General features: G+C 40.6%; 2 protein-coding genes across 4 annotated transcripts in view; one reads left to right on the top strand and one right to left on the bottom strand.

The window, feature by feature from the left end:
* Positions 1–24,762: 24,762 nt before the first annotated feature.
* On the bottom strand, positions 24,763–52,920 carry LOC119647222 (serine/threonine-protein phosphatase 1 regulatory subunit 10). 3 transcript variants are annotated; one of them, XM_038048054.1, is made up of 6 exons: positions 52,659–52,919; positions 51,524–52,531; positions 45,357–45,454; positions 44,983–45,257; positions 40,758–42,140; positions 24,763–27,205 (listed from the first exon to the last, which is right to left on the bottom strand). In XM_038048054.1, exons 2-6 carry the CDS (start codon positions 51,524–51,526, stop codon positions 25,599–25,601), a joined length of 3,366 nt encoding a protein of 1,121 aa, XP_037903982.1. In that variant the 5' UTR covers positions 51,527–52,531; positions 52,659–52,919; the 3' UTR covers positions 24,763–25,598. The 3 variants fall into 3 exon arrangements, with proteins under 3 accessions (XP_037903982.1, XP_037903983.1, XP_037903981.1); XM_038048055.1 differs by lacking the exon at positions 51,524–52,531 and having other exon boundaries at positions 52,659–52,920; XM_038048053.1 differs by lacking the exons at positions 51,524–52,531; positions 52,659–52,919 and adding an exon at positions 45,672–45,842.
* A 10,603-nt stretch (positions 52,921–63,523) lies between these two features.
* The window catches only part of LOC119660923 (peptidyl-prolyl cis-trans isomerase, rhodopsin-specific isozyme), a 9,944-nt gene continuing 1,378 nt past the window's right edge, over positions 63,524–72,089 (top strand). Inside the window, exon 1 of the mRNA XM_038069907.1 lies at positions 63,524–64,079. Coding sequence (XP_037925835.1) covers positions 63,585–64,079 — 495 coding nt within the window. The 5' untranslated portion in view covers positions 63,524–63,584. The remainder of the gene's footprint in view (positions 64,080–72,089) is intronic.

A 72,089-nucleotide genomic window follows, 5' to 3' on the forward strand; every position in this document is an offset into this window, starting at 1 on the left:
TGGGGACACATTTTAAATCCTCCTCCCCTATGATTCACCCCATCTTCTTTTTTCTTCAGCCTTTGTTCACAAGCGGGGTCGGCTCATCGTGATTGGTTTCGCCATTTTATTTTATCAAATGCCTAATCAGGAGGCAATCTCAAGGCTTTTTAATACCCATCCAGCATATCAAGCCATCGACTTTGGCCAGACTAATCTTGGTGAGTGAATTCTCGTTAGCGCGATCTACGTGACCGTCGACGACGCCTCCCTCGCAATTTTTCCACGATCTGTGCAACCTCATATCGATCACGGATATCCTCATTTCGGATGTGATCAAAAGGTGTCACGCCACTAGTCCAACGTAACATCTTCGTGTCCATTACCGCAAGACGCCGTTCATTATCTTCTATAGTCGGCCAAAACTCAAAACCGTAGAGGGTGACAGGACGGACGACATAGCGGTAAATTTTATATTTGAGACGTTCGTTGATACGTCGATCACAAAGAACACTAGTTGTGGAACGCCACTTCATCCAGGTTGCGTTAATGCGTGAAGCAATTTCATAACGCAGTTCTCCATTGGCTGATAGCGTTGACCCAAGGTACTTAGATCGCTCAATTCTGGGCAGATCACTACCGCTGATAGTGATTCTGCCTGTTTCATAGTGGTCGGTCGTCAAAAATTCAGTTTTATTGAGATTCAATCTGCAACCGTGTTGCATGAGGCGATCATTCCGTGTTTGGACAAGTTGCTCGAGATCATTTTTGTTATTAAATGTTAGGAAAACAACATCTGCATAAAGCAGTGTATAGAGCGCTGGACGTTGGATGTCCCGTGTGACGCTGTCCATAAAAAGAACAAGTCGGGAAACCGGAAGCTGGACGCTTCAGGTACGAAAGGTTTTGTGTATTTCTTAGTACGTAGCACGTAATATATCCATATATTATGTGAGAGTATCCACTTTCGGGTGATATTGACCATGAAGTCTTCAATTTTCAAAGAAGCAACAAATTTGAGGTATTATAACTTTGTTAGTAATAGTGCGATTTCCACCAAACTTGGTAAGCTCATGCTCTATATTATAACCTATATCACTGCATTTCATGGTACTAGGATGAACTTAAGGGGGGTTTCTAACCAATTACAAAAAAATGTAGTAATATACTATTGCTAACTTTATTTAAACAGATATCGGCGTGGAAGGTATTTCGGAGCCCAGGCACCATATAGTGGCAGCCTCCTGATTTTTTTTCAGATTTTTGGGTTGGGTAGTTTCTGTGAATGGCCCCCTTAAAGAAGTGATCACTTTCAACCCCCCGCGCTTCCCACCCTTCCAATGAATGTCAAAACTAAGATCGGCTTTGAAAAGTACTAATTGAGGCCTTTAATTTGATACCCTACATGACTATATTTGGTGAAAAAAAATTTTACATCCCCCTTTTGCATGTATGGGGACCCCCCCTTAAATTCGACGTAAAAGGATGTAATTCACTGTATGCGTGAGCGTTCACAGTTCCCACCTTTCTACCAAATTTGGTGTCAATCGCTATAACCGTCTCCGAGAAAAATGCGTGTGACGGACAGATAGACAGACAGACGGACAGACAGACGGACAGACAGGCAGACAGACAGTAAACCGATTTTAATAAGGTTTTGTGTTTGTTTGTGTTTCCCGATTTCATTCGTTTTATTGCCTCGTCGACTTCAGTTGCGCTGGCAGGTGGAATTGCTCCATTATTGGAACAAATTCTTCAGTTGAAATCTGCTCGAAGTATTCTCACCATCTATCCGTCGCGGCTCGATGGTTGGTAAGCAAAGTACCGTTCTTGTCACTAATGAAACAGAAGTGTTCGATATCCTGTGTGCGTGCATTTCGACTTTTGGCAAGTCGATACAGATCTCTCTCGCCATCCCGAGTGTCCAGTTTATCGTAGAGATTTTTGTAATGGTCCGCTCGGATGACAACGATAGCTTTCTTTGTTTTCCGGTTGGCATTCTTATAAATTTGCCAATTAGCAAACGTTTTATGGTAGAGAAACTTGTGATAGAGGCGTTTCTTTTCACCAACCTTCATCTCACCATCGTCATTCCAAAGCCCAGTATCTCGGTTGATGTGCCGCCTAGCTGGCTTGGTGAACCCGAGGGTTGCAGAGGTCGCTTTATGTATCGTGTCTTTCATTTGGTTCCACGATTCTTCCATATTCATAATGGTTGGTAATTACGTAAGTGAAATCATTTCTTCTCATGAAATCGCCACCATTTAATGCGCAGCGGACCAGTTCGTTCCTCACGCTATTTTATCGGTCGCTTAATTCGCAGGACGGCAATCAACGGCCGATGTTGAGTTGCGATGGTCTCATAGGGAATCAGTGACAGTGTTAAAATTTTGGCGTCTTATGGGAATATAGTCGATTTATGTTTTACTGTTCCCACTATAAAATGTAGGAAAATGAGACAATCGTTTAATGAACCATGTATTCATAAGTAGAAAGTCATAGGAGTCCGTAAAATATGATGCACCCAATATCAGAAATAAAATCAGCTCCCCAAAGTGCTAATTGAACCCTTTCATTTGATACCCCGCATGACCATATTCTGTAAAAAAAAATTTACATCCCCCTTTCGCATGTATAGAGTGCCCCTCCCCCTCAAGCCCACGCTTGCTATATGTAAAGGAATTGATAGACCACATTTTTTTACCAAATTTTGTGACAATTGGTATCGCCGTTTTCGAATAAATCGGGTGTGACAGACAGATTTTAAGAAGGTTTTGTTTTACAAAAAGGTGAAAAGAAAAACACAAGGTGGTATTACCCCTTAAATCAAATAATTCATTAGTTTTGGTTCCATTTCTATAAATTAAGAATGTTGAACTGTAAATTATTTTGGAAGTGGTTAGTTACCCATTATCATTTCGTTCACCTGCAAAAGCTTCACGGAATTGTAGTCTTTTTTGCATATAATTACTGAACGACGCGTATGATTAAACCAACCATTAATTACTACAAATCCAAATAACCACGTTGTCAGAGATGAGAGGTACAAAGTGGCGTGAGAGGAAGTGAGGATTAAAACAATCGGTCAATGTGAAATTCCATCACCAAAACCGGACTAATTTAAAATGTAAAAACACCTAAATCAATCCCAACGCTATGGTGGCGTGATAATCTATTCAAAGTCATTATTTACGGAATTTAATTCTGAAGACATTTGCAAACTAAACTTTCTAACAGAGCTGCGAGATAACAAAAAAAAAAGTCTTTAGGAAGGGCTAGATCATAATAACAAATTTCATTGAACATGAAACGTCCGACAAAATGGCGAATACTGTGTTGATCAAAGATTAGAAGATGACGTCCACTTGATTTTGTTTTCATCCAACATATTTTTTTGAACACCAAAACAACAGGCAGATTCGGTCTTACCTACTACTTATAAACATACTCGTAAAGGAACAATAGCCGGGAGGTACTCAATCAGTCTCAAACGTGCCTACTTCAGTCTGTTTTCAGTAGAAGCAAAGATGCCTTGATGAACTTGGCACTTTTCAGTATGGTAATTTAATTCGTACGCGTCCGCATACATGTGGGCATATCGTCTGATACTAATACAACCTGTTGGTACTTTGAACGTGCCCTTTATCAAGGATGTTCATCCCACTTGCTACGACGAGAAGTAAGTTTTATCCAAACGTTTTGAATTCAGTAAGATCGATTATTCAATTCGAGAAATATATCTCTATCTGCTTTTACTTAACACCCACATACCGCAGTAACTACATACTATAGTACCTAGACTTATGTATATTCAAATTGAGCCTTATCGCTAGGGTTCGAAGAGTTGGAGTAGTACGAACTTTCTATCCTCCACGCAGGTTGGTTGAAATTCCGTTAAGGCCAGCAGGTATTATGGTTCCTATCCACTTATGGAATATTACCTACAAATTTATCCGAGCTCATTAGAATGGTTATCTACGTCCAAACAATACGAATGACTGACTATAATTGAGGTAGACTTGTGGGTGTTTCATGGGCGAAATCATAAATCATCCTCGGCACATTGTCAATAATGGGCATTAGTACTCAACAGAATGCTTATTCAATGCTGCAATGCCCCGAAAGAGTAAATTAACATTTGAATTTTTTAATTGCTCCCAATTGGCTTCAACGAGCCGCTAACATAATAAAACAAACTGGCCAAGTTCCAAATGTTCGCCAGCCTATCGAAAACAAACTTAAAGTAGGCCCACCTTTGCGTCCAGAAAAGGCAAATACTGAATACAACTCCGGAGGTCTAGACAGGTATCGTCTGTAGTCCGTCCAGGTAATTATGCACGGTGACCCAACCACTGATGAACCCTAGGTAAATACAAATTCCATTGTTGGCTTCAATGCCTATTGACACTATATTTTCTCCATCCACTACCGCAATAAAGATACTTTTTCCTTGCTCAGCACTGAACCCACAATAATAGCACACGTCGGGTCGTTTTATAGAATACACCAACGACTTTCAGCCTTTTGGCTCACTGATGATTTTTTAACAACAAACAAACTCGCACCTTGGGAAAATTATTAATATAGATTGGGATGGAACACGCGAAAACTCGCGAAAATCTATTGCGAACGCGGAACAGACGATATTAATACGCCACCGAATTTCCTGACTACGTCGTCGTACGTAAATAATATTTACGCGAAACAGTCCGTTACGTGTACGCAATCAACGAATCGCTCGACACCTCCAACTTAGTGGACGCTCCAAACGAAACTGAGTCAGGGCTTTGTTATCACGACGGTTCCCAAAACAAAAATCCCCCCATTAGCCCCCCATTGGCCCCCCAAAACCGAAACTACTCTAAGCATGATTTCAAATTGCGCGCCGAAAAAAAGCTCCTCCACTGCCTCTCACGTTGGATAGGAGGAGGCATCACTGGGCATGACTTTCGAAGGCGTCACGCTAATCTGTTTTTCGCATAGACCGAGTCTCCAACAGGTGGTGGGATCTAGCCGATGCCACCGAAGATGCCGCGGAGATGCCAGAATGTTACCGCGGAGGCATCTTAACATACTCATTCCACGCTTGCTACTTCCTAGCTCCCCAGTGAAATGGTAAACTAGAAAGAAATGACCTTGTGAGGAATGCTTGCACCATAGGCAATGATGCGGTATACCAGAAGCATTGGAAGCTTCTCCCGCAGTGGTGCTGAAGCTTAGAGTTGTAGGTTCCAAACAGAATGGCTATGTTGAGTATGTTGCTTAGAAATTCTTCCATTTGCTCCACAGATGTGAAATAAAATGGAAACCGGAATCTGGGTGCCCCGCGTAGAAGAGAATTTAGGATTTTCATACGTACGGCGTTCTCATTTTTGAGGTTTTGTGCAAAACAAGAGAATAAGCCGATTTTAATAATCGATTTACTGCCAGTCCGTCTGCCTATCTGTCTTTTTTATATAATAGAAGGTAGAAAGTTTCAAAAGTTACCGCACGCCACACGGTTATATGGGACTCTTACCCACCTTCTCCTTCCACTCTCCCCGCGAGACTTCCATTTGGTATTATGTCGCGGGGCTGGATCAGAATTTATTCTGCGCTCGTGTTAACATTCGTGTTTCTTTCGCGTTCATTCTTTCGGCTGACTTCTTCCTGCCTAAGCTTCTTAACAATGGCTGCAATCACATTTTCAACTTCGGTCCATATCCCCTTTGCTTTCACCATAAGTTCCATTATATTTTCGGGTGTAAAGTCCTCCCCGGTTGTAGCTTCCAATGCAGCACTTTGGGCTGCGAATCTCGGGCAATGAAAAAGAACATGTTCTGCGTCCTCTGCAATATTTTTTGCACTTTGGGCATTATAGCGAATCATCACGCCCAAATCGATAGTGATATGCTCGATAGCCTCCGTATCCGCTCAAGAATTGAGTTTGGTTGAAATCTACCTCACCGTGGGGTCGCTCAATCCATTTCCGGATATTCCATATGATTCTGTGACTCCAGCGGCCTTTTTCTGACTCGTCCTACTTTTCAATTCGTGCGAACTGTCACCGACGGGCAGGAGATTCTCCGGTGAGATACGCTCGATCGTAAGGTCGTTGTCTTTCATTCGCCAGAATCTCAATCGGTACCATTTCTTCTATCACGCAAGCTGCTTCATTGGATATTGTTCCGTACGCAGCACCAATCTTTCTCTTGTTTGCTGTATTTTTCAGTGCATCTGCCCATACTGGAGCTGCATACAGTAGGATCGAACTGACCACCTTCGAAATAAGGAGTTGACGGTTCCGCCTTGGGCCACTTATATTTGGTAGCATTCTCTCAACCAGCGCTCCGATGTTATATGCCTTGGTTGCTGCACCCTCCACATGCAATCCGAAGTTTAGCTTCTGGCCAATCATTACGCCTACGTACTTAAGCGCAGGCTTGAAATGAATTGTTTGCGTCCCAACTTTGATCTTCATGAAAGTGCACTTTCCCCACTTGGTAATAAGTACTACTTCGGTCTTATGTTCTGCCAGCTGTAGACCAGCATTCTCTAACCAGGATTTAATCTCATAGATTGCTTCATTTGCGTAAAGCTCGACTCCTTCGAGAAGGCGTGCAACAACCGTCACACCAATATAGTCTGCGAAACCAATGGAGGTCACACAGTCAGGTCTAGAGTCAGTCCTCCGTTATACATAATAATCCACAAGAGTGGCTGTGGGACAGACCCTTGTGGAACTCTGCATGTCATTTACTATAATTTCATTGCTTCATCTGATTCGCAGCATAGAACCGTATCGATTAGAAAGTCAGCAACGATACGCACCAGGTACTTCGCCAAGCCTAAGTTAATTAGGGATTCAAGTATCTTGCACCATCGAGCGGAATTGAAGGCGTCCTTCACATTGAATATGATCACTAAACAACATTTGTTCTTGTGTGTTCTTGTGGTCTTAGCTGTGTTAGCTAATAGGCCAACTGCATCCGTTGGAGGCCTCCTCTTTCGAGAACCGAATTGATTCTCGGAGAGACCGCCATCCTTTTCGGCAATTGGAAGTAATCTGTTGTAAATTATTTGTTTGAATTGTTTGCCAGTATTTTTTGCAAGGCATATCGGCCTGTAGGACGAAGCTTGGGGACTATTATTAATTTCTGCTTCTTCCATTTTGTAGAAAACCATCATCATCAACGATGATGATCATCATCAACGGCACAACAACCGGTATCCGGTCTAGGCCCGCCTTAATAAGGAACTCCATACATCCCGGTTTTGCGCCGAGGTCCACCAATTCGATATCCCTTAAAGCTGTCTGACGTCCTGACCTACGCCATCGTTCCACCTCATTCCATCATCCTCGTTCATACGGATTAAGTGATCCGCCCACCGCAACCTGTTGAGCCGGATTTTATCCACAACCGGACGGTCATGGTATCGCTCATAGATTTCGTCATTGTGTAGGCTACGGAATCGTCCATCCTCATGTAGGGGGCCAAAAATTCTTCGGAGGATTCTTCTCTCGAACGGGGCCAAGAGTTCGCAATTTTTCTTGCTAAGAACCCAAGTTTCCGAGGAATACATGAGGACTGGCAAGATCATAGTCTTGTACAGTAAGAGCTTTGACCCTATGGTGAGACGTTTCGAGCGGAACAGTTTTTGTAAGCTGAAATAGGCTCTGTTGGCTGCCAACAACTGTGCGCGGATTTCATCATCGTAGCTGTTATCGGTTGTGATTTTCGACCCTAAATCTTTATTCTTCCTGTTTGACGAGTGCGGTTTGATGTTGTTGGTTGGTTGGTTTTTGGTGCTGACGTTGCTACCATATATTTTGTCTTGCCTTCATTGATGTGCAGCCCAAGATCTTGCGCAAATAGAAGCCTGCTCGATCCGCCTAGATCTTTTAGTTCGGGGTCAGCTTTGATCTTTTTCAGTATCTCCGCGTAGGACAAACTTCCATTGCTGGAGATTACAATCACTTTTGGGCGAATTCGCACTTTTGCCTTTTTCTTCGCCTTTTTCTTAACTATCTTGGTCCATCCATCGTTTTCATTCCCCTTGGATTTTGTCGAGTCGATTGTCGGAGCACTTTCTCTCATCGGTGCTTTTAGTTCCGTTTTTCGCAACTATTTGTATTCCCTTCTTCATCTTAGGAGCCTGTTGGTTTCCCAGAGGATCCACATCTCTTTCCCGCACTCTCTTGTTTGATGGCAGGTTGATTGCAATACAATTAGATGTCACTTGGGTCGCCTGTGACTCCGTTGGGGCAACAGATTTCGACTTGCCCTTGCAATTTTGTTCCTCCTGCTGCAATTTGTTGTAGAACACTCTAATAGCTCTCACCATATTTTTTTATGGCTTGGTGTACGTTGTGCTTGTCCCTAATGAACTCAGATAGCTCCACTATTTTTGCACCAAGCTGTGTGAAGGGTAATTCCTCTGCTTCAAGGCTCTGCTCTCCATGAGTCCTTCACATTTTACGTTTATCTTTTTTGATGTTTGGCACAGGAGGAGATCTCAAAGGTGACGAACTTCTTCTGAATGAGTCCTTTTCCTAGTCCTAGAATCCCTCCTGTTGCTACTCCTCTTGAATATGTGCATTCGGTGGTGTTGCTGTTTTTGTCGTCCAGCGATCTGCTTTCAATTCAACCTTTCCGTCTATCGTCACCCCCAGGTATTTGATGGCTGGCTTGGAAGTGATGATACAATTCCCGATTCTAATGCAGGCCTAATTTCTTTTGCCGCGCTTAGTGATGAGGACCGCTTCCGTCTTTTCCTCCACCAGTGCCAGTCCAGCACTCTCTAACCAAGCCTTAACAACACTGATTGCTTCGCTTGAGTACAACTCAACATCCTCGAGATCCTTTACGACCACAACCAGTGATATATCATCGGCGTAACCCACCACCGTGGCCTCCTCCGGAACCGTGAGGTTAAGTACATCATAATACATGATGTTCCACAGTAATGGGCGCAGTACAGAGCCCTATGGGACACCCGCGGAGACAACGTACTCCTTGGGTCCATCATCGGTATTATACCAGAATGTTCGCTCATGTAAGTAGCTATTGATAATAGCAGCGAGGTGGGTGGGTACACCAATCGTCGCCAGAGACTTTCGTATAAGGTTCAAATTGGCCGAATTGAATGCATTCTTCACATCCAAGGTCACCACCACACAATATTTGGTGGTACATCCCCTTCCGTGAATTGCATTTTCGGCCAAGCCAGTAATCATTTTGATGGCATCAACGGTTGATCTGGCTTTACGGAACCCATACTGGCTATCTGAAAGACCCCTTGGCTCTCGACGACTGGGAGTAATCTATTATAAATAATCCGCTCCAACATTCTCCCCATAGTGTCTAGAAGACATATGGGTCTATTGGAAGACCACCAGCTTCTGCCGCTTCCATGGTGCAGGAAAGATACCCTCGGACATGCATATTTCGAACAGCTCCGTGAACATATCCGGTCTACATTTGATGGCAAGTTTGAGGGCCTTATTCGGTATGCCGTCCAGACGCGGGCCTTTGCTGTTGCCTATTCGACTGTAGATCTCCAGCAGCTCGTCCCTGTTGGCTGGTGGAATCAGTGTCACATTCAGGGAACGCTAGAAGTTGTCAGTACCCCCTCTTGTTGAGGGAATAACGCCTGGATTATTTTCAACAAGAGCCTGAAGACTGGCAGTCGCATTGTGGCCGTTTGAGTATCTATCTTAGGCTCACGATAGATCCTTTGCTGAATTCCTCCAACTTGAATTGTCGCTTCAAGGCAGTGCAGATCTCTTCTCTGGATGTTATCTCATCGAGATCCTTGCACTGGATATAGATCTCATGTTTTTGGAAACGACCGGCGACATTCTCCCCAAGTGAGTTTATAACTAGGTTACGGAAGCCATCAGTTTTCCCAACGCTGGATTTTTCAGCTCAAACATAAGATCCCCTTTCTGGGTTTTTCGGATTTTGCTGACATTTCCGCCTAGGTCGGGGTCAGATTTCACCTTCTTCCGTATCTCCGCATACGTTAGATGTCCTCTGCTGGAAATTACAATTGCCTCTGGGCGACTTGGCACCTTTGGTTTCTTATTTCTTTTTTTTTGGTCACGACCTTAGTCCAACCATCGCTCATATTTTCCTTCGGTTTCGCTTCGCTAGCCGACACTACTACTTTCGGCCCTTCTGAACTTTTAGTTTCGTTTGTTGGACTGGTGCCTGTTGATTCCCCAAAGCTTCCCCCTCTTTGTCTCGCACTCGCTAACTTGATCGAAGATCGATGACCTTGGGCTCTGGAGTCACTTGGGTCACCTGTGACACTGTTGGGACTGGGATCTCCGGCTTTTCCTTAGGCTTTCTTACTTCTTCCTGGGACCTATTGTAAAGCATCCTGATGGCTCTCACCATGCTCTTAATGGTTTGGTGCACGTTGTGCTTGTCCTTGATGAATTCAGACAGCTCAACTATTATAGTCTCAAACTGCATAAAAGGTAGTTCTTCTGGATCAGAGTTCTGTTCCCGGTGAGTCTTAGCCAGATTACTCCTTTTACTGACTCCTTCACTTTTTTCAATTGCTGAGCTCCCATGAGCTTCCTCTTTTGCCGGCTTTGGTATTGGAGGAGATCGTAAAATTGATGAGCTTCTACTGAATGGATCTATTTGCTGCTGCTGGAGTACCTCTTGATCAAATCCGATGGGTGTCGAAATCGCTTTTTTTGGCCAGCTGTCTCCTTTTAGCCCATCATTCTTTGCCTTTGCAATTGGTGTTCTTGGCAGAGTTGTGCTTCGTTTGAACGCCTCCTTCTCCGAATCTAAAACACTTGTAGTATTAGATGCCACGGCGGCCAAGTTGCCCACCACCGGGCACTGCGGTCGAGGAATATCGACGACCGGGAGCCCGCTTGCTCACTCCTAAAAGCCTCCGGTACTGGGGTTCCGAGCCCCTGCTCCGTAACTTTACTCCTTCTGAATTCGTCCATCTTGGTTTTATTTTCTGGGTGTCCTTCCCATAGCCATTTTAATCCACGAAAAGAAAAGTGCATGAACACATATTTACACATCAATAGTTATGGTAACTGACATCAGCAACTACTCCCTCCAAACTGTCGCATAGAGCATGATTGAGGTCATTACCCTGGCTATAAGCAACCGATAGGTATGCCGTGGCCTTCCCACGTGCAGCATCATCCTCGCCAGAGCCATACTAGCAGTGGATGATTTATCGCAAATATACTGCAAGTGTTGCTTATAGCTAAGCTTCCTGTCTATCACCAACCCCAAGTATTTGAAGTAATAACAACTTGTTGTTTCTTTTTCGTTGGTGTGGGTATTTCGGGAACCACTTGTTCCCTTCAACAGTGCAAACAAGTTTGCAAACAAGTTTGCACTGATGAAGGGAACAAGTGGTTCCCGAAATATCGGAATTTGCAAGAATAAATACCCACACCAACGAAAAAGAAACAACAAGTTTTTATTACTTCAATTAATTAATCGTTGGAAACACCGCATAATTTCACTCTGACCCAAGTATTTGATTGTCGGCTTGGAAGTGATGATATGATTCCCGATTCTAACACAGTCATCAGTCGTACAAGATCCACCTTTCAGTTAAATAACTATGGACGATAGCAGCGAGATAATAATACAACAATAATAATAAAACAATCCATATTAGATCAGGGACTTGGAGTGTGGTAGAGCACTTCATTCAAGACGGTAACGGTACACTACAGGATAGCCTGTAGGAGGCAATATGGTCAGCATTGCGCTCGACCGAGATTATTACCCTGATTTGACTCAGGTACTCATTCACAGCTGAGTCGACTGGTATTCGACGTCAAATCACAATACAAATCCCATTGCCACCAGTGAGATTTCAACCGCGACCTCCCGTACGAGAGCCTTGTGTTCTAACCAATCAGCTATCCGAACACAGCGAGATAGGCGAAATTCCAATTGGCCGAATTGAATGCATTTTTCACATCCAGGGTTAGTACCACACAATATTTGCTGGTCGCCAACGAAACACCGACTGTACCCGGCCAAGGACTGCCAAGAGCAGAGTGCCGCCTGGCCAATCCATTAGCCCGTTCATTCCCCTCTATGTTCCCATGACCGGCGACCCAGAGGAGGGTAATCTTGAGCGTGCCGCCCAGAGTGTTCAGCGCATTTCTCCACTGCCCCACCAGCCTGGAGGATGTCATTGCTGAGTACAAGGCTTTAATGGCTGCTTGGCTGCGTTACACTTGAATCTCCGATCATGCTTCAGCCATCGACAGTTTTCCAGTATGACCAGTACATTGGCGAAACCTGGGAGACCTACGGCTCGGATACACTGTGTATATTCGAGAAAACCCCCGCACCGACTCCACAGACCATCTTTGATCCATCTGTGAAGAATTCTGTGTCACAGCCCTGCAACACGCCGCCGGTCTTCCACTCTACCCTCCGGTTGGAAAATCCATAGCAAAGCTTCTCATGAAGTTCAGTTTGCATGTGGTATAGTCCGCTGGGAATGCCCAGATTTCCCGAAGTAGGATGGTACTGTGGCCGCTGTCCAGCATCTGGACTCACGTAGTCCGACAACACTGCACGCTACAACGTATTTAATGTGGAGATCTAAAGGGAGGAGATGCAGGAGTACATTGAGAGGATCTGCCGGGCAGGACTGCAGAGGCCCAGTAACGCCTGCACACGCGTTTCTTTGAATCCTATTAAGCTTCGTTCTATTGTCCTTTTTCCAAAGCCTAAAACCATACAATAGAGCCGTACATTAGGATTGGAAGCACCACAGCGGTGAACATTCAGAGAACCATTCTCGGCCAGAGATCCCATTTCTTTGCAAAGGTTCTCTTGCTGCATAGAAGGCTATATAGGCCTTCTTAACCCTCAGTTCTATATTCGATCTCCAATTTAGTTTTGGATCCAGGATTACACCCAGATGCTTTACATTAGAGGAAAGAACCAATCTTTGCTCATTCAGCCGTGATAGGTGGAATTCAGGTACTCTTGGCTTGGTGGTGAATAACACCAGTTCTGTTTTCGTTGGGTTTATGCTGAGTCCGCATCTTGCGAGGCACACCTTTCTCAACGCTCCTTCCTTGATGTCGCTCATAATGGACGAAACATCCCTGACACTAATATCAACGAGTCGTCGGCATACGCTACTACCTTCACCCCGCTGCAGTCTAATATTCATAAAATTTCGTCCATCACTATTAACCAGAGCACCGGAGAGATGGCCCCACCCTGGGGCGTGCCTCTGTTCACAGCTCTCTAGTGGTTGCTTCCCAGATCCGACTGGATCATTCTGGTACTAAGCATGGATATAATCCAATGCGTAGGATACCCCTCCAAATCAATACTGGTCAAGGCTTCCTTGATGGCTTTGGTACTAATGTTGTTGAATGCTCCCTCTATATACAAGAAGATGTTCTCTTCATAATAGCCCTTAAGTGACTCATAGCCGCGCCTACCAACTTTCGGTATGAAAACCACTTGTGCGAGTCTCCAGGACTGTGGTATCCTAAAGACATACAGCTCCGGTAAATCTCAACAAGCCACGGCACAACCCTTTCCTGCTGCTTCTGTTGCATGACTGGCATTATGCCATCTGGGCCCAGAGATTTATATGCGAAGAAGCTGTTTATAGCTCAGCCGATCTTATCCTCGATAATTACCGATTTGATAGTCTCGGACGCGCAAACCCTCCAAGCAAGGTTCTGACTCACAGTCCTCCTTCCTGGCAGGAAAATGCGTCTAAAACAACAGCTTCAAGGTTTCACCAGAACATTCCGTCCAGAAGCTTTCCGACTTTTCGAAAAAAGGATGCGCTCTTATATTCCTTGGACAGAATCTTACTGAGCCTCGCAGATTCCCAAACGAAAGAGTTTCATACAAATACAATCATCATAGTTGCAAAAGTTAGAATAAATTAACCCAATAGCCTGGCGTAATTTCAGAGTGGACGTGTGAAGGACGCGATGAAGTGAGTAATCGTAGTCCTTCATACCTTTTGCATCTACCTCCTTGTACCTAGCTAGTTTTTCGATACCAAAACAGTCACTCCAAACTGTTCATCAGTTAATTTTATAAGTAAGTTAGTAAAGGGATATAGTACGTTTCGAGACACTGATAACTCCCCAACTCCCCTGTGCATAATGCGCATTCGTCCAAACTTTCCCCGCCTCCAGGATGATAATGTTCTTTCAACTGCAATAACGCAATGCCACGGGCAGTTCGGCAACCAAACGCACCTGGCGTTCTTGGAAACTTTTTCATGATAGCCCATTTTGCACGTTTCCCTGCTAAAGTTTCTGTAATATAAGAATGAATGAAGCAATGCGTATACACGTTGTGTCACTTAAATTGGACTCTAGTGGCTTTATTTCTACTGGAAATAGGATAAATTGTCAGCAAACACTTGTAATCATATAATGACTCCCCGGATTATGGGAATGAAAAGTGGTTGGAACTCCGAGGAAATGGGAGCAGAGAGAGAAAGGAAGACCCATATATCCACGGAATACATGTTCTTTGGTTTAAGTTGGTTGGTATGAAAGTCATTACACTACATGTGCCCTTGAAGAAATCCCTACAATAATGTTCAACTGTGACTCAGTATATCCTTTCAAATTGCCAGTTGCAAGAGCTGTGAATTTTCTCATTCAATTCTGGATGTGAACAAGCCTATCATACTCCTTTGGTTATAACAACACTTTAATCTATTTTTTTGTTATTTTATTTTATTCAATGTAGAATTCACAACTTTATTTTTCCTTTTTCCCTGACTTTTGACTAATTCAATTCAATTATTTTTTTTTTCTTTTCCATGGCCTGCTCCGCCACGGAGAACACCAATGGCGGCCACTGTCAAATCGAATTAACAACATTCGAAATAAATTTGGAATGTTATTAACCCCGCTGCGCCACACTCCTACCTTTATTTTAATACTGCATACTAAGCTGTTCAACAAACGATGATTGTTTATGGTGTCAAATCTCCTTAGGTTTCCTTAATATATAATATGATATCAGGGATATTGAGAAGTATTCTAGCTTCCGAATATGCAAGAATAAACAAGAGCAGCAATTAATGGGTGTTGTTCTAAGCAGAAATCAATATAAGCTGCTTTTATTTTAAATATTTTAATTTAATTTTTAATTTAAATATTTTATCTAATGAAACCACGAAAAGCAACTATTCCCTATTCTACTTGCCAGTAGTAATTATTTTCATTTCCTTCCAAGGCCTTTCGAGAAGATCGCACGCGCGCTCATTAATCCATGGTATGGTGTCAATCTGCAGGTTGGTCTGGCCCACGTCCTTGGCTGAAACTAATAAAATGGTTTAAATCCCGAATACAGACATCTCAGGTGATGTCGGACCAGAAAACCCACTCACTAAACTGAAAAACAAAAATGTGGGCCTCAAAAGCGGTGATAGGAACGTAAGATTTTAAGCACAATGGGGGCAGTGTGAACCTTGTGCTACGATTCGGTGACGAAAGCTTGAAGGCATTCGCAGACAGGGATTGGGGAGGTGGTTTATCTCAACTAATCTTCAAAAACATAAGCAAGCGGCAGATAAATACTGAAGGTAACCAGATAAGCCTTCAGTAAAGCTTAGGCCGACTAATTGAAGCCGTGCATCCGGACATAGTGCTTTTCCATGAACCTGGCTAGGGGATGGAAAGACAACAGAATTCGAACTTTCGAGTTAAATTGACATAACATGTCCTTTGACAAGTCTAGGGCATGCATATTCGCCAAATCTAAAATTCAAAAACTTCCACTAAATGAGTTTTTTTCAGCGACTTAGTGGCATCATATGTTAAGGTAGTGGAGGCAAAGGAGAATGGGGCAAATTTCTTAATACCAACTGCATCAACTACATTTCGGTGTGACCACAGCTCACGTCATCCAAGACTTCGTCAACTATTGCGAGGGACACAACCGTTAGGCAATTGTTAGGCCGACGCACCATGAAGCTTGGGGAATCATTAGGAACGGCAGAAGAGCTCAGACACGATTTGATAATACACAACAAGGACACTGAATTGTCCACCTCATCATAAGGCCGCTAAAAAAAAAGTAGTTGATCTTATTTTCTTTATGACTATTGTCTTCAACGTACTACGATGGGATTTATCTGATCAACCATCGCCCTCAGACCGCAGATATGCATGGAAGTCCGTAAAACCAATAATATATCGCAACCCACGTAATGTAAACTAAGGGTGTTACCAGCGAAACCTATAAATTGAGATGGGTACCACAAGGAAGGTGGTCAGAAACACATGCAACTTTCACATTGGGGATAAGCTCAACAGGGCAAGAACTACTTTGTGTGCGAATAGTTGTAGGTTTGCAAGGAAAGAAGACACGATGTAGGATGAATTGAACATATGTTCAAAACAAAGAGATCCTGAACACCAAGAGGGATTCGTGAAGGAGATTATATTCTATTCCAGAAGGAATGTCCTTTCGTGGGCTCCAGTTGTAGATCCAGCTAATCCAACAGAGCACCCACAAAAATCGAAAAGGATAAGCATGGAAGCCGATTGAGGGATACATGAAGAAGAAGCTGCTATCCTATCTCCTATATCGAAACCGGCTTTCGTATCCATCGGAAAACCTTGTGAGGCGGCACTGCTGCTACTGGTATCGAGGAATGAGGCCGCAACAAACAGCAAAGAAGCGTGCCTCGTAGTCACGGTAAATACGAGGGCGAACTGAAAAGTTTCTGACCTAATACAGGAATTCTATATGTTAAATATATCCTCGACTAGCTTATATATCTTGACTTTCAAGCTTGCGCTATTAGTACTCATTTGAGAGATTATTGAAGAAGACGCACCATATTCAAGACACCCCGTTGAGTTTACAATTGTCGAAATGATTGAAAAAATCATAGAATCGTAAAGGTAAAGGAGAGTTGATTAGTGAGACAACCAGGACAACTGGAATACCATCTGAACATGTACGTAATATTTTATATTAACATGTGTGCATGGCGCTAGCTGGGTTAAACGTTTGCTCACGCTCGAAATCTCGGTGAATTTTTGGCGTAGATGCACAAGGGGCTCTTCAACTATCATTTATTTCCTAAACTCAAAAAATGGCTCGAAGATAAAAGCATTGGGAACAACGAGGAAGTTGTCGCCGCTGTAAATGCGTATTTTGAAGAACTTGATGATTCACACTATAAAAACGGTATCACTGCATTGGGGATCCTGGCATTTACCAAAAGGGGAAACCTGAACAAACTGAAACTCCCATCAAATGAGGGAAAATATCTGGCAGTGACCCTGGATCATCATCATCATCAACAGCGCAACAACCGGTATCCGGTCTGGGTCTGCCTTATTATGGAACTCCAGGCGTCCTGACGTATCCATCGCTCCATCTCAAGTAGGGTTTGCCTCTTTATCTTTTTCTAGCATAAATATTGCTCTTTTAGACTTCCCAGGTTGGATCATCCTCATCAATAGGGACTCGGTGACCCGCCTTCCGCAACCTATCGGGCCGGATTTTATCAGTAATAATGTTAATACCGTCAGCGTAGGCTAATAGATGGGTGGACATGAAGAGGATGGTGCCTCTTGCATTGACATCTGCATCGAGAATCACTTTCTCCAGCGCCAGATTAAAGAGGACGCTTGATAGGGCATCCGTTGTTGGTGTTAAACGAGAGTGATCCTGCTGCTTTTATTTGGCCACCACATTTGTCAGGGTCAGTCTTACCAATTTCGTCGGGATACCGAATTCTCTCATGGTCATGTACAGTTTTACCCTGGCTGTGCTGCCATAAGTGAATGAAAAGATTCGGTGCTACTGATGTCCATATTCCAACAGTTTTTCCATGGCTTGCCGTATAGAGAAAATCTAATCTGTTACTGATTTGCCTGGAGTGAAGCCTCTTTGGTATGGACCAATGATGTTCTGGGCATGTGGGGCTATCCAGCCTAGCAAGATAACAAAGGACATCTTATAGGCGGTACTTAGCAACGTGATACATCTATAATAGCTGCACTGCGTGATATCCCCCTTTTTATGAATGGGACAGATAAAGCCTGGTTGCCAATCTTCAGGCATTGATTCGCTGTCCCACACCTTGAGCATCAATTGATGAACCACTTGGTGTAATTGGTCGCCTCCATATTTAACCAATTCGGCTGTAATTCTATCGACTCCTGGTGACTTGTGGTTTTTAAGTCGATGAATTGCACGGACTGTTTCTTCCATGCTTGGCGGTGTCAGCATTTGTCCGTCGTCTTCAGCTGGCGGGACCTCCAACTCGCCGATATTTTGGTTGTTGAGCAGTTCATCAAAATACTCAACCCATCGGTCCAATATGTCCATCCTCCTGGAAATCAGATGTTCCTCTTTGTCTTGGCAGGATAAGCATCGAGGTGTATAAGGCTTCATCCTGCTGGCTTGCTGATATAAATTCTACGCCTGGTGCGGTGATCCTGGATACGAAGCTAAATTAAAGCAAATGCCTTAACAAAGACAAGCAGGTACTTTTCACCCAAAAAAGCGGTAGATAAAATAAGATAATTGAAACCACACATGGTGCACTGAATATATCAAGTCGTAGTGAAGCCTGTGCTTACTAATAGGGGTTCGGTGTAATAACCAATGATAGAAAAAAGACAAGCTGTCAAAATACTGCCCCCGATCCGAAGAGTCCTTTGCCCTGGAGAAGCTGCTGTAATTGCCATCCTTGAACATCGTGATAAAAAAAGAAGCGAAACTTACAGGCTTCAGTTGAATAATATGTTGGTACCTGTGGCATATGGTCAGAATCACTAACGTAATCACGAACCCAACCTCGGAGATTGGTAGTAATTTTATGTTAAAGTCGAAGCCACGCAAATTATAAAGGACTGGAGTCATTGGAATGATAGCAACAAGAGTTGGATAGATGGAACCCAAAGCTCGGCATTTTACAACCTCTAAGTGAACAAACTACTGTTTTTAGGCGGAAGTATATGCAATAAAACTGTGCATCAGAAAGAACATAAAGTGGAAATACTCATGTGCTAAAGTCCATATTTGCTCCAACTTCTCTCCATCGTATCACCCCGAACTGGCATGGGAATGTCAGCAAAACCTCAAAGCGCTGGCTACCAAAAACGAAATATTGCTCAGAACGATGGGAGATATCAGTGGGCTGTAGGCATAGGATGGACGGCCGATTAAAATTTCTGAAACCCGGAAAATAAACGAACGGAAGATAAGGACACTAGTAAATCTAGCAAGCGGCCAACATCTTCTACGAAAACATTTGCATACCATAGGGACCTATAATAGGAACCCAATATGAATACTTTGTAATAAAGTAAACAGCTTCTCACTTCACATAGGGCTATCCAGCGCGCTCGGGGTGGAAAATATAACAAAAAATCCTGAAGAAGGGATCGACCACGAATTATTTACCCAGCTTTCCAAATCGATCACCCCACTTTAAAAATGATAACGCCTCAAAGTGGGCCTTTTTGATATCATCATGTTAAAATCTGATTTTTCGACTCTACCGCCGGAGAGATGAGGAACGCATATAGAAGGGGATCTCTTTGAAGAATTGTAGAGGTCACTAATCTTCCTTTAAAAAATTATCGCTTCTCAAAGTTGAGCAATTTTCATGTCAAAATGGCGGGTTATGAACTCCACTTCCGGAGTGGGTAAGTAAAATATGCTGAGAAAAGTTCTCCTCTCACTCACTTAACGATATAAAACTAGCCTCTTTTTGGGGCCGTTACCTTTAAAGGGGGTGACCGTTGTACATCCTTAATGGAGTTAGAGAAGGGTGAAATTCCTCTTCCTCCCAATAGACCGTTGTTGCCCTCTAAGGTGAGCAAACCAAACTTTATTATGATAATATAAAAATAACCGCCCCCTCGCTTAGAAACGTCATAACTAAAATAAACGGGGCAAACCGCCGATTTTTCAACAGGATAATAATCCTCTTTTAATCTCTTTTAATAAAAAGGAGGTTCAAAATTGAACCCTACTGTTTTGACATGAAAATAGTCCCACTTTGTCATGCAAGGGTGTGATGGAGGGAAAAGTTCGCAGTTTTTCATAGAGATTAGAGAAAGGGAATTTTGTTCATACTGCTGCATGCCTCCCTTACCAGCTTTCCTTCCGAGGGTGAAGTTAAAAATTCAAACTGATTGCATGCAAACCCCGTTTGAGGCACCACAACTTTCTAAGGGGGGGGATTGCCACTAGTTTTTATAGGGGGTGGAGTGAGGTACATTCTACTTCTCCTTCTCTTCCAGGGATGAAACATCAAATTTTACCAAGAGCATTAACGACGAACGCAGAGAGTATCAATCATGACTGTCGAACTTAGTTTTTACTGAGGAATCGTTTTTTAGGGCAGGGAATACCTACAAGGAATGGTGTTGATTCGTAAAAAATCGCACATCTACCACACTATTAAACAGATGTTTGCATAACCGAGCGCATAGATTCTTGAAGAGGATAATCATCGAAATGATTGGAGTCGACTATGCACGAAAATGTCCGGATGGCTTAACTGGTCAGAGCACTAGGTTGTCATAGTGGTTTAAATCAAATCTAGCTGGTAGGGCTATTTGTTATCTTGATTGGATATTGGATACCGTTCGAATACCTGTGAGTACCTGAGTCAAACCAGGGTAATAATCTCTGGGGAACACAATGCTGACCACACTGCCTCCTCCAGTGTACTGTAGTGTACCATAACGGTCTGAAATGAAGTGCTCTAACACACTTCAAGACCCTGATTCAATTTGATTGTTGTGCCAAGGATTATTATTATTATACACGGAACGGTATCACCACATATCAATTCAACTAAAAATGTGGGGGCTACCAAGAAGCTTAAGTTTCGTCGAAGTTCAAAACGAAGTCCGCCATCTTGCTACCAATAACCTTTTCTTCTCGTTATCGATAACGGTTTTCATGTTGCGTTAGCTGAAGAACATCGATAGGTACAATAGACGAGGTCCTTCTTAAGGTTTTGTGTGAAGCAGAACCTTATTAGAATCGTTTCAATATCTGTCTGTCACACCCGTTTCATTCAAAAACGGCTGAAGCTATTGTCGCGAAATTTGGTGGCAACATGGCGCCATTCTTTGTTGAGTTTAAGCTGTAAATTTTTTTTACAGAATATGGTCATGTGGAGTAGTAACTAATATTATTTCTGATATTCGGAGAAACATACGGGAGTGAGCCCTGAAAATATATGCCTCGAAACGTGTTCCAGACCTCGTGATTAGAACCTATCCAACCCGAAAATCTGAAATGGCGCTCTTACAAAATCTTGGCCTCAAAATATATCCCATTACGATACTAAAAATAATAATCGGAGGCACAACAATCCATATTGGTTCAGGGCGTTGAAGTGTGTTAGAGCACTTCTTCAGCCTAACCTGCCCACAATCGGGAAATCAGGCTCACCCGACTGCATTTACTGCAAGAATGTGGTAAATGATGCCTGCCGAACCCTCCACAAGGATGCGAAGTTTCCGGATACCATAATTAAGGACATGCTGCGGAACGAGGACACATGAAGAAGAGTGGCACTTTACAGTCAAAGCATTCTTAAGGCGAAAAAAAACCAGATGGAGAGGAGAGACGACAGGGTAGCTGAAGCTGTCTGAACCATAAAGTGTGTGCTCCTATGCAGAATAGGCCTGGCCCGAAGGGATATGTCAAACGGTTCCGGGTTAGTATCCTAGACGTAACAAAGGGAGTATTTTAATCAGTAAAAAGTAAAAAGAGAGTCCGGTGAATCGTAGATAAATGCATTTCTTCTTCCCACATGGAAAAAAAATATAAATAAAATAAAATAAAAATCCACATAGTATCATAAAATGTACGTGCCGCCGTTGTTAGTTTCAGGAATTTCCGAGAAGCTGGCACTCTTCCTTCAATATTCTGTGCAGCGTATCTGGGTTAGTGGGTCCCATTCGATGCCATAACTCGCACTGTAACTTAAGCCTTATCAACAGGACGTCCAGCTGTCCGGAAACCAAGTACGAGTCGAAGGACCTACGGCCAAGAAGGATCATCTTGTCTTGTTATAGTGATCTTCAACGTCTTGTGTTACCTTTCGAGCATCCCATTGGACTGCGGGTGGTACGCCGTTGTCCCGTGGAGGGGAGGAGAGGGCATTTTCTGGTCGGTGATTATAATCGCCGGCACACCAAAGCGTGCAACCCATTCTCGACAGAAGGTCTCTGTACAAGAAGATTTCAAAAGCATCGCCTCAGGCCACCGCCTGAAGCTATCGATGATTGTGAGGCAATATCTGAAACCGTGGGAGTCCCGCAAAGGGTCAATAATGTCGAAGTAGATTGTGTGAAAACGCTTGATGGACCGAAGGAACACTCCTACCGCTTTTCTTACATGCTTTGTAGTCTTGCACTTCTGGCATGTGATGCATTGTCTGGTTCATCCATTATTGTCCTTCTTCATGGACGCTCCGAAATACTTTGCGGTGGCTAACCGATTCGTTGTCCAAATGCCTGAGTGCGCCAAATCGTGAACGGCGTGAAATACTTCCTTCCGGAAAACGACCGGAATATATGGCCTTGGTCCCTTGCCTGAGGTTTCGCACTATGTACTAGATGTTGAGCCGAAGATGGGAACCTCTCTAAATGTGTATTTGGAGTTGGTCCTCAAGCTCCGAAGAACTGCGTCATTTCTCTGCAACTCGGCGTTGGCCAAAAAATCGACCCTGGCGAGATTTTTCTTTTCCTAGCCGTGTTGAATGTCGGAAGTGAACTGGCAGATAAAGCTCAAGTGCCGAAGTTGGCGAGGGGCGCTTTGTCGGGCTTTTGTTTTAAAGCACAAGTGAGTGGCTTATGGTCCGTGAACAATGTGAACAGCATACTTTCGAGGGAATACCAGAAGTATTTAATTGCAAAATACGCGGCTAATAACTCACAATCATAAGTGCTCTAGTTCCGTTGAGAGTCAGCTGTTTGAAGAAGAAGTTCAATGGCTGCCAGATTTGATTCACATTTTGGTGCAGAGCAGCGCTTACAAGCAATGTCTGAGGCATCGACGAATACGGCTAGGGTACATCTTGCTGAGGTAATTCCAGAAGTGTAACATCCACCAGCTGTTACTTCATGGTCTAAAACGCCTGGCCAGCCTCTGGGGACCACAGACGGGATTCTTTAATTTTCGGCCCAGACAAGAAGACGTTAAGGACCGATTGATGGGTCTTGACTAATCCCAAGGTCAAGAAAATACGGCTGTTAGCGAGATTATGAGCAAAGTCGTCGATGAGTGGGATGGTTTAGAATCGTCTGAGCATTTAGACATCTGTAGTTGCCACAAGGTCGCCATTGGCCATTGGATTTAAAGATCATGTTGAGTGGCGAAGACCAACAACTGTCTGAAGGTCTGCAATTACCCGGTTTAAGGAGTTCTTCGAACTTATTCCGCGCAACTACGAACTTCTGCGGTGGTAACGGTCGCACATTAGAGATAAATGGGGAGCCAGTAGTGTTGAAGATCATGCTTAACAGGCGCAAAGAGACTACGATCGGTATTGATGTTGCGGTATTTTTTAAGAAGTGCGCGAATACGTGCATGGTAGCGTCTTCAATAACGATGGAAAGAGTGCTGATTGAACAGGATGAGATTTTTCCTGATGACTTAGGGGAAGTTGTGAGGTTAATGATGGACCTGTTATGTATATCCACTAACAATCCATAATGGGACAGGAAATCCGCTCCTAAGATGAGTATAGTGATGAACGCGATAATGAAGCGAAAAGAAAACGCTCGCCAAAGTACTAAACGCAAGTCTACCTGCCTGGAGCCATAGGTGCGGGTCGACGAAGAATTTGCTGCCGCAAGTTTTAACGATTACGATATTGACTTATGAAGCAGGGATACGGCAAGAACCGAAACTTCAGTGCCTGTATCAACCAGGTAGATGCACAGGTTCAGAAGGTCCAGGTCCAGAAATCTGCCACTTATTCTGGTATTTTTCTTCACTTGTTATTGTGTCAGGGCAGAGTACTTCAGCGACTTGACGGAGAAATGAGTTTAAACAACCTCAAGTAGATGTTGATATTGGGTAAAATTAGGATTAGGATAACTACATCTTGATCAAATTGAAAGCAGATTTAGCGCTGTTAATGATCAGCGCAATGCTGACGACATTGCCTCCTAGTGTACCGTTACGGTCTTGAATGAAGTGCTCTAACACACTTCAAGGCCCTGATCCAATATGGATTGTTGCGCCAATGATTATTATTATTATAATGATAAACTTTAACGGTTCCCTTGATGTTCGGAGCCTTTTCGTTAGAATTGAATAAACTTATTTTTTAAGAATTGCGGGATCCTAAGTCTGATCTGTCTGGTAAGAAACCGTAAAACCGTCTTCGCCTAATATTGGGTGCTAAGTCCTAAACGAGAGGTCCGTAGACCAAAAAAAGGGGGAGTAAGTTGATTCCTATTTGGTCCGGTCAGACATCAAGTGGATGCGGACTTAGGGACCATGAGATTCTTGAAAAAATATGTTTAGGACTGGCCAAGCTTTTGCCCGAAATATGAGCGGATTTACCCTCAATGTAGTTCGCAGTCATGTTGTGTTCTGCAAATTATATAAAACATTTAACATTGCTTCGGTCACGCTGCTCCCAGGGCAGAGGTGAGGCAGCGCCTGATGATTTGCCTCTGCCCTGATAAGAAAACCGTAAAGCAGTCTTGGCCTAATATATTCGAATAAACTTTTTCCCGAAACCTGAAAAGAACTTTTTTCCAATTTTAATAAAAAAAAAATTCAAAGATATTATTTTCAATACGATTTTATTTAAGTAAAAACTCATGATTTAACATTAGGTTCTTTTCTTACATCGTAAATTATAACAAGACCTTTAAAACTAAGAATTCATTACAATAATTATAAAAATCTTATTTCATATTGTTTAAATAAAATTAATTTAAACTAGGTGGAGAGATAAGAGTCGTATTTACAATATATTACATGAATTAGATCGAGCAGTTGAGCATATTAAACTGAATTCAAATATGCTTTTCAAGTTGGAACTCACTTTCGTTCCAAAAGTCTTTATAGTAATTTTATCTGATTTTTAAAATTCATATTTCAATCATAATCGAGATTAAATGCGTGAATTAATTTATAATAATGAAATTGTGCTCAGACAGATTCGGAGCATTGTTAATTCTATGAATATTGGTTACAAAAAAACCGTTTTAGTTTGTACTTTTTAACATATAATCTAGCTGGTGATATTATCCTTATATCATTCATTTGGACATGATTTTTGAGTTCTTGCAAGAACTTTGCATTGCTCCTTGGCGAGCAATGCTTGATTTGATTTTTCTTTAAAAAGATGCTGAAGCAGTTTTCGACTTCGAAAACTTTCTCTTCAACGTGGTTTTCTGGTCATTCTATGACCGAAGTGCCTTAGCTGTAAGTGGATTTCTGCGAATCCGGGTCGCGTATAGAACGCTCGGTGACCGAAGTGGATGAATGACGAAATGTTTATATTCAATCACTTAAATGTATTCAGTCAGCACCAACATATTTTCCACTTTGATTAGTTATGTTTCAGTGTCAGTCGATATCACAGTCGATAATTAGGTGCGGAATCAGAGTTCCTTAAAACCTTGAGTTTCCAGGTGGGTGATAGAAATTACACTTGTTTCCATTCCTACAAAAGCCGCGCTGGAATTGTTTACAAACACCACGACCATTATCACCGCGATTTCCACCGCCACCACCACCACCTCCACGTCTTTGCATGTTACCGCCTCCTCCGCCACGTCCACCTCCACGCCAGTTGCCCCCGCCGCCTGGACCGTCGTTACCTCCTGGTGGTCCAGCCGAACCAGATCTCCAGTTGCCACCTCGTGGACCTCCACCTCTTGGTGGTCCGTTGTTCATGTTCATATTCATATTGGGATTCATGCCCATTGGTGGCCCGAAGTTATTGAAGCCGCCTCCCATTCCACCGTTTGGCGGTCCACCAAAGTTTGGACCACCTGGAACCCCAGGACCAAATCCTGACTGCATCATATTCATGTTGCAATTCATACCCATATCGTCTGGCGGTCCGCCCATCATCATATTTGGGGGTGGGCCACCGTTCATCATCATATTCGATGGAGGTCCGCCCATCATAGGATTGAAATTACCCATTGGACCTCCCATCGGTGGCATCATTCCATTCGGTGGACCGTTGTTCATTCCTGGTCCCATCCATCCACCGTTTCCGCCAAAAGGCATGAATGGATTGAATTGACCGCCTGGGAATCCCATGTCTGCTCCGCCCATGAAATCATCTTGTGGTGGTGAGCCTTTCGGATCAGGCCAAGGCATGCTGGTGAAATCATTCACTGCATCTGGATTCCCTGTAATATCGTCGAGAGGTATCACAGCTGGTTCAGTCATTTGATATTGTTCCATATCCGGTTCAGACGGTGATTCCGGAATCATGTGGCGGTTGAAGTATAATGCTTTTAGCGTAGTCTGCTCACGCTCCATTTGAATCTTCTTCTCCTTACTTTGGTTGCCTTCGGGATGTGGCGGGACATCATCTATTTCAATTAACGGTACCCAAGGTGTTTGTTCAACCATGACATCATCGACATTTAATTTCCGGGCTAGCATAAAGGCTTCCCGCTCATTGAATCGTTCCATTTGTTTCATATCAGTGAATGTCTTAGTAACGTTAACTCGCTCATTTTCATCGAGCTCGAAGTATCGAACTTCTTCCAACTGTTCCTGTGCTCGCCATGTCAACTTCTTCTTTGGACCCTTGCGACGATGAAGCATCAAAACTCCCGGTGGACCATCTGGGCCACAACCAGGACCTGGTGGTTTTTTCACTGGATTTTCCTCGGGTTCTTCGTTCTCTCGTGCTTTTCGCTCTTCCAATTCCTTCTCTTCACGAACCTTCTCCTCGATTTGTTCTTTGACTTTCTTCAGTGGTATGTCATCTTCATCGTCGTTTTTCTTATCATCGAAGACATCATCTTTGATGTCATCTGAGTTTTCAGTCTTATCGTTGTCTTCGAGAGTGTCCTGGTAGAATTTCAAGGGGGTAACTTTGTTGGCAACAGGACTTTCAGGTTCTTCTGGTGTTGTTGGCTCTTTGCCAGGTTCCTTTGATGCACTTGGCCGCCGTTTGCGTTTTCGAACATCTTTCTTGGGTGCAGCTGCTGAGAGAGCGTCCATGAACATATCACTTTCAACTAGAGTTGATGCTGTAATGGAGGAAAAATATTTATTAGCGAAATATTGTAAATTAGATTTTTGTCAATGTCAAAAAAATCAAATAGTTTGAAGTTATCGAATCAAGTCTTGAACGAATGAATATTGCTTTTTTCGCAGAGTTGTAGGATATATCGCTGGAATCATCTGAAAATATATTTAAAATGAAAAATTATAATTGATAAGAATAAATTAAGGCAGCTACGTATTTGTTTGCATGCACGATCACATCATCAAAATAAACCTAGCTAACATTGGGCCATAACTAGACCACTTCTGCATAATCAGACCACTTCTAAATGTAGATTTCTCGGATTCAGAGTAGGGAATCCTTTTTTCACATTAAAAAGATCGTCCAGAGAGGAAGAAGGAGCGATTTTTTCGGTAAGACTCTGGGCGTAGATATTTTTCAAGTCATTTTCCAAAAAAAACATTTAATCAAAATATCTTCGAACTTGGATTCCGCAAGATTCTTGGAATATTTATAAATTTCGTAACTTAGGCAATGCACTATTTTTAGAAATATGCTGTTATGCTAAATGAAGATCAATTGTAAAAACATTGTTAATGAATTGTTTTTCTTTCAAAACATTTTCTTTAGAATCATTCTGGGATAAATTCGGAATAACATTCAGAAATTTTACAGGCTAAAATGTTTTTATGGGGTTTTAAATTTCAAAACATAGTCTTGGATATTGTTTTCAGCCTGCATTCCTGAGAAATATATTGGGCTCAATAGATTTCTGCGACAGGGAGAAATGTTTCATTTTGTTTCAATTAAATACTGGGCTCTCTTGGATTTATGTGTTTTTGTTCCCATTCTGTTTATAGATGAATGAATGAATTGACCGTTTCATAGTCAACATTTTCAGCTTCGAAGAAATACTGCTTTCATCCCTATTTTTGAGAGGCGTGGAGCTTACTTTCGATTAAAACGATATTTAGTTCCGTTTAAATAAGCTATTAGTAGGTCAGTCCACCGCATAGGAATGTGATACGAAGAAATTTTAATAGGAATCTAAACAAAACTCAGGTTTTTTAGTGAGAACTTCACAAAATGAAAATTGTTTACAGCAATCAAGGCAATTAGGAAAGTAAAAACAACGCCGTAGTTTTCCTTGTTAGTACGATTTTATTGTTATACAAATGCCGATACTTCGGGAACAAATTATTTTTTTTCCGTCAGTTGTAGGTGCTCGCCTGCAGAGAGATAAGTTGTTCCCGAAATATCGACATTTGTCCAAAAATAAAATCACACTAACAAAGAAAACCATGGCACTGTTTTTATTAAAGATTTAAGATGTTTTCGATTGAATTTTTTCTTACTTCTTGCTTTAGTTTCAAGATTTCCTATATTCGCAACTAATGTAGTTCGGGAACCAGTTGTTTCCTTCTTCACGGTCAAGTGTTTTCTAGAAGGTTAAAGACACCAATAGCATACATCTATTTTCCCTGTATTCATAACTCTGTTCCAGTTATAATTCCTATTTTAATATTTTTATGCATATGAGACACCTTGCAGTAAGGAAAGGAACAACTTGTTCCCGAAATGCTAGTATATGCAAAATAAGAAAACTTTATTAGCGCCAAAAACGGAATCTAAGGTTGGATTTCTTCACTTTTCTCGCTTGAAACAGCGGAAATACACATTAGTGATATCATCTCTCCTCTTGCGCTAAACTGAAACAATTTCTTCGAAAGCAACTCTACTATTATGAGCAAGGCAAGGAATTCGTAAAACACGATTAAAAACGGACAAAACCCCTTTTTCCTCACTTCTATGGAGCATTTTCATTTTTCGGGATTATTTTGTGGCCTACTTTTCCCTATTTCCTGTGAATTCCTAGTCATGCGACCTAAACCATCTTTAAAGTGATCAAATCGTTATACCAAATTGAATATGAAGTGGCTGATATGGCTTTGTATAATATGCACCTCCCTTTACGTAACACCTGAAAAATGAGAAATTATGCATGCCTTGAAGTTCAGAAGTATAACAAACGCCAGTTCGTGCAGATTTGAGATTCCAAAATTAGCAATTGATCTGAAACGGGGTATGGAAATCAATCTATTTAGCTCAGTTGCAGAATTCTCAGAAATCCGGCTTCGATAAATTTCCTTAGATGAATCAGCTAAAATTTTGTTGTCTGCACCAGTAAGGAATCACTTTAAACAAACGACAAAAGTGCTAGATATTATTCAAATCGATGTTAAGATATACAAGATTTGAACTCGGTTCCCTTTGGTCCAATATGCATCATTGGTGACGAAAGGTAGACACGATGTGAATGTCTGAATGAACTGAATGTATAAAACTTTAGGAAAAGGTGATCAGTAGATTGATTATGGATGTTTTAAGCTTGCGAATGCATTTGAATTAAGTAGAGAAACGTGCATGGAAACAGAACAGAGGGCTTTGAAATTGAAGATAGGCCAGCCTAATTTTTTCTACTTTATTTTATAAAACAAAGCAATTTGCTTATATATTTATAAAGAATTCCCCAAATGGTAACCTAGATTTGACGAGGACCCTTGTTTATATCATTTCTAACCAAAAAAACTCGGGGAAATATTCCTATACTAGCTCTTACGCTCACCCCCATTCTTTGTGGCACTCTTAAATGTAATGAGTTAGATATAATAGCTTGTATCCTTATTTCTTCGTAGGTATTCAATTCTGTTGTTTTTTAACGAGCTACTAAAATCTAGCACCAAACAAGGACTGAAGACAATAGATGTGTTCAAATTAAATATGGGCCCCATCGGTTATTGGAGTATTTACAGAGGTACTGGCAGTTAAAAATCTCTATTGCTCGGAAGAATTGTCTTTAGCATGATCAAAACCGGGTTGCATAGTTCCATTGTAATCTTCAACTGAGAAAACTGTTCCAAAAATATACATGTTCATTATGACCCGCTTTAACCAAACAGGAATAAATTCAACCCTACATCTGAACAAAGGATAAGGTGAGGTGAATGTCGAGTAGTCTAGAAAATCCTTGAAAATAATTTTAACATCAACTTGCGTAGCTCAACAAAAATTGGAAGGCTATCCCACTTATTTTGTTACGAATTTCTATCCCCTTTCTATCCTACACTAGTGTGGGTTATATTCTTGCAGTATCAGGTATCTGAAACTTCCTGGTATTCCACCCTTTCCTCCGTTATATGTGCTCGAAAATGAAGTAAAAGGCGAAAGTTTTGATGGTTCATATACTGGACAACTTTAAAAAGGCCATTGTTGGCAGAAGAACCATTGACTTGCGAGTAATAAAGCAATTCAGTGAATTTATCGTGGCTATGAATGATATCAGAAGGAAGTAGAAATGCTTGAATTTTTAATCTATCATGTAATACGCGATGGGAATCTTAGCACAAATCGAAATAAAAGAGGAACATAAATATGTGTCATAAGAGTGGATGGGCCAATAGGAAGACAGCAGGGAAATGAAAAGAAAGAAAAAATGGAAAAAGCATCCTTTTCTAGCTAAAGTGTGCTTCATTTTCCTCATAAGTGTAAATACATCTTTTTCGAGAAAAGTGTTTGAATAAAAAGGGAAACCTTCGATCCAGCAGGAGAATTTCGAACAGCACTAGTCACTGTCTTTTTTAACCGAAAGAGCATCGCCGTATCTCGGGAACCAGTTGTTTCGTTCACAAGTATGAATCCATCTTGTAGCCAAAAAATATTCCCAACAAACGAAGGAAACTTTCCTTCATTCATTTTCAGTGCGCAGAATTCGAACAGAGTCACTCAGTTTTCGGCCAAACAACTTTTTGTTCTGCTAAGAATGTATTTCGGGAACCAGTTGTTCCCTCCATTAGTGCGAATTTTTCCTTTGCGGTAATTTGCCTACTTTCATACTCAATCCAGCAGGAAAAATTCAAATTGCGCTATCCATCGATTTTTTGATGAGTGTCTGGTATTTTGCTAAGACTATTTTGGGACCTAGCTTTTTTTCCTTCATCAATGCAAATTTTTCCTGTTCCCAAAGGCACAATTCATGATCAACATTTTACGATTACAGAGGGTCTGAGAGAGGAAAATGTACAAGGTAGTTTGCATGGAAATTAGAAGGCAAATTGCTAGGAGGAATTAGATAGGAGCTAAAGGATATTCTGATGTATAATGAACAGAAACGATCACTTAGTGGAGGCTGCTTGCTCAAGGCTAGTAATCATGAAGCGCCTTGCTCCGTAGGCAATCAACCTCTCAATCAACGAATCACCATCTTATGTTGAAGACCTCGCATATGTGATTGATGATCGTTTTAATGAAGGATTATCATTTGAGTCTTTAATTGCATAATAAATATACTCAGCATAATACATAAATTTCGGAAAAGGAATACAGAGAAGGCCACTCCATAGTGTACAAATAGTCCGTAACGCAGTTTGCAAAAAGCGTGAGATCCTGGTGCACATCTACTAAAACCAAGGAGCACTCACACCTCTACGGTATTGTGGTAACAAATAGTTCCACTGGAAAACGCAACGGCTCAGATTTCTATTATATTTATGTCCAAAATATTCCAATTTAAAGAAAGTATTATTTATGACCCTATTGAAATCCAATCCAAACTGAAGCTTCCTGAATGTGATTAAAGATTTTCTCCGGAGGCAAGTAATATATTAAACAAAAACCGTATTTCGGGAGTCAGCTTTACCATTGTTCAATATTCAGGAGGAAACACTGAAGAATAACTGATTCCCAAGATGCGGCACTTGCTTAGTAAATTACTTTCTAGCCGAAAAATGTTAAATCTCTAATTGATTTTTCAGCAAGAGGGCTTTAAATTTATGACGATCGAACGGAATTCATCTCTGAGATGAGCAATTAAATTCCCAGTCTTGACTGAAAGTTTACTAAACAGACTTTTCAGTCATTTATATCTGGTCTCTAAATAAAAAAGAATACTGAAGAGATGACAATATAGCCTTACTACCAATAAGGAGTCAGGGAACTACTAGTTGGTTCCACCTTCATAACAAAGACTAAGGGAATCTAGTTCATCCCACACAATAGCTACGCTCGATCGAAGTTACATACCCAGAAGCTAATACATAATAGAACATGGATTTTCATGAAAATCTGCTAAATTTCATCAAAATGCCTATAAATATCATTTAACTACGCTCCATTAACGCATTTCGTATTATTCCCCGTTGAAAAACTGCGGATTTTCATCAAAACAAAACTAATATTTGAATCAATGCAAGGTTGTATGCTCCCCACATGTGAGCCGGTTTCAGGGACTAGGCGCCGTATGAAACCCTGCACTATGAGAAAACCAGGAGCGTTTACTTCAATTTTGGAACCCCCATCCTCACCCCATCCTGGAAGCCTCATACTCAATATAAAATACTAAAAAAAACCGAGGTTGGAATCGATACTAACTGCAAATCTACTTCAAAACTTTTCTTCCTGTCCCTAACAACACTCCTTTTTGATAGCTAGCATAAGAGCATATCCTCACTCATCAATACCTGTTGCATGCTCTTCAGTATTCAACCCTCCAAAATTATCTGTTCAACCATTACAATTTGTCTCTATAAACGTTGGTAAGGTTTCAAACACTTTTAATCGTTTTGTCTACGTTCAACTAATCTTGGGTTATTTATAATTCATGAATTTCCGTCTGACCTTGACCACCTCACTAACAACTGTTAGTAAGAATTCATGTTATCGATGTTTTAACTCTGAGTAACATTGCGTAATTCGTAGAGGAATTTTTTTTCAGCTATTTTAGCAAATTATGTTGAAAGACGATGATTCAGTGTGCGACGGAAATGTGTGTAAATATTTATGTACGGAATAGATATATACATGTCTAACAATAAAAACTCGCAGATTTGGGCATCGTAGAAGCACAAAAGAACTTTTTTTCCGATTTTTCTTTTTATGTATAGAAATAATTAAGAAATGTTATTAAAGCCAAAAGCTCTTATAGCAATATTATACCATCCTATTCCTATCTTTTCGCATAGTTATAAATTCTGATATTCACACAATACTAAGCTTATTTCGCCAACGAGTAAGCTCCCCCCGAAACTAAGGATCTACCATTCGTGAATTTAACGCCCACTTTATGTTATGGCAAATTGGTTCATATAGCATGTGGCAGTCATGCGAACACATAAGCATAAATACCTAGCTCACGTGGAACTAAAGGCGAACTCTCTACCCACTCATGTGGCCATGATACTCGTTATGATTGAACTCGAGTATTAAACATCAAGCTCCAAGGATGAAGAGGCATCTATAATCTAATTTTTAACAGCAAAGATGGAGGACAATTTATTGCGAAGCTGTTGAGGATTTTCTTGCGATACAAGATCGGGGGCTGAAGCCTTCCAAATGCTCAAAAGCTACAACGGACAAACCATCAGGTATCTGTGGGCCAACGGAAAAATCTTCACATGAGCGCAAAAGCCCTCGATAACTGCATTTGACACGATGGCACGCCCAATAGGATGTCTCCTACAGATGCATAAGCTAATAGGACGTAGTTGCCCCTGACTAGATACAGGCGTAGACTTGGACATCCAAATTTATGTGAAGTCATAGCGATCCATTGGATGTTATTCCTCGTAACCTCTTGAAGCAGTATCTTCGGCAAACCACACGGTAGTAGTCCCGTTTTTCCAAACATGCTTATAGTGTCAACTTGTTTCAACTGGGCTCAACAAGGAGTAGGATAAATTACCTCATTCGCGGAGAATACCCTTCATAGGCACATCCAAAATTTAAACCTAAACTAAATCAACCCTTTCGGTGTTTCAACATTGATAAGTTATATATTTTCCTAATATTCCTTGTCATATTGAAGTTTTCTACAATATATTGGAAACTTTCTAAACAGTTTTAAATTGGTTGGTCACATCGCTTTCTCCAGGAACGTGTTATTCATCTCCTTGAGACTCTCCAACAGTCCTGCACCATGCACCGTGCTACTAGTCAATCTCGCTTTGCCAAAAAACTCCGTTCTCTTCTTTAATTTGTGATCTCTACACTGCATATTTTGCCTGGTAATGGATTCGTCGATATTATCTCATTCACAATGATGTAATTTCTCAACCAAAATTGCGTCCGTTGCGAACATCAACTGGAGCGGTTGAGTAGGAATAGTGGTTACTTCCCCATGTGACCTCCAGCGTGGCTTTACTGCTCATCAGTCCACAATATTTTCGTTTTTCTAACTTTAATACTTTTGGTCAATGCAATGCCTAAAATCCATACGATAATAGTGCAAACGGCCATAATCCACCCGATAACAGTGCATGATCAAAAACGGCTTGAACACTAATCTTCCGACGTCCGGAGTTGAGAATATCTAAGTCTACTTCTACAAATCAAACGCTAAAATAACGAATATTACAGCAATGAAGTTGCTTTGTACTGAAGAAGGTGGTTGGTCGCTCCCGAAATATATATATGCGTTTGAAACCAAAAATTGTAGTTTGGAGAAAGCTACCACTTGTCTATTAATTTTAGCAATGGATCCTTGGAAAAAAAAGCATTAAATCCACTCATTGGCAATAGCTAGAAGGCTTGAAAATTGCATGCAGCATAGTTCGTAACATTGTTCGTCTGCTTTCATACTTCATTCGAGGAAAAAAGTGACTAAAACTGCTCAGAGCGCATGGAGAAGACATAATACAGTTCAGCATTGGGCAGTGCCGTCCCTACATACTGGAAAGGGCGATCAGACCAAATTCTGCAATGGACTCATCTGAAGTGACTCTTGCCAAGAAGTAGCCTTACCAGGAGTTATCTGGTACCATGGGAAGTGGAATGGCCTTCTGGAAGCCCCAGTTATTTGCAGTTGGCTCTCATGGTGTTTGTGATTGCAGTCATATCGCGGGCTGTACTGCTCGGGTACCGTACCCCTTAGTTGCGGCAGAGGTGTTAGATATGCACTCAGTATAAACCAGTAACACTACCAGCTTTGATTAAGGTCGCCAAATCAATTCGATGAGCAATTCGACAATAGAATAAGTAGTTCAGAAGAGGAATAGGAGAAGACAAATAGGAGCGAAATATTATATTGCGAAACTCACATGCAGATTTAGGAGGATTAGGTTTGTGAATTTTATATTAGCAAGGGGAAGAGGAGGCGATAACTTTATTGCTTATGAAGTGAACGAAAAATGAGGAAAGAACGTACTGCCCTCGACTGCAATGTGCATGACTCGACAATCTAAAACAAAACTTACAAAGGAAAAAATGGGTCTTTGAGTTCACATGAACTAAGCGTAAAACCAAGAGATTATTGCCTAGCACCTGCCTCACCATAAGGGGATATGTGTATTTAAAGCGAAGAAAAGAGTCGATGAGCCCAGGAGATATGCCAAAACCACGGATAAAGCCCATTTGCATTTTCGGGATAGTCATATTTCATTAGAAAATGTTCCTCAAAACAAAATATTGAAAATCAAACAACAATGAATGATTGAGGTCCTAAAACGAGGAATTGCGAAGGTCACATGATCTTGTCTCATAACAATGCCAATTCACGCACAGTGTCAAAGAAGCCCTCCAGGAGCTCAATGGAGGAATTACAAATTCAGAACGAACATTCAGTTGAAAAACGACCAGATCCTATCCTTTCAGCTTAACTACACTTAGGTGCTAACGGACCTGCTGCTGCACAGTCGGTCAAATTTGGACACTTATTGTGGTAAATTTATGGAACAGCTCCTTGGACATCCGTAAATATGCTGTTGGGAGTTCAAATAGAATGTATTAATGGAACATGCCGTGATATGAATGACGGAGAGCTGCCTGGCCTTTGGAGGAAAATTTTACAAAAGAGCCGGGATTGCGGTAATAGGGAACCCTCTCTCTGTCATCCTTCTTGAGTTATCCGTTCATGAATAGAATTTTAAGAATAATCTACATCACAAAGGCCTGTTTCCTAAAATCTGGGCAAGGCATGTAGATAACATTTTCACCATTGTCCATAAGAACAAAGTGGAGGAGATGCTGGAGATTCTGAACAAGGACTATCGAAATTTACGACGAAAATTGAAAGCGATTGAGAATTTCCATTCCTAAATATCAAAATTTTAGAAAAAAGGGAATCCTCTCTAGCATTCACAGGAAGCCTACACACAAAACAAACCCACATAAAATGATTCCTCCATGCAATAGCACAAGCCTTGTACTGTGCCCCTTAGTGACGAAGACTTATAAGGGAGAAGGAATACATCATCGACACCGGAGTTGAGAACTGCTTCCAATCATCGGAAAACCCTCATAAAGAAAAAAGCGAAAGCACCATGAAGTGGAAGCGTTGATATCTCTCGCCAACAATATTGAAAGGAAGAAAAGAATAGGGGCCTCACATTCAGTGTCAAAAATAACCTCGAGCAATTCGCCCAAAAATGGGATGATCGCCTCATGCAAAACGGTCTCAGATTGAATCTAAATAAAACTGAATTTTTAATGACTGATCCCCATGAAATTGCTTCACACATTAACGCAACCTGGATGAAGTGGCGTTCCACGACTGGTGTTCTTTGTGATCGACGTATCAACGAACGTCTCAAATCTAAAATCTACCGCAATGTCGTTCGTCCTATCGCTCTCTATGGTTCTGAGTGTTAGCCGACTATAAAAGACAATGAACGGCGTCTTGCGGTAATGGAGACGAAGATGTTACGTTGGACTAGTGGCGTGACACGATTTAATCACATCCGAAGTGAGGATATCCGCGATCGTTATGGGGTTGCATCGATCGTGGAAAAATTGTGAAAGGCATCTTCGATGGTATTAGCATGAAATTCGTGCTAACGAGAATTCATTTGCCAAGATTGGTCTGAAGCCAGAGACGATGGTAAACGACCAAAAGGCAGGCCGAAACTACGGTGGCTTGATACGCTGGATGGGGATTTAAAAGCCTCGAGATGGCACCCAGATCAGGCATTCGATAGAGCCAAATGGCGAAACCGATCGCGACGAGCCGACCCCGCTTGTGAACGGGACAAAGGCTGAGCAAAAAGAAGAAGATTCAAGTCAACATTTAGAAGGATGATGAAAGGATACACCACACAAACCAGACTACGATCCCCCAAAGACCGAATATTGAAACACAATTCCAGCGGAATATACAAAGTAACTTTTCCAGACTGTGAGAAGAGTTATATAAGTAAGGCTAAGAGAGCACGTGAGGGAAGCGAAAGCGGCCATGAAAAATAAAAGGAGGAGCTCTGAAATCGATTTTCGATCGAATTTTATTGCCTGGAGATACTATATTTCGGAAGCCAACCCTTTTCCGTCTTGAAAAAACAGAATGAACACTCTTTTTATTCAAATTTTAAACATTGGCTAATATTAATCTGGATCTAAACTCGATGGATTATCGCTCATAAATTATCCCTGCAACTAGCGAGTTGGAATTCCTGTAACTAAACTAATTCTGTGCCCAAATTATAATGTTCAATAAAGTCAAGTGACGATTATTTTTTGAATTCTCAATAGTTCCATGTATCTTCCCTCCACATTAATTTCTGAGCGTTTGATGTATTAATTCCATGAACAGGAATTTATTGAGAAATAATCATCTTAAATTTTGTTCGTAGAAGTACGGAATATGTTTTGGAATGTTATCAGGAAAATACCACGTAAGTTCCGCACGAACTGGATACGTTCACTGAGAATTGGAAAACCAAATCCACCCTCTAAATTCAATGCTGAGGATGCATTTTATACTCTTTCAGATATGCACGAAATCGATCGAATTCTAGAAAATATGGTGGTCACGCAATATATGCGTGATCAAAATCTTAGTTGAATTACATATAAAAATCGAGGGGAAGGGATCAATGGCGATGTACTTATTCATGCAGCGTGTGCGTATCCAAACCACAAAAGCCAGGTGTGATCGGTAGTGTGCGCGTTAAAATGGATTAAAACCAAGAATTCAACGCTAATCCTGAGAATTGAGTTTTACATAAAAATGTCATATTTTTCCAATCCTTGCATGAAAGGAGCAAATTCAGAGCAGAAGGCAGAAAACGTGCTAGAAAATACCAGATGGCCTCATTCTCAAATACTCGACTGTAAATTGGATTGGAGTATTTTCAGGAAAATACCGCGTGGGTTAGCATCAAATCACGTTGTAATGGATGGAAATAGAGAATTCAATGATTTTTAAATTTTTAAATCGTAAAGGTTACACCTAGGGTAGAAATGGCTCTTCATGAATACTTGCGCGAAAATGCACATTTAGGAGAGACGGAAAACGTGCTAATCTTGAATGTTTGGTTGGGGGTGGAATTGATATAATTTTTCGAATAAGACTTGTAATGAAGGGACAAACGGGTTGCGAGACTGGGCAAAACGGCCAATGAAGAGTTTACACTGCCAAACAGCTTCTTGGAAGCAAAATAAAAGCTCTGGAAAAATCCTAACAAAGAAACCTTATACTGAACTGAGACATTGGCTAGCAAATAGAATGTGATCTCAATGAAATCCGATAATTACAGATGTTGAAGTCTGAGCGTGAGAGACGAGATATTTGGTTTGTCTAATGAAACAGTATCACATCCATTGGATAATAGTCTAGAACGGAAGTTCACCTAAATCCTAAAAAAAATCCTGCATGCTTTTCATAATCATCGCTACTCCCTAACTTATATATTTCTCTGCATATTCTACTTTTCTTCTTAGTCCTATGAAAAAAAATCTATATCTAAATATCTAGCTGGAACGTGCAAATTTTCCAGAATTTTTGTTGCGCGAGTAAACATTAAAATTCAATCAACATTCGCCCATTGTGTCGGTCTGCAAATCCTACTCAATAGCACGGAAAACTTAATTAGTTGCCGCAGGTGAGTTTCAATCTGTGCGAGATGCATTTTTTTCAAAGTTTATGGCTTCATTCCGTTTGACAGTGATTGTTTCCAACAGTTTCGATGTACGAAGCAACCGGATGGCTGATGTGAGCATAAATTTCTTAATCTTAACATCTTGATAGAGAATAGCTGACTCTAGTCTCTGCACAGTACATTCCTATTTAACTTGTTTTGCTAGTTATCGGTCGTTATTGACATCATAAATATGCTTTGGGTTGTGCGGACATCCGATCGACTTTGTACTTTGATTTTTAAACTCCGTGAGATGAACAGTTGATGTTGAAAAGCTTACAATCCGGTCGGTACCAATTAATTGCACATCATCGTTGTCCATTACTATCTTATATTCTCGAAAATCGCACAGATAATAAATTCATGAAAACGTGATCGATTATTACACCTCCACCGCATGAACAAAACATATCTAATTTTTGGCATATGCACTCAATTCTGTCTCATTTGATAGATGTTAGGACCGCCTCTGTCCACACCGGTAACAATTATTATGAAATCGAGCTCACAATCTGCGTCCGGAGTCGAAAACTGACCAATCATAACTGCTTGCAACATAACCCATTTTATAATCTATTAGATAGCTCAATTTGTGGGTGGCTTTTGCACGTTTAATTTACGTTCATTACATTGCTAGCTATAAATTCGGCCCCAATATATGCGGCTCCACACGAGACTATTCTCCAGCACACTATGCATGTCACTATCCGCAGTATCTCGAGAACTGTCGATGTTTTGCGCACTATCTTATGACACTGCCACCTAAATGTATAGACAAGAATAGAATTAATCACAATGTTTAGGTTGTATTACTCTACTTATCGGTGCTGATCGTTCGGGGATCATTCCGAGACTCCTAACATTTCCTATTTTTTTAAACCGCACAATTTGAAAATGATCAACGTTTTGCTGCACAATATGATGAAATAATGAGTTTGAACCACATATTCTGTTTTAAGAGAGAAGAGTTTCCAAAAACAATACAATTATTGCCTATAATTCACGCTTTCCAAGTTCTTATTGCTTCTACGTTGCCCAATCGTGCCCATTGTTTTAAATATTTCCGTTTATCAAAACTTTATTTATCATTTCTCCTCTTAAAATTTCTCTTATGCTAGGCTTATAATAAAAAATTATATAAGGAGAAAAAAGAGGGTAAAAATGATCATACACCACCTGTTTTGCCCAATTGACAAAATTTTTTCACAGTCCACACGTCCTCTTTCTTCAGCATTTGATTCCCCCAACATTTAAAATTTGATAGTCTAAATTGTCTTACCGAACTCTATATCCGGAAAAATGCGTTTTATTTTGATTAATCCATAAAAATCTAGTTTTACAAATTAATCAGAATAAAAGGAGGAAGGGAATCAGCCATCTGGCTTTGTCGGAACCTAACCAGCGGGATTGGCTCGGACCATACTAAGCGCACATAATGGAGTTTTTCCCAGCATCTGCTGAAGCTGTACCTGTAGAATAATAAAAGCAATATTTCGAAATTCAGCTGTCCCCAACATTAAAAAGGAGAAAAATATATCGATCTCCTTCTCCCAAACAACCTAAGGACAACCAGGAAAAAAGCAATATCCATCCGTAACCAGACAGATTCGATAACTCTGAAACGAAACGAAAACACAAGATTGTCAAAAACGATGAAATAGAAAGGTAACTTACGTTTTGGTTTTGGTGCGATAAATTTAACAGCACCAGGTTTTTCAGTTGCTGGAGCGGTGGTTAAGTCGATTTTCAGTTTTTTCTCGGCAGGTGGTAGAAGTTCCTTGACACTGGTCGGTGATGATATGGTTGCTGGCATCGGTGGTGGAGATGAACGTTTCACAAGCAAAGTCGAGGGTATCGATGTGCCTGGAATGGATTGGGTTGGAGGTTTTTTCAAACCTTTTCTGGAAGGTGGAGGAGGTGCTTCCTCGGATAAGCCATGACTTCGGAATTGAGAGTTGTAGGTTTTCACTGTTTTCGGTCGGTTTGGATCTCCTCGCCTGATTTCTATTGACATTGAGGCTTTTTTCGAGGGTATTGTAATTGATGTAACGACAGGTTCGTCTTCTTTTGGCTTTTTCGGTATTTTTCCAAGTTTATCAATTAACATTGGGCTTCCATTATCTTTGTCCGATGATTGGGACTTGTCCTTGTCCTTATCAGAGGACTTGTCCTTGTCTTTATCAGAAGACTTTTCCTTGTCCTTATCTTTATCCCTATCGGATCTGGACCTATCTTTATCACTACTACTGTGACTTCTATCACTATCTTTATCTCTGCTTCGACTCTTGTCCTTATCCCGACTGCTAGACGATGATTTACTTGAGGACGATTTGTGCCTATCTTTGTCCGAACTTTCTTTATCCTTGTGCTTACTGCTGCTGCTGCTACTGCTACTATTATGAGATGATTTTGATCTACTACTACTGCTGGAACTACTCTTAGAGGACGATTTGCTCGATGAAGACGGAGATGATTTATGACGACTTGAACTCGATGATTTATGATCCCGATGACGATCTTTATCTTTACTACGTGATTTCTCCTTATCAGAATCCTTCTCTGTTAATTTATCTTGTGATTCACTACTTTTTCCTTCATTCTCTTTATTCGATTGTTTATCTTCTAAACTTTCACTTGATTTCTCTTCATTCGAAACACCATCTACACTATTCTCCCCTTTTTCTGTTTTATTCTCAACACTTGATGTATCCAATGGATCATTTGGGGTACCACTATTTACGATTTTAGCCAGGATTTGTTTTCCATCTTTCACGACAATTTTATAAACCAACGGATCATCCGATTTAAGTTTTGTTGGTGAAGTGAGAGTTGCAGACACTGTTTCCGCCGACGGAGCTACTACCTGTTCAGAGGAACCATCCGCAACTTTTTTGTCGGATTGGATGATAATTGCACTTGGTACCAGACCATTACCGCCAGCTTCCTTTGGCGTGCTCGCAATTTGAGCATTGTTTGCAAGTTCTGAAGCAGCCATTGTCTCTCCTTTCACTACTTTAAGCCACTGTTCGACGAGTTTTGTTGCTAGAATTCGGACACCTGTAATGAAATACAAATAAAATGTTGGAGTTAGCACTTTAGGGTCGTGTTCGGTTAATAAAGTAAAATAAATATGAGTTTGTGATTTTTAAATGATTTGTCGGGAAATAATTCGTGTTGAATGCATCGTATATTATCCATAGGAGTTAACACATTCAGTGCACACATGATGGCGAGAGCATTTAACTGTGATTCATCCCAAAAAATGATAACGTGACAATTGATACCACATAAAGACTGCGTCAAAACGACTTCCTCCCCACTGACCTCATGCACGTCAATCCAGCAGATGTAATGCTTGCTTTGACGCATTAGCCGGGAGAAAGATCATATCTAGAATTCAACTCAATCTAGAAGGCTTAGAAATCTGGAGCTCAATTTGAAGAACATATAAGTCCATACCGATCACCGACGCACTGAACGTGTTAACAACAAATAACGACCAACTCATGCTGAAAAACCCGCATATCACACATACAATTTTTCTGAGAAATTTATAAATAAGTGGATAAATGGTAGATGGTATGTAGCTACTTTGTGAGTCACGTGTGCATACAGTGCCGGTAAAAATGATAAGACACCTCCTGCTTTTCAAGAAATCATAAAACAAGTCGGGAAACCGGAAGCTGGACGCTTCAGATACGAAAGGTTTTGTCTATTTCTTAGTACGTAGTATGTAATATATGCATATAATATGTGAGAGTATGCACTTCCGGGTGATATTGACACTCATAGTCTTGAATTTCCAAAGAAGCAACAACTTTGATCTATTATAACTTTGTTAGTAATAGTACGGTTTCTACCAAACTTGGTAAGATCATGCTCTATATTATAGCCTGCATTACTGCATTTTTTGTTTACACAAAACCTTAAAAATGAAACTATCCCCAGAGGCTCTGTATGTACCTGAGCTGATGGCATGCCATTGTACTTTCCTAAGCAGAAATTAATGTCCATGTTTTTTTACAGTTTAATATATAAATCAAGAAAAGAACTAGGTATTGTTCCTTATGCTGTAAATATTTTTATTTTTCTTCCGCATACAATTGTCACGTATCTCCTTCCTCAGTGCTAGTACCGAATTAGGTACTAGTAGTACCTAACACCTAATACGTGCTAGTACTTTATTAGATGCTAGATGCTACTAGTACCTAATTCGGTACTAGCATTGAAGAAAATGGCACGTGGTCTCCGAAACAATTGTATCCGGAAGAAAAATAAAAATATTTACAGTATAAGGAACAACACCTAGTTCTTTTCTTAATTTTCTAAGCAATTAACCAAAGTTTTTCAATGTACCACACATCGGGCTAGGCTAGATCACCCGAGAAATTTTCAATAATATTTTCTTTTCGAGATCCTGCTGGGAAATCGAGAAATTCAGTTTCTACTAAAGTAGTGCAATCTGAATTCCAGCATTATCTTGATTAAAAATAAGAAAAATAAACGGCATATCCGCATGCTATGCCAAATTATCGTTAAACCCCTCAGGAAGCATTGCTACATATCAAGAGCTATTTATTCTCAAACGAAAAGCTGAATTTTTCACTGCCCGTCGTATTCTGTAGCAGCCCAAATTGCCATTTCCGTCACTATGCTGCCTCTTGCTCGAAATTTTTGCTTTTTTTCTTTAAACTATGAAAATAACTGAAGCAGATGGGTCAGCCGAGATCAAATTGGTGTTCGTCCTTAAAAATTACACGACACCATTTTTCTTCCAATGCAAATGGCTTTCAGGAAAATATATTCCGACTATTTTGCTCTTCGGTAAGAGACGGTATTCGTTTGCAATTTTCGGCGCTTCTCTGCTCATGCGGTAATATTTCATGCATTTTTAATCTTAGTATCGATGCCCGCTTTGTCCGTGATTATCGAGCATCGTTCGGACCGAGGACTTACAATTGTTATTAAGAAACTTGCGATATGTTTACTAATTTTTCGGTCGGAATCGTTGAAACATTTAAATATATATATTTAGCTTCATTTTATAAGAGAGACTTACGCTGAATGGGGATTTAAAATCCTCGAGATTGCACCCAGACCAGGCATTCGATAGAGCCAAATGACGAAACCGATCACGACGAGCCGACCCCGCTTGTGAACGGGACAAAGACTGAAGTAAAAGAAGATTTTATAAGACAGACTTAGATTTATCTTTTAAAGTGTGCCGAAAAATTCGATGGCCATTTTTACGAAAAGCTTAAGGCTAATTTAAGCTGTCCTTTTGAACTATTGTTGCCACAATTTGCAGAGCCCGAAATAAAGTTGTGGACTGCATATCTGCTCCGGAATATAACCAGATCAATTTTCGTTATGGGTTTTTCTTCGTCAAATTATTTTTTTGATGTACAATTCCTTAGCAGCTGACTCGTTTGCTTTACCCATTATCTTGAATTTACTACGCAAAGTTACAAATGGCCTTCAAATATTGAAAAACAATTGTATAAATGCAGAACACATATTTATATCCGAATAACCAGAGGTAGTTTCGGTAGTGTCTTATCATTCTTACCTATCTGAAATTCAACGGAAAAGCTTCGGAAATTACTCAGGAAAATGTAATGTGGTACGATTATCTCAGATACATTACAACCTCTGGAGTTTGTTGTTCTACGATTTTTTGAAAAATGGGGAAGAGGATCTTATCATTTTTACCGGAACTGTATATGCAACGAACTACACCTACCAGAAATTGATTTAATTTAGGGGGGAGGGGTCTTCGCCCAGTAGAAAGGGCAAGGCAAGATTTCAAAACTTAACAAGACAACAGAACCACTTTTCAGCCCATCCAATTTGAAACAATGATATTCACGGTAATTTCTAAACCATAAAATAGACCTACCTTCATTTCCTCCATCCTTTGACAATCCTTTCACTAACTTCGGTGCCGTATTACTTCGTAATCTTTGCACATCCACGGGACACAATAGCAACAGTTCCAATATTTCTTGCACTAATGGCCAATTGGCGGCCTTTATCGCGTCATTTAACCACATATGGGTGAGTAACCAGCCTCCCACGCCCATAAACTTTCCCAATAATTCAGTGTCTGTACTTTTTAAAATTTGTATATAGATACATTTCGAGACCAGCTTTTTTGAATATTTCGCCATTAACCTGGAATAGAATATCGAGAAGAATAGTGTTAAGAAAAGATCAATTTTTTTTCAGTTGAAAGATAGTTAATTTGTAACTTTAGAAAATGCTTATACTTACTCGGCTAAACGCTTTACTTCATTCGCACTGCGAATTCCTCCGTTAGGTGCAAGCAACACCTTCAGGCAGGTTAGTAATTTCAATGGATCAATTCTCGGCTGTAAAGAGAAATAAGTCCAGATTAATATATTGGTTTTGAAAAAAAAAACACCAGAAAGAAGGCGCAGCAAACTTCTTCCAAGCTTTTCAATAAAATTAAAATTATATAATGGACTATAGCGAACGTAACCTATGCTTCGACGATTAGTCACATACAAATCAGAGCCTATGAATCTACCAAAATAAAATAACTTCTCTATGAATCAAGCCACATACTATGATTTCAGTAGAATAACACATTTCAGTGTCAATAATCATTGTCACGAGAACCTTAACTCAACTAATTATAGTTCACGTTTTATAACTATTTCTAGATTCCAATGTCCACTGCCCTTTTAGCAACTTCTCGACTCTCGTATTCCACCTTACATTGCAACAGTTAGGTTACTTATGAATCATTGAGATCTACCATGCGTTCTGGCTCTTCACAGCTTTATCATGTCTATTGGATGATCCAGTGAGAATGAACTGGGCTTGGCTATGTGGACGTGTGTGTTATCACTTTTTTAACAAACTGATTACCAATGAAAGCGAAATACGCAGTACACGTCGGAAGCACTGTACAATCAACCGTTGACCGCATCCACAGTGTAATGGAGCTTCATAGAAAGTTACTTTAAGCCAGCAAATTCGTATCTAAATCATGAGATTGACCGTTTTATATCTGGCTTTCGAGGAACTTGAAATTCATGGTGATAAGTCTTTGATTTGTATCTATTTATGATGGATAAATAACACGAAATATATTGTCACTAATAGTATAGCATATGTGGGCTCCATTAAGTCTTGGCCCCCTTTTAAATGATTTGTTCATTTGGTTTTTGGTATTAACGCATGGCTTCATATTTATTACGATAAAGTAAAGTACGTCAGTATCTTATCTTATCCGTGTTGCCACTGCCGATATTTGGACATCGACTTCTAATTGTGCAAAGTCCATGAAAACAAAAATTCACGACATACTGGGGATAAGTTTCCCTCCTGTTTTTTTTAATAGAAACATCAAAGTAATTTGAAAGTAAAGTTGCGAACAAAAATCTGATAAACGAAGGTTTCTTAGTTTGGAATGTTGGTTGAACTGTTACTGAAAAATCCTGTCTTATTCTCAAATCTAGAAAATTAACTCTAACCTTCCATCAGCATATGATTCCTCGCAACACAACCAGAATTGCTATACTAAGGTTTGACATCGAATATGGAAGTTACCCCGGAAACATCCTAAATATCAAAGCGGAAAGGCTGCTTGGTGATATGATTTTTATATGAATTCAAAAAATCCAAGGATATATCGGGATGGAGGTGGACCTTAAGCTTAAGTTTAGGAGAAGTGTTCCAGTCAACACAATCTTACTCGAGCACCCGCAATCAACAATTTCACATGTCTGCCGTTGTAAAAAAAAAACTGACTAAATTTTCCCAAACGTCTTACACAATCATCCACCATTTGTACCGACAGTAAAATACCACTGGCGTAATCACCCCTCATGTATTCCGTATGAAAAGTTAGCTATGATAGTCAAACCCACTTTATTCCACATGGATGTATTCCCCGTGAATTAATTTTGGATATAATGTCACCAGTTTAAAAGAAATGGTAAATGAAGAACAATTTTCGATTATGTTATCAACAATTTTCAAATCTAAAATTTACCGCAATGTCGTCCCGTCCTGTCGCCCTCTATGGTTCCGAGTGTTAGCCAACTATAAAAGACAATGAACGACGTCTTGCGGTAATGGAAACGAAGATGTTACGTTGGACTAGCGGCGTAACACGTTTTGATCACATTCGAAATGAGGATATACGTTTTGATCACATTCGAAATGAGGATATCCGCGATCGTTATGGGGTTGCACCGATCGTGGAAAAATTGCGAGAGAGGCGTTTTCGATGGTATGGTCACGCAATTCGTGCTAACGAGAATTCACTTGCCTAGATTGGTCTGAACATCGAAATCGATGGTAAACGACCAAAAGGCAGACCTAAACAACGGTGGCTTGATACGCTAGATGGGGATTTGAAAGTCTCGAGATTGCACCCAGATCAGGCATTCGATAGAGCCAAATGCCGATCCCGATCACGACGAGCCGACCCCGCTTGTCAACGGGACAAAGGTTGAAGAAAAAGAAGAATTTTCAAAGCATCATAATTCTTAGTCATAGGAAAAGGAGCATTTTTCTTCTAAAGATCAAGGAATGACGAAGTATAAGGGGTAAATAAGGTAAAGTTAGGATAATTTCACTTAACAACTAAAGAGGCTGACAAGAAAAAGTTTGCAACTGGGCTACTGATCCTGATCAATCGATGAACAGATCCAAATGCTCATTCCGATACACGACATGACAAACATTGTAAAATGGAAAGATCAATGCACCCTCATTTGTCTCACGAAAAATCGATCAACTTTTTTGAACTTTGTATTAATTCGGGTAGAATAAGCGCACTAAAACGAGGTTCATATTTGCGCTTTATTTTATTCATTCTTGGATATTTCGTCTCTAGCGCGCTTATCCTTTCCACTGAAGATTCCACAGCGAGTTTAGTGCGAAATATCAAACAAATGATTGCTGATTAAGATCAGAATGTGAATACGAGCAAGAAAAACAAAAAAAAAAGTGTTTCCAGGAAAAGTAGGAAATTTGACACTATACGATGGAGATTGCTCTAAATTGCATGTTTCTTAAGCAATCACAAAATCTGCCCGAATCACATAAAACAAGCAGAAGATCGCGATTTTGTAGAATTTATTTTGCTGGGATCGAACAATATTGGCCTCAGCTAATGGTCTCATAAAATAGCTTTTCTAGGACTGTGTATATAAAAACAAATGAAAATGCCACCCGTAACTCAATAGGATGCTTGGAAGATGACACAGGACACTGAAAGCCGATATACTGGCCAAAAACCGTGGTCGAAATGTTTTTATGACCCTTGGATAAATTTCGATAGCACAAAATAGTTTTATGAAAATTTGTTCAAAAAAAAAATAAGTGGATCAACGAGAAGAATGCTGACAGATTTTAACCCTTCTATTCCGAGTCATTTTTCCCCAAAAACTAGAAAAATTATCGCTCCATTAAAGGGAGAACTTAAATATATCAAAATAATTTGAAGGAATAGTCAACGGGTAAGACTTTCATTACAATTATTAGTTTTGTCAGATTCAATATTTTTTTTCCATACAACAGAAGACATTTGAAAGTCATTAAAGACATGAAGGTGGAAGAATATGAGTTCACAGGATGATCACTTTTCTGAATTCATCAAAAAACATAATATATTTATGGGCTTCACTAGTGATTGGTTCTATCATTTTAACCATTAGTGGTTTACCACACTTTTAAAGCAGAGTTTTGTTATTTTGTTAACAGTATAAGATTCTGTGAAAATACTAAACTCTTTCTTGGTTTGGCTTTTCTCGCAAAAATTCCAAATTCCAGGATAGATTCTAGTATTTTTGGAGTAAAATCTAATTTTAGGGCAATTTTCAAGCATGACTCCTCTTAAGCGTGGTGATAATGAATATCAATTAATTTAGTTCAAATAGAGAAAAAATAAAAAACAACACTGATATTAAGAGTCAAATGACCTTTTAAAAATTTTGAAATAAACGTCGCTCTTCGACTATAAATAAATTGGATAGAATTAAATCTGCAAAATGAACTTTAAAGAAATCCCCAAAGTAATAATATTGGTATATGCGAATAAAATAAAAATATATTAGCGAAAAATCAAAAACCGTCTAATTATTTCAAATAATTTAAGCGCTAGAAACACATCTTTTTCCAATGACAAGAGAGCTGCCAAGTAACGTCAATGACCACGACGATCCTACAACAGACATGGGTCATCGCGAGCTAAGCTCGTGGGTAGCCGTGAACGTCAAATGAAACAACGTTAAAGGCGTAGCAAGCGCCAAATGAAAAGCGCCTTATAATACAATGCAAACTAAGCTTTATTCATACTATCCAGCAGGTGGCGTGCCGCACACAGCATAGACAGAAATATTCATACTATCTAGCAGATAACGTGTCCAGCACAGAAAGTATCGGCCAGAAAAGTATTCTTAAATACATTCATTACTGCGAGTATGAACCTTTGCTAGCAGTTAGCGTTACTTATTCAGCACGGAGTCATGTGTAGTATCGATAGAAGCCAAGAAGATTCGTCCCTCGGCTTGAATTTGTATGGTGGAAAAAAATGATTGCGCATGTGCACTGTTCCGCGCATCCCCCTGGTACTTTGTGGAAGTATTTCATTCTTGCATCAGTGATTTGATTAATGCTAACTAATGGAAAAGGATCAAATTTGCCACAGCACAACTATTTCGCAAAATAACAAATCAAATAGAAATTCGCATTGCACGCCACACATGGAGTCACTTAATACTTGCTGTTTAGCGGTCTGTGCGAATTCGGAACGCTTGCTGCTGCATGAATACTTGCATAGTGAATATATGGAAGAATACTAATGTCCGACGCATTCTGTGCTAGCTGCTGGTAAGTATGAATATAGCTTAACACGTCATAGAAACTTGCGAACTTCTACACTATACATCAACCGAATGTGCTGAAATGGGATGCCATGCAATTCAAAATTGACCTGTTTTGTCCCCAGCAACTCCAGGAGCGCGAACAGTAAGTTACGACAATCGTAAGTGTTAATACGTAACATTTAAAATACTTGAAGGAAGTCGAAATAAGTGTATGATTTTCCCAAAAATGTCTAAGCTCTTAAAGGTAATTCTCCCTGCTTTCTGCACAAACCAAATAAATAATACTGATTTTCCGTTTTGAAGAACATTGAAACCCAGCAATTTCCCTAATGAATCTAATGACAACGACGTCATTTCCGGTGATCTACATCAGTAATCGATATCACTTGATCACGTCAAATCACTCTAGACATAATTCAATTCAACCCAATGGACAAATGTTTGACACTCGTCGAAAACTTCTATAAATGTTTGACGGACCAAAAATCGCCATTCACACGTTTGCAAGTGCGTTAGTGTTTTTGAGGTGGCAAGCAAAACCCCTTTGTCTAAAAACCCGACACTTGTTCGGATCTACATGTTTGCTTCAAATCGGGATAATAATCTCGGGCGAGCGCAATGCTGACCACATTGCATCCTACAGGGTAGTGTAATCCTGTAGTTACCGTTACTACCTTGAATGAAGTGCTCTAACACACTTGAAGGCCCTGATCCAAAATTAATTGTTGCGCCAACGATTATTATTATTATTGTTTGCTTTGAGTTGTTTTTAAGTCGATCGACTTTGAGTTCAATGCCAGCTAACGACACAGAAATATATTTAATAATCATAAATGTCATAAGAAGCAATCGGGTTCCATCGAATAGTAACCATTCCAGGCAGCACATACCGAAAATATCTTCTCGATGAAATCAACTGCACCTAAACGACTTACGCCAGCTCTCAAGCCAACTTCATTGCCATCTTAAATCCATTTGGGAAAATTTGATTGCGCAACATCATAATTAGCCCCCCTCGCGAAGATTTCCGCTAAAGTGCTTTTGTAGCGTTCACTAAATACTCGACTTTCGAATTACGGCTGGCATGCTCCCCACACTATTAGAGTAAACAATTTACTCGCATAAAATGGGAGAAACCCTCTTTATTACATATCGCACAAAACCAGGCTCCAGATGCACATTAATTGCTTAAGGTAAACAAGAGACCATGGCCATCTGCTACTTCGAAAATTCTGGCATTTGACAACTAAATTTGGTGTTCATTTGCATTTCTTTCATTATTCATAGGTAAACAGGAATATGACGACCATGCCCCACCTTACATGGGGCAACTCCGCAACATGTATCTTGAACGCGAATCAATCAACTTTTCCAAGGCATTGCATCATTACTTTCGTTGGATGAACATCGAAGACCTAACCAGTTTATGGTTTGAAGCCATGATAAAACTAGCAATCAAGAAAAACCCTAGCGTACTTGAGGGGTTTCGAGGTACTGCTCGCCATAGTCCATTTTAAGGTACAAAAACTATTTTCTATCAAACGTTTCAATTCTCAAAAGGCATACAAAACTTACCATTCTCGCAATCCAAAATTTCCCTAATCAGATTTTTTAAGATATTTCATTAAACATAGAAAACCCCTGACTGCATTACCGACTCAAGAATGTTACGCGTGGCTTTGCCGACCGAACAGAATGACGTCACCGCCTGGGCGACCTGATTTCACGACTTGGTGAAAGTCATCAACAAGGACAAAATGGCGGCGAGCACATTTTTCTCGACTTTTGTTTAAAAATAACTTTCGAATCGCCTTATCTTATGCACTGATACGCAAATTATTCACTTCAAAAACAAATTCCAACTACGTTAAAGCTATTCAATTCTCACTTCTATTTTAGGGCGATCTTCCAGGCACGATTCCCTGGGGTCAAGCGGAACATTTAAGTCACACAAATAGTTGCGTAAAATTCTTTCAAGCGTCTTTTATAAGATTCCTGACTTTGCAGCCAAATCCTCTTCTACTAATTTTCTATAAAAATGTCTGCTGCACCGGAGTCAGGCAATTTTTGCACTTCTTTGTTCTCGGGGTCTTTCTCTGAGACGCAAAATCCTAATTTTTAGGTTCCTATAGAGGTTATCATATCCCCTAGACTAATATGCGAGTCTTGAATCTATTTTATGCCTCGCAATGAATAATTTCACAAAATCCTTTGATTTTAGAAAAAGTATCTTTTTCTCTTCGAACTCCCTATCAAAATCAAGCGTCCTACTCCCTCGACGAAAATTCCAAGACTGAATACGAAAACGGATATGGCTCCCTAAATACCCCTACCAATTAGTTACAGCGGTTCCACTTCAAAGTACTGCCATACGTCACAGCGGCTCGTTGGAAATGAGTCGTAAAATGGAAACTTTTAGGAAAAGTGCTTGCGGCAACCGCGGAAAACTCTTAAATTCATATTTTAGGTTCTCCTACATGGCTAAAATGGGCGAAACTCAGATGAAAAAGTTAATTCTGCTTCCGACGGACTGTCTATTCGGGAAACACAGAGTGGCAACACCAAAAGCCATCCAAATTGCGCCTGAAGAAGTTGAGGGGGAAAATCAATGCAAAGGTTATCCTTCCCATAATAAAACACGGAAGAAGAAACCAATTTAATTTCAACAACAAATTAATCGTAATTTCTCTCACATAATTGAAAAGCATACCATTTCCTCTGTTCCACTGTGAATACCATGAATAACCCACGACGCTTGCCGGGATCCCACGCAAATATCGCCCAATACGAAATGTGCGGAGTAGACTCGTTTGGACTAAATGCTTCAATAGCTTCCTATTCACACCACAATAATCTCAAGTTCGACAGAAATAATGATAATTTTCGATAAGACGGTCTCACTGTTCCGAATGCATGCCGCGGGACCTCTTGAACGAAATAATCCTGACATTAGTTTCATACGATTGACATTACGAACCAAACTATTCATTGACTACGTTTACAAGCTGAACTTGTTCCGGGTTTTATAGAACGGGATTCAAGTATAGTGCGGTTCATACAAATACCAAATTTTAATACAAATATCCAAATCCAACTGTAACTGCATTACGTAAATATATTACACTCCATTAATGTAGATTTCATTATTTCTGTACGTGTACCAAATTTAAAAAAAAAAACCTGTTAATGGAACAACGAAAGTAGACAGTTGATTCAATTGCTTCAGAAACGCCAGCGGGAAGTGCCAGAAAGCAAAAACCTGCATTTACGCATTGCCAACCAAACGCTCAAGTCGAAACCAAACATTAAATACCTGGGAATCTCCCTCAACAACAAACTTAAATACAACCCTCACGTCAGATCTGCTATTGCCAATGCCTCTGAGGCCTCAGCTGGCTTAAAAACCTCCTCTCATTCCGGGTCTTGTTCCCTGCCACCAAATCCCTTTTATACAAAATTCTTATTCGTCCACTCCTAACCTATGGTTTGCCAGCATGGGCTACCATGTCACCGACCGTAGCAGAAGACCTCCAACGCTTTGAAAGGACGATACTCAGGAAATATATGGTCAAATACAGAAGGTCAAACCTAAAATTTCACAAAAACTCTCTCCTGTACGACCTCTCCGGTGTTTGCCCCATAATTTTGCACATAATCAAGCTGCCGCGCGTCAAACTAAAAAATTGGTTGTCCCACCCTAACCCGCTGATAAAAAATCTCGATAAGCGTAATGCATTGTTACGCGAGCAGAAGTACTACGCGTCAGGGCTGGCTCTCCTCTCGGACAGTAATTCTTCGCTCAATCATCACGCCTCCCCTCCATATTTCACCCCTTCCTTTTATCAAAGCTCCCCCTAACTTTCACAGAGGCTAACCGCGTAGGGCCAATGTTCAGGCAGTCAATTCCCGCGCAATATTTTTCTTTACCTAGTCTAGATTAAGACAATCAACATTAATTAACCTGTACAGTATGTGATATCTGTAATCATTAACGCATCCCCTAAATTAAGGGTCCTTCTTCTAGACGGGTATTTCCGTAGGTTAGCATTACATACTTAATTAGTTACGCTTGAGCTTTTAGGTTATTATTCTTTTTATATTGCACATGTATTTCTTTTCTTTACTTAATAAATAAATCTGAAATCTAACAGTTGATTCAATACAATGTAATTGATTCAATATAGTGTAATCTCCTCAATTGTAACCAAAAAGACTATACATAGGAGGAGCAACTTCAGCGGCAAAGGAGCACGATATCTCATTGTGCACCTTTGGGGTAGGGACGAGGTAGGTAATTGGTATTGGTGTATCGATGTTGCCTAGATGAATTTCTGGCGTATGTTTCTTCCACTTATCCAAGCAGGAGACGGATGGATCCGAAATATTAATTTTGGATGCATCTACAGTAAATATTTTTTATAAGGACCTCGAAGGGACCGGTGAAATTCGGTCAAATACTCCAAAAAATAGAGTAAGGTAAATGAGTACAACACAAATTATACATTCTGCGTAACTTACTCAACAACATGGCTCACATGATTTTAGTTTCACTTTAACAAAAAAAATCCATCATTTAGGCCCTTGAAGTGTGTTAGAGCACTTCATTTCAGACTGTAACGGTACACTACAGGGTTACAGTACCCTATAGAATGCAATGTGGGCAGCATTGCGCTCGTCCCAGGTTATTATCCTGATTTTACTCAAGTACTCATTCACAGCTGAGTCAACTGGTATCAGACGTCAAATCACAATACAAATCCCCCTGCCACTAGTAAGATTCGAACCACGACCTTCCGTACGCCTTGCGTTCTTTCAATTACTTTTTCCAAATGTAATAAAGAAAAATCTGTTTTATCTTCTTTCAAACCTTCATCAAATGTAAAAAAAAATGTCGAATCGTTTGAATCGCTAAAAATGCGTTCTTTAAAGCAGATGATTGAAAATCAATAGTTTCATCCACTTCCATTTCGCCGTTATTTATATCTGAATTCAAATTTGGATTTGTGAAAGCTAAAATTTGTCCGGATAGCTGAGTGGTTAGAGCACAAGGCTATCTTACGGAAGGTCGCGGTTCAAATCTCACTGGTGGCAGTGGGATTTATATCGTGATTTCACGTCGAATACCAGTCGACTCAGTTGTGAATGAGTACCTGAGTCAAATCAGGGTAATAATCTCGGGCGAGCGCAATGCTGACCACATTGCCTCCTACAGTATACTGCAGTGTACCGTTTCGGTCTTGAATGAAGTGCTCTAACACACTTTAAGGCCCTGATCCAATATGGATTGTTGCGCCAACGATTATTATTATTATTAAAATTTTGTGTTCAGCCATATCCTCGACTGTTTCAAGTTTATCATCAATACTTGAAAAATGTTTCAAAAATGCATGTGCTGCCAGGCCATCGACAGCCAAAGGGGGATCCATTGAGCTAAAGGTAGATTACCCTCATCTCGATCATTTTGTACACGTCGTAACTCCGCTAGGGGCAGTAAATCATCTTCATTAAAAGAGTCTTCTGTTACGTTTAAATTAAATCCAGCTTATGCAAAAGAATTGGCTATTGGGCGTGAAGAAACACGATTGTTGATGGACCTCTACCACTCTAAAAAGATCGAGTGTCATCTTCTCTAATCTGTCGAAGCATATAAAACGGACATTGAAAAGGTTCGACATACAACTGGTAGGATTAAGCCGTATCTACCAGCTAAAATCCCAGCTGGATAGGGAACAGGATCGAAAAACGGTAAAGGAGATGAGCGGTATATATAAACTCGCTTGCTCAGCTTGTCCGAAGGTGTATATCGGACAAACGAAAAGACGTAATTAGCAAATTTAGGGAGCATACGAAGGAGGCGGAGTTGGCTGTCAAGTACTCCCGAAAACCTACAAAATCTATGGTGGAATGCGGCCATAAAATAAGCGCCGATGATTTGAAAGTTTTAAAACAGGTAAGGAAAATTAATCAGCTGGACGTCTACGAAAGCTTGTTCATTAGCAAATAGTCGGTAGACACTAGGTTAAATTCAGATCTAGGCAATTGCTATTCCCCATTATGTTACAGATCCCTTCTGGTGCATCTGCTGCTTCTCCACTTATTTTACCAAAAACAGTGTTGTGCCTCCTTCTAAATCGTTGTATCCATCCAACCATGCACTCAAAATCTTTTAAATCAAGCTGTCTAACAAAGTCGGCCGCTTTTGCTTGTAATATAGGACGGCTGATGGGAATATTGCGGCTTCTTTGAATTTTAAACCATTTTTACTTTTATCGAAGTCGAATTGTTCTCATATACACTTTGTACTTAATCACGGTCCTTCTTTGGCAATGCTGACATTGATCCTCCAGCTTCCAGACGCCACATAATTGCTGCTTTTTCGGCGATTATAAATGCTTTTTTTCTCGCCATTTCAACCCTGTTTTGGCTGTTTTAAATTAAGTGAAACTGAATTTTACTCTAGGAAAAAGTATCAGCTCGCCTGATTTACGATAGGAATCGCTTCACCCAAGGCTGTCACACGCCATCATTCTTCAGTCGGCGAAAAAGGGGTCGTCCACTAGCTGCGATACGATGAGGAATACGGTGTAGAGTAACAAAAAGACAAGGAACTCCGTCCGAATGATCGACCTCATCTGACGATAGCGACTTAAATGCTCATTCTTTCGTTTACGATATTTTCACTTTTTCATTCTCTTTAATTTTTTGTGTGTTTTGGAACAATAAACGATAAATTTTTTACTTCAAACAGGTTTTTCAATGGTTTTTCCCGATTTTCCCCTAATAACCCCATTTCGCGAAAAATCAACTTTTTACCTTCTTTTCTTAAAACGTCAACCCCAACCAAAATAAAAATTTCACTCTTCAAAGTACCCACCGACACCAAGAAAATTGAACACAACACTGAATTGATTGCATACGTTTTGTCGCGCTGGCTTTTTATAACTCGTAGCTCTTCTAATTTGATGATTCCTTGGCGGTTAAATATTGTCTTCTATTTGTAGTCACGCCTAAGATTGATAGACCAGTAGTTTACGTAGCTACGAGTAGTTTTGTACTGATGAAGGTGGTAAGTTGCTCCCGAAATATGTATCTAGACTGTAAAATAAAAATTATAGTTTGGAGTAAGCTACTGGTTTATCCATTCCTTGGCGCTCGTGAATCCGTCGTTATAAGATTCAATTCAATTCAGCCAATTTGTCAGTATAAAAAGTTGGTCGTAATATCCGATGTCGTTATCAACGATAAGTTGCACATTCAAAAGTATTCTTTCTTTTTCGATATGTCGTTATATCCGATGTCGTTATAAACAATATATAGTGTACTTATTTGCTCCTCACTTCCTAGAAGAGCACACATGGAACTATTACCGAGAATGTCGCGCGTGTTTGATTCCACCAAGCTTGCCATAGAGGAATTCTGAAACATCATTCGCTCAGTGATTCCATTAAGATCCAATACCATTAATCCGAAATGAATCTTTAAGGAAGCTCTGCCTTCGGTTCCCGCTGGAATATCTGTCATAAATGCTACCATGCGCTCGCCTTGACTCACACAAATGAACTGCATCTCATACATGACATTAACACAAGCCCTAATGCGTGGAATTTTACTCGCGCAACTCCCGTCGCAGTCGAACGTGTGCAAGACTTCTCGGTCTCCGTAAAATTTCAAAGAATGTGCTGGGGTTGAATCTCCTGTGTATAATCTTCTTGGTTGCAACCATCAATAATTAGAATGCTTAGCATTTACAGATGTCAATTTCTTTCTATCGGCGACTATAAATTCGAGTTGAAATGAAATAATGAACATTTCACAGCAACATGAAATTCTTGCACCGTTCATTTATTAGAACTATGACGTCTGGGTAACCATGCAAAAACAGGATACTATTATACATGCTCGTCTAGTCAATTTTTTCTGTTTGAATTGATCAATTGAGCTTCCTTGAATTAAATAGGTTTTCATCACGTTAAAATAAAACGGGAATTATTATTATACAAAGAAATTGGAGAGAGGGACCTCATTCAGCATCTGGCTATCCACTATAAAATCTGCTCTGAAATCTGAACTCCGGTCGACTGGTAATATTTTTCTGAAAGAAGTCGAAGGGTCTAGAGCAGCATATTTATGGTTCCCTAAAGAGTGGAACATGAAAACCCAGGTAGGCTTTTCAACGGGAAACTACTATATTGATAAAAATTGGATAGCGGTCTCGCTATATGTAGCCAATGTGAGGAAGATCAGAGAACGGCTCTACAGAGCTGCCTGGCTTCCTCAGAAAAATACCACGGTACATTTTTCGCCAACCACAAAAACGTACTCTCAGCCTTTAGAAGATGTTTTCAGATTCGCAAAAGCTTGGAAACGGTAGGCTGTTGAATGGGCCATTTTAAAAGTGCTCTCTGTTCACTCCTTAATGGAGCATAGGGCATCCACACAGTGAGACTGTGCTTTAGTTTCACTATCGTCACACATAATGTGGTGCAAGTGATAAGCGCACACCAGCAAGACCAATGCAAGATGAACACAGCCACCCATGACGACTGGAATTCGAACCCAGAGTAGCGAGATTGAGAGGCTGACACTCTACCCTATCAACCATCGCGCCGTTCAGGCAATTTTACGGGATAATAAAATGGGCTGAGTGCTTGGAGCTGCTGGTCGGTTGTCGAGAAAATCACGTATCTGAACGTAAATTTAGTAAGGAGAGGATAAATTTTTCGGCATATACAAAGGCGACTGGAACTTATAAAACCAAACTCTTTGTACAAGGGAAACTAAGTTACCCAGATCGCTTAAAAATCCCGGAAGCCTTGGCACCCATGTCGTGTTTGCGATTACATATACTGTACGTCATCAGATTAGCACACCTCTTCGAGGAAGTGGTTTCCCCGCAAACTAAGTTATAAACTAAAAGAGTTAAAATATTCAAATTATTGTCAATAAAATAAAACAGTATCGTTTCTACATGTTTTTTTTCCAATATTCGATTACATTATTGGTAACACAAAAATTAATTCAAATTTGGTCATCAGATTTGCATATAACTTTATTTCAAAAGACACGTGTACAAATTTGACAGCTGTAGAACTACTAGTTTGTAGGGTAGAGCATTTTGAGTGTATAAAATCATTTCAGATGACCGCAAAGTGAGGTTGATCAAGATAGCAGAGGCTCTAAAAATATCAAAGGAACTTGTTGTACATATCGTACATGAATTTTTGGAAATGTGGAAGCTCTGTTCAAAGTGGATGCCGCGCGATCGAGTTGACGATTCCGAGCAGTGTTTGAAGCTCTTCCTCCATAAAAAAAACTCGAATTTATGCGCCGATATGTGTAATGGACGAAATATGGCTCCATTATTTCACACCAGAATCAAAGCGATCATCTGAGTGGACTGCACATGGTGAACCGACTCCAACGCGTGCAAAGTCGCAACAGTCAGCTGACAAGGCTATGGCATCAGTATTTTGGGATGCGCATGGTATAAAATTCATCGACTATCTTGAGAAGGGAAAATGATAATATAGCCTCTTTGAAGCGTTTAAACCGCATTTTCATTGTTAATGAAACAATCAAAGTAGGATTTACACGGTTGACTAAACACAGTGTAAAAGCCCTTCCCAATTTTCATTCAGATTTGACCCTAAACCTAACCTAAGAAGAGCCAAGAAATTGGAAATAGCCCCATTGTGTTTTTTTCTCGCCCAGAAATCTTTATTGTGGTACGGGATATAGCGGCTACTTTATATTTCAATATCCATTTTATTTCAATATGTATGCTTTCTTGTGTGAAGAGAACCTTCCTATGAAAAAAGTTATTGAAAATCCAACTCCAAAAATGTTGTGGTTGGTTTGATTAAACATTTGGCAGCCAGTGAAGATATTATAATTATATTGCTTATTTTTAGGGATCATGCGAACACTTTTATTTCAGTGGGTTGTGTTGTGTGTTGGAAGTGACTACGGAGTTGCTAGCGGGAATCAGCGGACTTGGACACTGAACAGAGTCATTTTCAGGTTTGCAAGTGAAATTCAGAATTTTCCAAACTAATTTCAGAACTTTCCAAACCAACCGAATCTATTTCACAATTTTCCATTTCAAATTCAGACTCTTCCAATCCAACTCAGATTTTTTTCAATATTTAACTAAAAAGTTTAATACTAACTTTTACTATCGGGTAAGAGCTGCGATTCTTTGAAAAATCTGGACCGCCCATAAATTTTCTATCATTAGCCATCATTGCTTTAATGACCCGGTCTGAGAATATAATGATCTAATGGCGTCCTCTAGGACAGATAAGTGTCTGAAAGTAATAGCAACGCCTCAATTTAAATTTCTTAATACTTGGGAAGTCCTCTCGATTGTGAGTGGGCTTTAATGAATTTCTACAGGAAACAGGACAATTAAGTTCAGTCACATGGTGTACTTACATTCTATATCTAGAGATTATATTATAGTAAAAAACAACATATTGAGGGATTATATTTTCTCCCAGACTGAATACCATGATCTATTAAGAAAATAATAGAAAATTGATAAGCTGTTTATTTTTTTCAAAGAGCGGGGATTTAATCCTCTTCCAGTGGTAAAAAGGTGGTATTAAACTTGAAAGGAAATGGAAAAGTCTGAATTTCAAATGGAAAATGGAATTGATATGTTATGATGACGTCACGTTTTAGAATGTACGAAATTCACACAAAAGTTTCACCTTCTAGAACTTTGTTAATAATAGTTCCTTCAAACTTCCCAAAGATATGCCTTATATTATTCGTTATACCACTGCTAAATTTTGTACTTCTAGCATGAACTTAAGGGGAGTTTCCGGCTAAATTTCTAAAATATGCTAATATACAATTATTAACTTTATTTGTGTAAATATCGGAACGGAATGTATTTTGAGGCCTAGATTTCGTTTAGATATACCACTGTGATATTTTTCAGATTTTTCGATCGGATGGGTTCTGAGAACGAGACCTGTTACACTTTTTGGGGTCATATTTTGAGCCCTCACACCCCTACATTTCACGCGATATCAAATATGGGACCAGTTTCGAAAAGTGGTAATTGAGCCTTTCATTTGACAGCCCACGTGGCCAGATTCTGTGCAAAAAGAAAATTTGCACTCTCCACTCACATGCAAGGAGAGCACCCCTCAAACTTAGCACAAAATGGCGCCACTAGTTGTATGTAAAAGAAACAACATACCACACGCTTTCATCAATTTTCGTGACAATCCGTCCAGCGGTTTCTGAATAAATTGGGTGTGGCAAATAGGTTTTGTGTTTCTCTATGTGAGGAGCATAACGCAGTTCTCCATTAGCTGATAGCATTGAGCCGAGATATTTAAACCGTTCAGTTCTGGGCAGGTGACTGCCATTGCCAGAACTGAGCGATTAATCAGTGAATGCTATGAGACGTTTTCGATGGTGTAGTCACGTAATTCACACTAACTAGAATTCATTTACCAATGTTGGTGTGAACATGGAAGTCAATGTTAAGCAACCAAAAAGCCGGCCGAAACAACGGTGGCTTGATACACTGGATGGGGATTTAAAGGCCTCCCGGTTACATCCTGATCAGGTATTTGATAAAATAAAATGACGAAACCGATCACGACGAGCCGACCCCCCTTGTGAACGGGACAAAAGCTGAAGAAAAAGAAAAAGATGTGAGGAGCGACGAGTGCACGACAGTTCCGTGTAATATAGATAAAAATTCCATTGCCCTCTATTTTCTAGAAAGCAATTTAAATAAATCATTTGATGGAAAGCCCTGTATTGATAATGGTCAACCTCATACGCTTCACACTCTGAGTTTAATATCATTAGCAAATGCCAAGAATTTAACCAACATCAAATATAAACAAGTCGGGAAACCGGAAGTTGGACGCTTCAGGTACGAAAGGTTTTGTGTATTTCTTAGTACGTAGCACGTAATATATCCATTTATTATGTGAGAGTATCCACTTTCGGGTGATATTGACATTCATAGTCTTCAATTTTCAAAGAAGCAACAAATTTGGGGTATTATAACTTTGTTAGTAATAGTGCGATCTCCACCAAACTTGGTAAGATCATGCACTACATTATAGCCTACATCATATTTTGAGGCCTAGATTTCATCTGAGCGCACCACCCCGATCTTTTTCGGATTTTTAAGTTGGGTAGTTTTCGAAAATAAGCCCTGTCTCACTTTAAGTGCGTACATTTTGATCCTCACTCGCGTACTTTGCAACTCACGACAAAACTAATATCAGTTGCGGAAAGTACTAATCAAGACTTTTCATTTGAAATCCTACACGACTATATCCGGTGAGAAAAAATTTTTGAATCCCCCTTTGCATATATGGGAAGCCCCCCTTTAAACTCCACCGAAATTTATGCCACTCGTTGTATGCGTATAGTTCCCATCTGTCCACCAAATTTCGTTCGGAACGGTGTAGCCGTTTTGGAGAAAAATGCGTGTGGCAGACAGACAGTGAATTGATTTTAATAAGGGTTTGTTTTACATAAAACCTTAAAAATATTGAAATCGATCCAGTAGTTTCTGAGCAAAATGAGAATTTTTGGAAACGTATTTTCGACATAAACACGTTCAAAGTATGGGCCATGCGAAATGTAGAACGTTGTTAAGTTTGAATGCATGTCCAGACAGCAGGGACAGGGTTTTGTGAAAACGAGAACATTCTTCAGAAGCAGAAGGTGTGCAAATTCTACGATGAAAGAAACTTCTTCGTCTGAGATCTGAGAAGGCCGAGCAGCATATGAAGTGCTGGGCTGTCTCCTCCTCCTTACATATTGGCTGTATATGGTCGAGACCTCCACCCCAGTAAAAAGCACCCTCATTATGTTAGTTTTCAAATGACATGATCATATGATGGGCTTAATTACGCAGAATTTTGGAATATTACGCTTTACATGGGGCAAACCGTGGTAAATTTTTATCAACTTTGCAGGTTTGTAAGCTTAAAGTATTATTACAGTAATGCATATTGAAATTTAGATAATAAATAGATTTTGAAATTTCTTGAAAATTTAAACAGTTATATCTTCGAAGCGATGATAACATTTTCAATTGAAAAAGTATTCATTTATAAGAAATTTTATGTAGTTTCCGAAAGTGGTATCAAATCTGAGATTAAATGATTGAGGGAGTGGGAAATTGTGATTTTTTTGGGAAGGTCGAGCTTTCTAACGCTGTTCATGAAAAACGCTATAACTCTGTAATGGTAAAAGATAGAATGCCATTCCATGGACCAATTTCGCTCATAGAAGTACTACTATCCAACATTAAAAATTTCTACCATCATAAACAGGACATTCTCTATAACTATTCATATGTATTATCGAAAAAAAACACGGCATAAATCAAGGGTTTTCCATAAAAACTATATTGTATATTTCTTTAAAGTTCAACTTTAAGTTTCTGGATATTACTTAAAGTTTCACTTTTCTTGCACTTAACGTAATACCAAAGAGAAATTACACGAGAAAATTATAAAAGAAATCGATATTATTAGGTAACTTGACTGGCTTCCTCTTGAGTAGATTCGCCTGGGCTATTTCTCACTTTATTGATGTCAGTCTTTTCTTGAACTTTCATTAGCTTAAGTTGTGCACACTTAGAGTCACTATGTTCATTCTCTGCTTTTTTGTCCTTTATCTAGTGTCCTTCGGGAATAGTACTCGTTACAATGGAACTGCTAAAATTTATATGGAAGTGAAAATTAATCGCAAACCTTTGGGCCGGATGGTTTTTGGTTTGTTCGGGCAAGATGCACCGCGCACAGTTGAAAATTTCCGACAAATCTGCTTAAATGGAATAGATGGGAGGACCTATGTGGGGACGAAGTTTCATCGTATCATTGACCGATTTATGATTCAAGGCGGTGATATAGTGTCCAATGATGGTCGCGGATCTATCAGCATTTATGGGGATTACTTCGAGGATGAAAACTTGACGGTTGAACATAAAGGTTCAGGATTCATAGGGATGGCAAATCGAGGGCCAAATACAAACGGATGCCAGTTCTATATTACAACAATGGCCGCTCCTTGGCTCAATGGAAAACATACGGTATTTGGGAAAGTTATAGATGGAGAAGGTGTTTTGCATACAATTGAAAAGGTATTATCATTTCTTCGCTTTCATATTTAAGTAGTTTTGTTTGTGTTAATCTTTGTGTTGGTCCCGTGGATGTAAGCTTAGCGCTTGCACACATTGAGTGTGATGATAATGAAAATGATGTTCAGTTTCGTTAGAAATAAAATTAAATTTCGGGCCGTGTCTTACTGTAATCGATGCATGTATTTTGGTCAAACGCCTCTGTCTAAATTTCTTGTTCTTAGAAACGTTGTGCTATTTTTTCCAATAGTCAGACCAATGCTCCATTAACCTATCGACCAGTTTTAACTCATCAGGTTCTCCCAAATGCTTGCTACCGGTGCAAATAAAATTGTCAACATGCGACAATGTGGTTATGCTTGGGTAAGTGCACTAACGTTCCTTCGGTATCCACGGGTATTACCCGAATAACTTATTGCCAAATAAGCCGAATCAAAATTATGGTGGCGCTACTAGGGGAAGCGATTCATCGACTACGGCGCGATATGAACCGATGTAAGGGCAAAAATCAACAGCATCCAAATCTACAGCAGTTACATTCACCCACATATGAGAAATGAGGAAATGCCTTTGGGGCTGGGGCTGACCACCGTCTCCGCTGCGGTCCTGCTCAACGGCTGATTTTTCGTACCCTGCTCTGTAGATTATGAACTACAACACAACTGTACTACCATTTAACATCGTTTCCATCGCCCACGAATATCTACTCCCCGAAGCTGCTTTAAATCATGGCAATTCATTCAATCTTGCCAGCAGCCCAGGGTTACCGGTGGGCTTCCCTCCAAAACACCTGTTTGTTTCAAGGCTTACGTTCGTCACTCCTACGGACGTGGTACTGGATTATATGAAAAGTAAAGTCGGTGCACTTTCAGCATTGCCTTGTGTCCAACTGAAAAATAATAGTAACCCCGACCGAGTTATAGCTTTGATTAAAGTCACTCATCCGTACAAATGTGACACAATCGGCAATCCTTTCTGGATGGAAGGTGTATTTACTAAGCCGTACAAGCGTAAATTTTAGGGCACCCCGCCTGCCTAGGCGATCAATGTAATTATAATAGTTTTGCGTCCACTGCCCGTCTGTTTTATCAAAATGTAAGGGGTTGGAGAACCAAGCTGGGGACCTACAATATCATGTGATTTGCGTTTCTGAAACCTGGCTTGATGGCAATATACTGAAGTCCGAGCTACCAGAAGGGTATTTCATTTTCCGCTGCGACAGGAACCGCACTGCGTCGTGTAAGTGCACTGACGGTGGATTCTTTATTGTAATTAAAAATCAACTCCAGGGCGAACTCGTCTTTTCCTCTTCTGACTCATCATATGATTGTATTGCTCTACGTGTCTCCCTGCCCAACTTTCACCCGTTTATTGTATCTTATTTTATTGTAGCTTGCCGGAACTCCTTATTGCCAAATTCCCTTCTTGCTCTTTCTCTGCGGAGATTTTAAACTCCTCATGCTTAATTGGCCTACTAATCCCAGCCTTTCTATTCCTTCCAATAACCTCTTCCATTCTTCCCTTCAACTCTCTTCCTTAATGAATACTTGTTCTTCCCTGAATTTCAAAACCTGGAAAAACCTTTTGGGCCATACTGTCGATCTCGTCCTTTCCAACTTCCCCAAGCGCCAACTCTCTCTATTTCCTTGTCCATTCCCCTATATCAAAATTAACATTCACAGCTCCCCATTTGAATTTGATGCAGAGTTCACCCCCGCTCAGACACCAAAGCTGCGCGTAATTCTGTTCTTCCGGAAAGCCAACTTTAATGGTCTCATTATCAAGCTCTACATGTGATCAAGCTCTTGGCACCATTTTAATATCCTGCCTGATCTCGTCTCCTGTTATGTCCCCCTTCTTGTTCTACTTGTCTTCGCTCTTACCCAACTTGGTTCACCAGGGAGATCCTTAATAACGTCTGTCTGAAACATGTATTCCGGAAGAAGTTTCGGATTTCAAAGAATGACGTCCGCCTTGCCCGTTTCAAGGATATGCGCTTCACTGTGAAGTCGATGATTAAAATAGAGAACAAGAGATACTTGTTGCGTGCTGAGGCCGCCCTTCCTTGCGGTAAATTGAAACCGCTTTGGTCCCACACTCGCATTCCCGCGACCGCACTTAATCTTTCCCTTCTCCTACAACAATCCTGTGACCTTCTTTGCTCTAAGTTTTCTTCCGCCTTCCTTAGTTGGGTTTCTCATTGGTAAGCTTCACACCAAAGTCGTATCTGGACCCGATAGGCTTTCTATGCTCTTCCTTGTAAACTGTTGACAACACATTTCTCTCGCTCTGTATATTATCCTCTACAAAAGTTTGGAAGAGTACTACTTTCCTCATCTTCAGAAAGAGGCCTTTATCATCTCTATCCTCAAGACCCGAGTTTCTTCACTAGTTGTGAACTACCGTCCCATCCCTTTTCTTTCGTCTTGATCCAAAATCCTCGAGAGATACGTTTACGACTGGCTGATCGCGCATTTCAGTCACCTCATTGTGAAAAAACAGCATGCTTTCTTGAAACACCGCTCTAGTGCTTCAAACCTTTTGGTATTTATCAACTTCCTTAATTCATGACAGGAGGTACACGCTATTTATACCGATTTCGCCAAAGCCTTTGATACCACTGACCCCAACGTTCTCCTCTTAAAACTCTTTGTACTCAATTTCCCTCTAAATTATCTCTAGGCTTTCTTCCTACCTCTCATAACGTTCCTGTGTTCCGTTTCTTTTCATGGATCCGTTCCTCCCCTGGTGTTCCCCAAAATTCCATACTTGGCCCCTACTATTCCTAAACTGAATGTCAGCAAATATCACTGGATATGCTATACACCTAAACCTTCCATAACATCCTTTTCTTATACTCTTGGGGACAACCCCTTTCATAACTGACCTCCTTTCAAGACCTGGGTGTAATCTTTGATGACAAACTTCGTTTGAGTTCCCACTGCATTGACATTAATCGAGCATCCAAAATGTCTGGTTGCATCTTACGTTCCTACCCCGACTTTACCTCAATTCACCCCTCCTTAACACTTTTCAACTTCCTTGTCACAGACATTCATGCTATGTTGTCTGGCCCTTCTGCAGCCTTGACTGTCGCGCTCTTGAATCTGTACAGCGTAAATCCAACCGGACTTTTTTTTTTAAAAAGAGCTTAGGTACTTTGGTTCTGTCACGTTCCTTAGCTTTCAGCATAAGTTAAACAATTTATTATATTTGCTTCTCCCTCTGTCCATATGTAACTAGGATTTTTTTTTACTTTTCTGTATATTGTCTTGCATCTAATGAATCTGCCCCTTAAGCTCAGCAGGAAACTGTCTCAAGGCACCTGTTATAGTCTAGTCATTCTGCGGGTAGTCGATTATAGCTTGTCAATCGGAAAACCCTAAACCCGTCAAAAAACACACCAGGAATATTCATTTGATGCATTTCGCTGACATCTTATCTGTGAAACGTTAGGGAATAAAACACGCAAGGATAATCAGTTGTTCAGGGAAATGGTTTTCCGGTCAGTAGAAAATTTAAATATGTTTGCAACCTTTTTTTGGTCAGAATTGTTAAAATATTTCAATAAGCATATTTTGATTTCATTTTATAAGACATAATTGGTTGGATTTATCGTTTATAGCATGTCGAAAAACAGTACACTACAGTACACTGTAGGAGGCAATGTGGTCAGCATTACGCTCGCATGAGATTATTACACTGATTTGACTCGGGTATTCATTCAAATCCCTCTGTCACCAGTGAGATTTGAACCGTCCTTCCGACAATTGATGATTTTCATAACATAAACTATGCACTATGCAATCACGGTATTACACACAATCTTCAAGTTTCTAAAATTAGCGAATGAATCCTAATATATTTTATGTTATGAAATTCATACAACTAGATGCCACTAAAAGTGCACATACTTCTGGCCTACATTTATGTTTTATGAATGCAAGCGACGGAACTAATGCATGTGATATTAATAATTTGCACTTGCAACGCAGATAGTGCCTTCCGCAGTTCTCAAAACGAATTCAATCAAATTATTTACATTCAAAAGTAACAGGCGAAAACGAAAAGCGCCGCCATATTGCAAATGGCTATAATCTGTCATCAGAACCAAGCTTGTCGACGTGGAGCGAACTTTGCTGACCTGAAATCTTCATTGTACATTGAAACTGCGTGCGGGTCTTTGCATCAGTATTCACAATTTGTGACCCAACTCGTAACGCCCACCATCCAACAGATACGGAACTTACTTGATTTGATTCCTTACAAATTCTTTCTGCTTGTTCTAATCAAAAAACTACTACGGAGAACCCATTTCAGAAGTTGAGAGGGGGTAATAGAAGAAACCACAGAAGATCTACTATAGCCAGTACCCACACAAAAACGACCCCACTTGCTAATGGGCTTGCAGAAGTTTATCTATACACATCAGAGACGCTGAACGAGGAAAAGAGATAATCTTCGTCAAATTATATTGGTAAGACAGAGATCGGTGAGCTTTTGCTATTCTGGTACTATGGCGTGCTCACCCATATAGCAAAAAGTTGTCTCACGTATTCACTTATGCATAAGCAAAAACTTGCCGATCTCACCAATCCATTGGCAAGTCCGGGCGGTATGTCAAACACAGCTGATCGGATTTTCGTTACATCTCGCTCATGCTCAAGAGCAAAACAATTTGAAATCGTGCGGACTCGCACTAATTTCCCCCTTTGCGGGGCAAGGGGAGTGTGGTAGCTGTCTAGTATCTAACTGTGGAAGAAACGAAGATGACTCTGATAGAACTACCAATCACTGAGTCGAGAAGCCTATATACAGAAGAAGCAAATCCAGCGTCGAAGAGGCACGGAATTTCATTTTGTACTTTTCGGGAAGGGATGAGGTAGATAAGAGGTGGGTACCTACGCGGTTAATGTATTGGGGTATCAGTGCTTCAATGTCGCCTAGATGGTTTTCTTAGAGTGTTTCCCCATCCTGTCTCAGCAGGAAAACGATGCATAAGAAACATTGATCTTGGATGCATCTACTTATTTGCTCCTCGTGTGTTTCCCTCCACCAAGCTTCATATAGAGGAGTTTTGATCTTCTTCTTCTTTTTCTTCAGCCTTTGTCCCGTTCACAAGCGGGGTTGGCTCGTCGTGATCGGCTTCGCCATTTGGCTCTATCGAATGCCTGATCTGAGTGCAATCTCGAGGCTTTCAAATCCCCATCCAGCGTATCAAGTCACCGTTGCTTAGGTCTGCCTTTTGGTCGTTTACCATCGACTTCGATGTTCAGACCAATCTTTGCAAGTGAATTCTCGTTTGCACGAATCGCGTGACCATACCATCGAAGACGCCTCTCTCGCAATTTTTCCACTATCGGTACAACCCCATAACGATCGCGGATATCCTCATTTCGGATGTGATCTAAACGTGTGACGCCACTAGTCCAACGTAGCATCTTCGTCTCCATTACCGCGAGACGCGGTTCATTGTCTTTTATGGTCGGCCAACACTCAGAACCATAGAGAGCGACTGGACGGACAACATTGCGGTAAATTTTAGATTTGAGCCGTTCGTTGATACGTCGATCACAAAGGACACCAGTTGTGGAACGCCACTTAATCCAGGTTGCGTTAATGTGTGAAGCAATTTCATAACGCAGCTCTCCATTGGCTGATAGCGTTGACCCGAGGTATTTAAATCGCTCAGATCTGGGCAGATCACTGCCGCTGACAGTGATTGTGCCTGTTTCATGGGGATCGGTCGTCAAAAATTCAGTTTTGTTTAAATTCAATCTGAGACCGTGTTGCATGAGGCGATCATTCCATTTTTGAACAAGTTGCTCGAGATCATTTTTGCTATCAGATGCTAGGAAAACATCATCTGCATAAAGCAGTGTGTAGGGCGCTGGACGTTGGATATCCCGTGTGACGGTGTCCATAACAAGGACAAAGAGGAGTGGTGAGAGGGCACTTCCTTGATGAACTCCAACAGAGATACGAAGCGGTTTTGATACACCCGCCATACTTCGAACTTTACTTTTCGGATCGTGGTAGAGCAATTGAACCCAGCGCACGAGTTCTTCTGGCACGAAGTGTTGTCGTAAAACATACCAGATGAGTTCGTGTGGTACACGGTCAAACGCTTTCTCTAGATCCAGAAAGGCAATGTAAAGAGGGCGATGCTTCTCACGGTGTTTCTCCATGAGTAACCGCGCAGCGTGTATTGCGTCAGTAGTTCCGCAGTTCTTGACAAATCCGGCTTGATTCACGGTTATTTCAACGATTTCGCGAATACGGTTGTCAAGAATGCGTTCAAAAATCTTCATGGTATGGGAAAGTAACCGGATCGGACGGTAATTTGAACATTCTGCTGGACTACCTTTCCTTTTCCATATTGGAACAGTGGAACTTTCTTGCCAGTCAGATGGTGTTCTTCCTTCCTGAATAACCCGGTTAAAGAATTCACTCAGCCACGGTGTTGGGTCCCAGCTCTTTGCTTTCCAGAGCTCAGATGCGATGTCGTCAGGTCCTGTTGTTTTCCCCGATTTCATTTGTTTTATTGCCTCCTCGACTTCAGTTGCGCTGACTGGTGGAACTGCTCCAAATGTCGGCAATGATTGTGGAAGTGGAGGATGAGCAAATTCTTCAGTTGAAATCTGCTCGAAGTATTCTCGCCATCTATCCGTCGCGGCTCGACGATCAGTAAGCAAAGTACCGTTCTTGTCATTAACACAACAGAAGTGTTCGATATCCTGTGTGCGTTCATCACGGCTTTTAGCAAGTCGGTACAGATCTCATTCGCCATCCCGAGTGTCCAGTTTATCGTAAAGATTTTTGAAATGGTTCGCTCGGGTGACAGCGACCGCTTTCTTTGCTTCCCGGTTGGCATTCTTATAAATTTGCCAATTAGCAGGCGTTTTATCGTCGAGGAATTTGTGGTAGAGGCGTTTCTTTTCACGGACCTTCATTTCAACATCATCATTCCAAAGCCAAGTATCTCGGTTGATGTACCGCTTACCCGGCTTGGTGACCCCGAGGGTTGCAGAGGCCGCTTTGTGGATCGTGTCTTTCATTTCGTTCCATGATTCTTCCACATTCGTAATGGTTGGCAATCGTATGAGTGAGACCGTTTCTTCGTTCTTCTCACCAAATCGCCACCATTTAATGCGCGGCGGGTCAGTGCGTTCCTCACGCCGTTTTATCGGTGGCTTAATTCGCAGGACAGCAATAAACGGCCGATGTTGAGGTGCGATGGTCTCATAGGGAACGACTTTGCAATCAGTGACAGTGGTAAAATGTTGACGTCTTATGAGAATATAGTCGATTTGCGTTTTATTGTTCCCATTATAAAATGTGGGAAGATGAGACAATCGTTTGATGAACCATGTATTCATAAGTACAAGGTCATGGGTGTCCGCAAAATCGATTATACGCTCGCCACCCTCGTTGCGCGCTCCGAACCCCTTTCCCCCATGGCACCTGTTACCATCTGCCTTTTCACCCACATGACCATTAAGGTCGCCGGCAATGATTATGTAATCGTCAGCAGGCACGTGACAAGTCTTTTCATCGAGAAGTTGCCAGAAGGCATCTTTCTCGGCATCAGGTCGGCCTGTCTGTGGTGCATACGCGGTGAAGAAGTGAATAGTGCGATCAGCTGATATAATGGTGAGCTTCATCAGCCGATCATCAAATCGTTCGACTTCTTTAATGGCATCACGGAAACCCTGTGAGATGGCAATGCCAACACCATATTGAGTGTGTGGGTTACCAAAATAGAGAAGTTTGTAGCCATTTTTACCGCGTTCGCGTTCAATGTCGCAGCTTTTGGAACCAGACCATCGGGTTTCTTGCAGAGCGCAGATGTCAATGCACCTTTTCCGAAGGGCTCTTGCGAGTTCCTCGGTCTTTCCAGTTAGGGTACCAACATTTAGCGTGCAGACATGTATTTGTTTTGTTCGTTGTGTGCGGACTAACTTGCTTACGTCCTGACGCCGTCCATGCGTCAAGAACCCTTGCCCATTTCTC

Source organism: Hermetia illucens, chromosome 1 (assembly GCF_905115235.1).
Source record: "Hermetia illucens chromosome 1, iHerIll2.2.curated.20191125, whole genome shotgun sequence".
Lineage (NCBI taxonomy): Eukaryota > Metazoa > Arthropoda > Insecta > Diptera > Stratiomyidae > Hermetia > Hermetia illucens.

What these genes read in the sequence shown, in the direction of transcription:
- LOC119647222 (XM_038048053.1), bottom strand. Translation starts at nt 45,713, where the DNA reads ATGATTATTGACACTGAAATGTGTTATTCTACTGAAATCATA. An exon ending in AAAGGATGGAGGAAATGAAG is followed by an intron (nt 42,141 to 44,982) that starts GTAGGTCTATTT and finishes ATTTCATTACAG; the next exon opens with GTGTCCGAATTCTAGCAACA. An exon ending in TATCGCACCAAAACCAAAAC is followed by an intron (nt 27,206 to 40,757) that starts GTAAGTTACCTT and finishes CCTCCATTACAG; the next exon opens with CATCAACTCTAGTTGAAAGT.